Source organism: Tiliqua scincoides, chromosome 3 (assembly GCF_035046505.1).
Source record: "Tiliqua scincoides isolate rTilSci1 chromosome 3, rTilSci1.hap2, whole genome shotgun sequence".
Lineage (NCBI taxonomy): Eukaryota > Metazoa > Chordata > Lepidosauria > Squamata > Scincidae > Tiliqua > Tiliqua scincoides.
In genome coordinates, this window is record NC_089823.1 from 198,372,198 (window position 1) to 198,444,286 (window position 72,089).

Sequence of the window (72,089 nt, forward strand, 5' to 3'; positions counted from 1 at the left end):
ACATGGGCCCTGGGAGGCACAGCCCAGCCCAACTTGATTCAGGGCGGGAGTGTGTCGTTCCCCCCACATTCATTGGAGCTTCCTTCCCATGTGTAAGCATTCACAGGATCAGAGTACCCTTCCCAGTAAGTACGCACAGGATCACCCCATGCAGACAAATTGTATATGCTGCCAGAGAGGCTATGCACTGGCTTACAGCTCAATCCTATGCACGTCTACTCAGAAGCAAGTCCTACTATAGCCAACGGGGCTTACTCCCAGGAAAGCGTGGACAGGAGTGCACCCCTAGGCGCAAAGCTGCACTGGAGCTGCGCGTGTAAAGATAGCGGGGGGGGGAGGAGGAGTCGTAGGAGGAGTGGGCGGGGGACGCGGCGCTCCAACCTCCCGAGCAGCAAGCGTGCCTGCGGGTGCGCGCGAGTCGCCGAGCGCTCCTTCTGCGCATGCGTGGTGCGAAAGGCGGCGGTGAGCGCGCAGGCCTTGCCTGCCTGGGTCGACGCGAGGGGCGGCGAGGGGGCGCGTGCTCGCGCAGCAGCCGCTCCAGCGGAAGGGGGGCGCCGCCTGCGTCCATGACGGGCGCGCGCGGCCGGAGTATGAGCGGCTGCCGAGCGTGAGGGGCTCGGGAGGCCGGGCCCCCTCCTCGGCGGGGGAACCGGGAGCGAGCGATGGTGCGGGGCGGCGCGGGGGATGGAAGCCGCGACGCCGCCGAGGCGCGGCCGCCCCTCGGCTGCCTCCTCCTGCCCTCGCTCCTCCTCCTGCTGCTGCTGCCGCCCGCCAGCGCCGAGAGCCTTAGGGGGCCTCCCGAGGCGCCCCTTCCCGCCGCCGCCGGGCCCGGCCTAAGCGTCTACATGAGCCAGGAGGAGGTGCGGCGCCTCATCGGTGAGTGAGGGCGAGAGAGCGGCGCTTCCCTCGGGGTGGGGGCGCCATCCCGGAGCGGAGGGACCGCCTCGCCCGGCGAATGGCTCCTGCTGAGCCGAGGGCATCGCTCGCGGCCCCCCTCCTGCTCCTCGCACGGCCTGGCCGTGACTGCCTCCTGGCTCCCGCCCGGGGCGCCGCCGGCTGGCGCTGCAGTCCTTCCCACACCTTCCTGGGAGTAAGCCTCATTGAACACAGTGGGACTGGCTTCTGAGTAGCGTGCATAGGAGTGGGCTCTGAGGATGCACTCCTGCCCACACTTCCCTGGGAGTAAGCCCATTGGCTATAATGGAACTGGCTTCTGAGTAGATGTGCATAGGATTGGGCACTAAGCCATTGCGTAGCATACATTATTTGTTTGCGTGGGGTGACTCTAAGGCACCCATCCTATCCACACTGTCCTGGGAGTAAGCCCCATTGACTATAATGGGACTTACTTCCGAGTAGAAATGCATAGGATTGGGCTCTAAGGCTGCAATCCTATCCACAGTTGCCTGGGAGTAAGTCTCATTGAATACAATGGGACTGACTTCTGAGTAGACATGCATAGGATTGGGCTGTGGGTTGGCTTTTGGGGTGGAAACAGATTGCAGACACGTACTTGACTTTGGAGGAGGAGAATGGGGGTACTTGCCTGCCTGCCTGATTGTCCTTGCTTAACAAGTCGGGTTCATTGCGTTGGTGGGGCCCATCTGTCTTTGTAAGGAGAGGTAGGAGGTGGTTGGGGCTGGTTCTCAATGAAGCTAACCTGATTCCCTGCTGCTCCCCCCCCCAATTTATGGCGAAGGTGAGGAGCCCACCAGAGAGCCAAGGCTACCAGGCTACCCGCTTACTAGAGGGGAAGGAGGAGAAGGAAACCTTCGTTTTGTAAACAGTGACGGTCTCACTTGCTTAATCATCAACTCATGCAACGGGAAGCAGGTTTTTAAACAGGGATCCCACGTGTAGAAGCCAGCTCAGAATTATTTCTGAAGAATCCTTGATAAAGATAGTTTTCTCCCTTAGTTCGCCAAAGATTATGCAGCCGTAGCCTTTTTCATTGGACCTAATTAGTGCAGTATGCCTGCTTTATGAAGTGTGCCTGCAAAAATACAGCTGTGTTTGCATGTCTTCTTAAAGCATGCCAGCTTGGAAATAAGCAGTACCAAATGAGGATTGTTTTGATTGAGTGGAAAAACGTACATTTTCAAAATAGTGAACATTAAAACATTAAAGGTGTGGATTAGGATGAAGTGATCAGCTGTGTCCTTTGTTTTGTTGTCTTGTTTGTACCAATTTTGAAATATGTGGAGTCAAATGCACATTACAAAATACAGATGTTATGTATCAAAATTGATATACATATCAAAACACTACACAATATCTTTAGTGAATTTTAATAGAAGGATTTTGATTGTTGGTTCTGCTGTCTTATTACCAAAGATGCTAGTTTATAAAGTGTTTTGAACAGTTTTAATTACATCAGCTCATTCCAGAGGAAGAAGGTACCTCTGTATTTGCACAGATGCATTCAGATACAAGCACATCTTGTACTCATGGTTAAACAATCTTGCAGGTACTTCTAAAAAGTTACTTTCACACAAATGTTTTCTAGCCTGTTTCTTTATACATACTGCTTATGTTGGCCATTGATGGGCTAAGCAACAAAAAATGTCTCTGGTCAATATTATATATTTTTCCTTCTGAGTTTCTCACCTGGTGGAAATTCTTACTTGCCAAAGGCAACTTGGTGAGTGCCTATTGGAGTCTAAGTAGAAGTCTGGACTGGGAAGTGGATGAGAAGTAGCTGTGACACTGCTAAGGGTTTGTGATTTTCAGAACTATTATATACTAGTAGGAAAAGCTAATTTGGTCTATGTGAAGAGTTGGAAAAACGTTGTATTTTGTTTATTGGCCAACTGCTGTACAGCAGTATTGTCTGTGCAAGTCTAACTTTATATCTTGAAAATTTACTGTGAAATGTTTAGAACATTTCATTCTTAAACAGGATGCTTGTCTTCAAGCATGTTTTTTGACACTGCCTAAGTTAGGTAACTTATACTATTGATGGTCATTATCATCATACTGTTTAAGGTAGTATAATTGCTCAGTTGGGAAAATTGTGGGACAGCACACTTCTAGACTAGGAGGACTTGAAAATAGAGAATCTGTGGAGGCCAGTTTCAACAAGTAGGAATGTAATTTAAAAACTGGAATATAGAACTAGCTGCACAGTCCTATGCAGGCCTTCTGTTGATGGAACTTGTGTTCGGTTAATGGAAGGCCCAGATGGTTGGCCCTGCCGTGATGGTGCGCACAATGGGGCCACAAATTTGTCACCAAGGGCTGGTGACAGTGTGCATGTACCACTGGAGTGCCCAACCTGTACTGGTAAGTTGGCAGTGGCGATAGGTGGGTTAGGGGATGCATGTCGGGGAGCCAAGCCAGATAGTGGCAGTGGCACCAATATTCTTTGCACCCCTGCCCAGCCTTGGCACAACAGCTTGGACCTATTTGGATCTGAGTTGATTCATTGGGGATCATGGTGCAGCAGGGTACATAAGTTAAAATTCCTTCTACTTGCCCCTCTATTGCATCCTGGTCCCCAGTTGGGACATATTATGCAGTGAACCCCATGCCAACACCGCCAAATGCTATTTGTTGGCTGACATTTGTTGGGACATAAGTAGGTTTCCCAAAATACGTCTAACACCAGGAAGGAATAAGCTCTGGTTTGGATATAATTGTTGGAGCCAGGTGCATCAGATCTGCTTGACGTGATTGTGTGGTTCTGGTATTTATCACATTGGGAATGGAGTATATTGCCTGCATATAAGCTAACACAGGACTACAAATCCTGGTCACCATTTTGTGTAGAAATGTCATTGTGGTGCTTAGTATTTTTGATAGTATTTTCAAATATTACTATCTTTTCAAAAGATGGTAATAATTCCCAAAATTACTAATTTTTAGACCCAAAACTACAGAATCACAGTTCATTCTTTCCACTTATGCACATTTGTATTTTTTGCTATCACGACACCTTGAAAAGTGTCATAGGGCGCAACCCTAACCCCTTATGTAAGTGCTTTCCAGCACTGACATAAGGGCAATGCAGCTCTGAGGTAAGGGAACAAACATCCTCTTACTTTGAGGAGGCCTCCGTGAGTACCACCCACCTGCAGGATGCAGCACACATCCCATTGGCACTGCTATGCCAGTGCTGGAAAGCACTGACATAAGAGGTTAGGATTGCGCCTATAGATATGTGTGTGTTTTGAAAATTTTAACAATAGCAATTGCCTTATCAGCAGTGAATCGGAGTGCTGAATTCCTTGTTTAGTGACATTTTCCATTATGTGTATCTGTTCTGGTGAAGAACAGAAGGGATTGTGAAGAGTTCCAGAGGGATCTCTCCAAACTGAAAGAATGGGCAGCAAAATGACAGATGTGTTTCAATATAAGCAAGTGTGAAGCAGTGTGTGCTGGGGCAAAAAAAATCAAAACTTCACATATAAGCTAATGGGTTCTGAGCTATCTGACAGCTCCATGAAAGTGTTGACCCAGTGTGTGGCGGTGGTGAAGAAGGCCAATTCTATGTTCAGTATAATTAGGGGATTGAGAATAAAACGGCCAATATTATAAAATCCATCACAGGTTATAAGCTGCAATGGGTATGTACAACCTCCTGGTTTTAGAAATAGGCTACCTCAGAATGCCAGATATAAGAGAGTGGCAACAAGATGCAGGTATCTTGTCTTGAGTGCTCTCCGGGCATCTGGTGAGCCACTGTGAGATACAGGAAGATGGGCCTTTGGCCTGATCCAGCAGAGCTCTTCTTATGTTCTTACTTGTTCCTCATACACTTCTAACATATTCTAGGCCTATTGTTCCAGATCAGTGCTGTTTACTTCAGCTGAAAGTGCTTTGTTTGTGTAATGCCAAAACATGGAACATCTTAATTGAGCTAATATATGCTATTAGGAAGCTTATCTTCTATCACTAGAGGAGTTCTTAAAAGTTTTGTGCAGGTTTTGTTTTTTCCCCAAGGAAAAACTGCACAACAAAGTGTTATGTGTTCATGCTAAGCGCACTGGTGTACCTGGGGGGGGGGCAGACGGGGCAAATGCCCCAAGCGCCGACCCTCCAGGGGCGCCACCTCAAGCCTCCCCCTGCCGCCCGCCCGCTTTTTCCTTTAAAGGGAGAGAAGCCAGCAGCTCAGCCAGCTTCTGTTTCTTTAAGAAAGCCTCCTGCCAATGGAGGAAGGGGACCCAGGATCACTCCTGGAGAGGCAACAAGAAGCTGCCTCTCTGACAGTGACTCAGCACCGGACTGGGCCGCCCCCCTCCTCCTTTATAGGAGGAGAGGGCAGGGGCACCCTACAGCGTCAGCGCGACTCCTGTTGCGCTGACGCTCTGGCCCAATCACCTTCCCCTCTCGCTGCCTCTGGAGGCCTCCAGAGACAGCAGGAGGGCAGCATAGAGCGTCAGTGCTGACATTCTGGCCCAGGCGCCTCGCCTTCTCACTGCCTCCGTAGGCCTCTGGGGACAGCAAGAGGGCGGCCTAGAGCATCAGCACTGATGCTCTGGGCTTCCCCGGCCCCAACGGAGGCTTCCACGCTGCTTGTAAGCGGTGCAGAGATCTCTCTTGGAGCGGTCTGGGGCTGCTGGAAGGAGCTCCCCAGACAGGCGGGCTTGCAGCAGCCCCTGAGCGCTCCAACGGAGAACTCCGCGCTGCTTACAAGCGGCACAGAAGGCTCCGTCAGGACCTGGGCTGCCTCCTTCATTAACCCTTTTTTCCAAAGGGGGAACTGAGGAGATAGCCGCATGGAAGTAATTACGGTGACAATGACATCATGGAAATTACTTCTGGGTCACAGGTGGGTCGGAGATGGGGAGTTGCCTGGGTCACAGGTGTGGGGAGGTGGAAAAGTAGGGATTGCCGTGGGTGCTGGGACCCCCAAGACCGTCACTGGCTAAGGGCGCATGTTTTTAAATTATAATAGTTTTAAAAGTGTACTAGGTAGGTGGTATAGTGTTAGCAAATGCAGCCACAGTTGTTACACAGTCAATAAGGTATTAGTACATGCTTTTTCTGTGTGCCGATTTCAGGTTTTAGTTACAAAATGAGAAGTGCAGAAAGCAGCATTGTGCTTTTGTTTCATTATTGCTAAAAAATCATACCTCTGCCTATTATATATGAGCTACTGAATTTTTTATTTGTATGTTGCTGTTAGTTTGAATTAAATGTTTCTCTGGCAAATATGAAAATGCTGCAGGCTTGCAGAACTATGTGTGTTTCATCAGAAGTTCCTTTGTGTTCAATGGGTTTTACTCCCAGGTAAGTGTTAAGGACTGTACCCTTACTCTTGGAGATCTAACTGAAACACAGGAAGGGGAGGCTTGCCAAGGGGGTTGCGAGCCTCCAGGACCCTTTGGGAGACTGCACAATCCCCCCTGTACAATAAAATGTTCCTGGGTTCCCGTGGTGCCGTGAGTGCTACATGCCTTTGAGGCACCCATTTCTGGATCACTCCCCTTAAGGGGAAAATGCCCCTTTTAAGTTTCAATGATGGGTTGCGACCCACCAGTTTAAACACCACTGCTCTAGACTGTATCACATACTATAGCAATTCTCAAACTCTTGTGTAGAGTTTGAGCTGCTCTAAGTGTTTGCAGGGAAGAAGGGACGATGGCAATGCGATTGAAACAATCGCACCACTAGTGGGAACCCAGGGGCTTCATTTGTACTCTCCCCTGTCTGCTGCAGTGTCCAGGGGAAGGCGTGCGGGGAACCCCGTGGAGCCCTCTGGAGGGCTCCCCATGCCTTTAAAAAGTGAAGAAATGCAATCACGACCCACTTCCAGGTTATGATTGCAAAACCAGAAGTAGGTTGTAATCATGTTTCTTCCACATTTTAAGGCATGGGGAGCCCTGCAGATGGCTCCAAGGTGCTCTCCACCCCCCCTCTCGAAGTCACAGCCATCAGAGGTGAGTACAAACCAAGCCCCTGGGTCCCTGGCGGCATCATGATTGTTCTAGTCACGTCACCACCTTCCCCCGCCCCTTAATGGGGTGAAAGGCAGAGCTCAGTCTGGAACGTCACAACATCCCATTTTAAGAACCCCTGACATACCAGATCAATGAACATGCAAAGCCAGTTTGAGAATCACTGGCCTAGAGACTTCTCTGTCCACTGAATCCTTCTCTTCCTACCCTTGGATTTATGGATGACTAGGAGTGATGGTGGGGAGCAGGAAGAGGGTATATAGTCCACTCTAGGATGGTACAGTGTATGCAGAGTCACTAGAGACTTTTTTAGATTGTGAGCCCTTTTGGGACAGGGAGCCATTTAGTTATTTGATTTTTCTCTGTAAACCGCTTTGTGAACTTTTAGTTGAAAAGCGGTATATAAATACTGTTAATAATAATAATAATAATAATAGAGCTCAATGACACTATTGGACTCTAACCAAGAGATGCAGTATGTACTTTTGTATAAGTAAAAAAATTATACCTTAAAATTGACCCTGAAACCATGGGTTGACTTATACACAGGTCATTATGGTCAGTAAAACTAGGAGCAGCTACTTGGTGAGGTGGGGGAGACTGGGCTGAGAAGCAGGGGAGGGTTGGGTAAAAAAAGGAGCAATTTTACTGACTAATAATCACTTACGAGTTCTGAGGTAGCAACAGAAAGAAGCAATTTTACCTTCTCCAAACAGGAGAGGTGAAGGCACTTATGGGAATTGTAGTCTTTATGAGGGCTTCTGCTATGGAAGTACTGTACTGTATTCTTCAGAGGTTTCAACTCCCATAAGTACCTTCATCTCCCTTCCTGAGAGAAGAAGGTAAAATGGCTCCTATTATTTTTTTCCCTTCTTTGGCTTTCTGTTGCTGCCTCAGAACAATTACTGGTAAGTCATTTCCGAAGAATTTCATACAGCCCTAACTTGTACCCTTGACTTATTCATGGATTGTAGCAAATTCTATGATTTTTGGCTTAAAACTTGGCCTCAACTTATCTATGAGAATATATGGTACTTCTTGCCATAGACCTCAGCGTGTCATATTTTGACCTCGCTCTGTTTCATTGTAGTCATTAAAAAAGTAGAATTAGGAATAATTGAACATCTTGCCACTTCAGTCCTAAATGTATCATTCAGAAGCAAGTTTCATTCAAATTGAAATTAACTGCCATGGATGTGTGCAGAAACTGAGTCCAAACTATATAATTAAAGCTGCAATCCTAACCAACTTCCCAGCACTGACATAAGGGCAATGCAACTCCGAGGTAAGGGAACAAACATTGCCCTACCTTGAGGAGGCCTTCATGACTGCCCTCCAACTGCAGGATGCAGCAGATGTCCCACTGGCACAGCTATGCCAGTGCTGGAAAGTTGGTTAGGATTGCACCCTAAATGTTGTAACTTGATTCTTCTGACTGTATAGTTAGCAAAAAAATAGGGCCAAATACAGTTTAAAGGTTTTATTTTGCTAGAAGTCAACATATTTGGATGGTTATGGCTGTAATCCAAAGAAGCTGAATGCACAAGAAGAACTGGATGTGTGGCTAGAGTTTCTTTGCTGTTTACCACAGCAGCTTGTTTCTTCTGTTGTCAGTGCAGCTTGTCTTTTTAGCGGCCAGGATTTGGATGTTTGGAACTTTTTTCTTTTAATGCTCTTTTTTATTGTGACCTACATTTGGCAAGTCTTTGCCTTTTAGAAGAAATAAATATATATTTATTAAAATTGAGGTCTTCAGTATTTGTTTATGGTGTTTTTTTTTCCTATTATAATAAAATGCTTTTTGCACCGAGGCTTTTATGAAGAGGCACAAAAAACACATTTCCCCACAAATCATACACATATTCTCAGTAAACCTGCCACAGTAGGGGGTCCCCCAGTATCCCGAGGGGATCTATGCCAGGGTCCTCTGTGGGTACGGAAACTGCAGATATGGGCAAAACCTATCTTTGTACCCCCCACTCCCATTAATGCTGTTTAGTAATTCCCATTAATGTCGCGTACTAGGGCGATGTGCTTGTTTTACAGGACACTATAAGTATACAAGTTTATAGTGTGTGCAGGCAGCCTGAATGCTTGAAGAGACTAGATTGGATAATAACAGAAAGTGGGAAGTTAGTTGCTTGATTCCTGTTAAGGATTGAATCTAATCTCTTCGTGTGCTCATGCTGCCTGCAGCGTGCCTGCATGCACTATAAGCTTTCATGTTTGTAGCATTCTGTAAAAAAAAAAAAAAAAAAAAAAAACATTTCTCTAGTTCCTAGATGCTTGAAGAAGCATCTAAGATCTGCGGATAACTGAATCTGCAGATACTGGATATGGGGGGGATGCCTGTATTCTGTCTGGATTGTGCCACCTGTGCTGGTTCCCTCAGTTTTAATTTGGACTCTGTAGATCAGCACAGTTCTCATGCAGTTATTTTTGTTGGGTGTGTTGAATTGGCATGCTTATAACACAGAGAAATTGTTTGTTGAAATGCCTACAGGCAGAGTAAGACTTCCAGGAAAGGAGCAACTTAGAGCAGTATAATACATGACAAAGTGTTCCCACTTTTTATCTGAATCAATGTAAAAATAGTACCTGGAATTAACTACCTGTGAATTTGTTTAACCAGGGGTTAGAGCCAGGAGGTTTTTTTCTACACAATTTTAATAGCTGTGTGCTGTTACAGCAGACACTTTGGTCACAACTTGCAACTGGAAGCAAAAGCTGTAACTACACTGGTTTCTGGTCTCATGTGTTTTGTATGTTCATTAATGTCATTGAGTTTTTACATCTGTTGCATTTCTTGTCTATGCCAAAAGTTCTCAAACCTCCTGCTAGTGAGCCCCTCCAAGCTTTTTTTGTGGTCAAGTTTTTCTAATATTTAACTATTGTGTGAGGGTTCTGGATAAACACAGCTAGAAGTTAGTTTACATGGTAGCTTCATGAAACAAATTTCCTGAGTATTGGTACTTATGGGTAGTGGTGGTGTTTAAGAGATTATTTATTTTACCTACTCCAAGATAAAAGCAACGATGGCCAGCTCAAGAGGTAGTATTGTCTCAGTTTTCTTGGGAAAAGCCTTCAGGATGGTTTTTAATATTCAATATAGTTTAAGACCTGAAGAAACAATTTGTGAGCAAATTGATCTGCTGGTACAAGATTGCATCAAGTGAGGGGAGAAAGTTGCAGTCTATGTTGATTTTACCTTCTCGCATGGCTGACCTGATGTGGCTTGTGACTGAAGCAAATGGTAAGGGGTGATGGATTCAGGGGGCCCTTCGCCCCAAATCTGCTGCCACCTCCTCCTAACATGTCATTCATATGAGCTGCATTGATCACTTTTTTTTTTAAACATCCCTTTCCTTATAGTCTCTGTTGCATAGCTCTTGAAGACCCAGAACTGTAGGACTCCTGGTTTTATTTATAGGGACCGCATGAGGGACCCTCTTCATTCATGCAGTCTCTTTAAATAAATCCAAGTCATAAGAACATAAGAAGAGCCTCGCTGGATCAGGCCAAAGGCCCATCTAGTCCAACTTCCTGTATCTCACAGTGGCCCACCAAATGCCCCAGGGAACACACAAGTCAACAGAAACAACCTGCATCATGGTGCCGTCCCCTACATCAGAGGCAGCCTGCCTCTAAAACCAAGAGCTTGTACATACCTACTATGACTTGTAACCCATAATGAACTTTTCCTCCAGAAATTTGCCCAATCCCCTCTTAAAGGCATCTAAAAAATGCACAACAAAGCATGGTAAGAGGCTTTCCCTCATCTCTGCTACAACGTGATGGCAACAGCGGACTAGGGGCAACTGCGTGGGGTGTGTGTGTCAAGAAATTGAAGTCCCAGAACCTATATTGTGACCATCAGCAACCCTAAGCTGTCTCATGTATGCGTATATCTTGTATGATATATCACAAGTTTCACCATTGTATTGTAAAATCCAAGTAGCCTCTGTGTATAAGCATTTTCTTGTTACAAATTAGAAAAGATAATTGTTTAGCTAAAGATACTTGGAAATAGGTTTTGACCTTGTCTGTTGTTTAACTGTGTGAATCTAGCTGAATGGAACCATATCGATATTAGTAGAAAGATACGTTATGTTTGGGGCACATCAATAGGGTTCTGGAGGTCATTTCTGAACAATGGGTGATTTTGGAGATAGAGAGGCAAAGGACGGTTACTGCAGAGGTCAGCATTATGTAAAACAAGGGTCACATGCATGTTTGATTAACAGTAATATGGTCAAATAGTATGGTATTAGTACTTGATAATTTACCTATATAATCTGTATGGTATGTGCCTGTTAACTGTTCCATAAAATCTATGAGGCCAGTGATCTGATTGCTGAACTAAAGCTGTGAGTTGCTTTCCCGGAGAATGGTTGCTTACCACGCATAATTTAATCATTTGGCATAAAACATCTTTTCATTTATGTTATTGCTTGGTTGTAGTTTTGCCTGTCCATCAAATTGTATCAAGCCCTGTCAATTGTATCAAGCCCTTGCTTATTATGTGTTTCTTAGAAATGGATCTTTGTGCGCATGTCCAGGATGAGAGAACAGGTGAATTGCGCATGGTTAATTTTATGCAGAAAGAGGGATAGTCTTTGATAATTATGGATATTAGGAAAGGTTAAAAGTATGCAAGCAAGTCTACTTCGAATGTCCAGTCCTTCGTATCTGGCCTGTGTTAGATATGTTGAATCTGCGCTAAGGCTATATTGCTCTTTAAAATAGAGACAAGATTAAATCCCTAAAATGGAAGCTGCCTCTGTTTCAGTGTGTGGAAGGGACTAGGATTCTCCAAAAGGGCTGTCCTAATTATGCCCTTTGTACTATCAAATGCATTTGTGTACTGGGTTAAAAAAGAAGATGGAGAAGATCCTTGTTTTGCAAGTAGTATGTGTAGTTTTCTTGACTGCATTAAAGTTCAATTTATGTTGCTGTATTGTGAGAAGAAGTGAACTCTAGCAGAATATCGCTGAGAACACTTTAGAAGTGGAAGATCTCTGTTGGTGTGCATATCTGTTGTGGTCCAAGTCAAAGGAAAAAATATTCAGTAGTGAAAATTTTGTGTATGTTTAGTGAATGCACCTGGTTAAGTATAAAGCGTATGTTTCCCTGTCATCGCCATACTGTAACCCACTTATAAGAACTTCTGTACAAAAATTCATCTGAATTAGTGGCAGTCAATTCCTGGCATAATACTTCTGACTTAAAATGTTACCCATTTATTAACAAAATAAATAAGATGCAAACAGCATTCAATAAATTTCTGAATTTGCAATCTCTTATGAGAACACACTTAAAATATAAAGATGAAAATACTACAATTGTGTATGTGATTTAAAACCTGTTAAAGATTTAGTAAATGAGGTCCAGTTATTGTCTGTTTTGTTCCTCAAAGAGGAAAACTCTTAAGAGAGACCCTCTGAAATAAACAAAAATCACTTTCCCATGCTAATTGAGGAGAGCCTTTTTCCTACTTTCTAAAACTCTATGGAGTTGTAGCCAGACTGCTTTTATGCAAGAGCCCCTTTGAAAAACCCTGTTTTGTCAAGACTTCTAGAGTGACATGATCCAGTTTTGCAATGAAACACAAGAGTTCCCCAGCAGCTTTCATTACTAAGAATAAAATCCCTGCCTCTCCTTGATTATGCTTCAGAACATGTTGTGTTAAAATATTTTAAAGAATGACCTTGTGTCTCTGTAGTATTGCATAAGGTCTACCTTGTCCTATGCTTGATTTAATTTATTCTCTCTGGTTTGTGTCCAAATGTGGAGCACAAAGATATGTTAATGTGATTTAGGATTTGTCTGGGCAAAACAGAGTGTTTCCTCTTAAAATAAAATATAAAGCAAAAAAGCAAACCTCGTCATGTGGTTTGCTTTAAGCTAGGTAAGATTTAGTAATGAAAGACTAGACCCCTAAGCTTTACCCTCTCTATGTATATGAGTTTGCATATTGGAGACAATTAATCAAAATAATTTTAAGAGAATTTTTGTGGATTTTGAATAATATTTTAAAAGCCAATTGAGTAAAATACAACCAGTTTTGTATTTTATTGGTGGGTAATTCTTTGTTCACGTCTTGCTTCTGATCGTAACTTTTTTTAGAACTGGCTTTTTCTGTTGTAGTATTCCTTATCCTCCAAATAGTCATCAAAGGCCAGATATTTGAGGGTCCAGGTTCAGAATCTTTGTACACCATGCAAATTGTTTAAGTGACCACTACAAACCTCTGCTTCTCAAATAGGTAGAATTAAGAACATAAGAACATAAGAACAGCCCCACTGGATCAGGCCATAGGCCCATCTAGTCCAGCTTCCTGTATCTCACAGCGGCCCACCAAATGCCCCAGGGAGCACACCAGATAACAAGAGACCTCATCCTGGTGCTCTCCCCTACATCTGGCATTCTGACTTAACCCATTCCTAAAATCAGGAGGTTGCGCATACACATCATGGCTTGTACCCCATAATGGATTTTTCCTCCAGAAACTCGTCCAATCCCCTTTTAAAGGCGTCTAAGCTAGACGCCAGCACCACATCCTGTGGCAAGGAGTTCCACAGACCGACCACGCGCTGAGTAAAGAAATATTTTCTTTTGTCTGTCCTAACCCGCCCAACACTCAATTTTAGTGGATGTCCCCTTGTTCTGGTATTATGTGAGAGTGTAAAGAGCATCTCCCTATCCACTCTGTCCATCCCCTGCATAATTTTGTATGTCTCAATCATGTCCCCCCTCAAGCGTCTCTTTTCTAGGCTGAAGAGGCCCAAACGGCGTAGCCTTTCCTCATAAGGAAGGTGCCCCAGCCCCGTAATCATCTTAGTCGCTCTCTTTTGCACCTTTTCCATTTCCACTATGTCTTTTTTGAGATGCGGCGACCAGAACTGGACACAATACTCCAGGTGTGGCCTTACATTTTAATTGGGTCCTTACATTTTTGTCAACGTGTTCCTTGACCTTGCCTTTTCTGGAAAAGCATGTTTGGTAAGGTTTGCTTCTTGAAAATTAGTTTCAAGTAGTTCTGTAATCTTGTCCTCTGTTGTGAATTGAAGGGCTGAAAAAATAGTCACATATCAAATCAAGCTGGTTGGTTTGTGTGGGGATTTTTTTGGGGGGGGGGTAAAATATCATAAAATTTTTTGGTGTCCAGCACTTAGACCAATGACTTTGTTCCTTGACCTTACATGGTAGACTGAAAGCCAGTACATTGAAGCCAGTGTGTAGAAAGGAAAAGTCTAGAACAGGGGTGCTCACACTTTTTTGGCTCGAGAGCTACCTTTGAAACCCAGCAAGGCCCGGAGATCTACCAGGGGGGAAGGAAGCGTCTGACAGACACCCCCTTTAATGTATGGAGCCCCTGCTGGAGTCTAGTCAGTTTCATCAGTTTTGTTGCTGCATGCCTGAAGAGGAGCTAAAGTGTCAGTTTAGTGTCAGCTAAATATGTCAGTTTCGTTTAGTCACTAGACGAAACTAACATATTAACAGTTTGGAGACAGGGCTCTGCGATCTACTCATTTTGCCTTGCGATCTACCGGTAGATCGCGATCCACCTATTGAGCACCCCTGGTCTAGAAGCAGTAATGGATTTATGCTTTCTTCTGTGAAAATAACTTGATTATGAAAGAATTTCAGTGGTCCAAGGCAGAATCTCTGTGTTGAAATAGAGCTGTACCAATTAACACATTTCTTATATGTTATATGCATTATACTATAATTCAGCTAACAATTACAGACATTTCTTAAACTCATTTGTAGTTCAAACTGGGGTGCATGCACTTGTATTGCACACGGAGGCAGGTGAACTATAAATGAGAATGTGTAAGTGGACTTGAGCAGGGACTTTGCTTAAAATTTTCTTTCATTTGTGCTTTTTTTGTCATCACAAGTTGTAGGAGCTCTTGTGTCACTCTGAAGCAAACCTAAGAGTTCTCTGGGAGAGCAGCATAAGAATTTAGTGCTTTCTAAGCTGCAACTCTTGTGTGAGAATCTGCTTTAACCTCAGCTCAGGAGCAGTCTGAATAAAAAATAATGAAATATGCCTCTTGAAAGAACACTTGCAGCTTGATTCCAGCAGCAGGAGATAGGGTTAACTGCTCCGACATCTGACAGCTTCCCACAATTAGCCATCCTAGTATAGTTAAGATACTTTGTGTAAGCCCCAGGGCTCATCCACCCCTATTTTCACCTCTCTGACTTTGAATGAAGCTCCTTTTCATTAATCCTCTAGTTTTAAATTACAGATAAATATAAAAAATATGACGCTAACCACACTTAAAACATCATACCATGCAAAACCAAAAGCTTCTCAATTAAAATTATTGTTCTGAAGAGCTAATCTTATCTCATTCATGGTCAAGACATTACTGAAGTAACTACAAAAATAAGCAAAGCATATGCACTTTTTCTATGGATTGCAGGTAATCTAAGATAGTTTTAACTGCCTTAAGCAATTGCTGTCAGCAGAAACTATCAAATCATACAAAATGACGAATACATGCAAAAGTAAGGCTGTTAATCCTGAGCTTTATTTTAGGTCTCAACTCATGGTTCTAACAAGTGCACAAACACAACTTACTTTAGGCCCTCCATTTTGTTTGAAAGATCTGTTAGGATTTGGGAAGTGATGATATTCCATCCCCTGTGCTTGGGATTTTATGAGTTATTGTGACCTGGATAGGGCAGTGGAACTGAACATGCCGTCCATATGATTTAAGACAAGTAGCACATTAGTTTAAATTCCTTGGTGAGAAGAAAAATTAGTCTTGTAAAATTAAATGGTAATCCAGTCTCTGGCTCTGTTGAGAAAATGGTTTTTAATAGGAAACATAATAGTACAGTAAACCTTCAATTTAATGGACCTCAGTTCAGCAAAATCACAGTCTATGTCTGCTTTCTGATGTCCACAGTGACATAATAATGACATGAACCTACCTTAATGAACTCTTTCTGCTCCACCAGGGTTTATTAGGAATGTTTCCATTCCTAGAGTGTCCTGGAGGAGAGTGGAGCAACAGTGCTGAGGGAATTCTCTTAAGGTGGCATTTAATGGACTAATGTGGGAAGCAGTGTCCAGATTTAATGAATGGTCATCACTGCCAATCCATGGTCCATTAAATTGAGAGTTCATTGTATGCTAAAAATGTGACTAAAGAATCTGCACAGGAAAGGAGTTTAGTTGATCATGCATATTTTTGGCAATTTCTGTTATGTTCTAACAGAACATATTTAGTTCTGTTCTACGTCGTTTGTATTTTAAATGAGCTAGCTTCATTCAACCAGCACAGAGAAATTATCATGAGCCATAAGTTCAGCGTTGCCGCAAACTGTCAAAAACTCTCTTAAAACATTCAACCTAGTTGAAATTTTACATGTGAGTTTGAGCTTCAAGTTACAAATGTAATTTTGCTTAGTTGAAGAGAAAAGGATCATGAACTTGTGTAGATTCCTTCACTGTTGCTAGAATTGCTTTTTTTCTGCAACCTTTGGTGCTCACAATATTGACTGAAGTGCTGCTTGATTTATATACATATCTTGATGTTTGTGCTAAATCTTTGATCTCCCCCTAAACAAGCACCGCTGTAGTCTTTGTTGTATTCAGAGTTGCCTGTGGCTGTAGATTAGCTTTTCACTTTGTTTTTCCTGTGTTAAAATGTTCTAGGTATTGATGCAGAACTTTATTATGTGAGGAATGATCTTATCAATCACTATGCTTTGTCCTTCAATCTTCTTGTACCAAATGAGGCAAGCACCCTCCATTTCAGTTGGCACGCTAAGGCCAAGGTAAGCATCATCTTTTTTTATGTTATAACTAGTTGAATTATTCATTGTGTACTAATGGAAGGGATGGCTAGGGAGGAAGAACCATGACTAAAGTTCCATCAGAATAGCTAATCATAAAGTAGTTGTGTTCAATTTATCAACGGGGCTGTACAGCTACAGCTGGGCTAGCATGTTGTAACCTTAACTTCAGCTTTTAATAACGTTGACCACTTTCTTTATACAATGTATTAGCAGGAAATAGCCAAGCCATATGAGTGAGTAATAGTTTTCTGCATAGGTGCAAGTATCTGTGTGGTGCTCTGGTTCTAAACATTTGTGCCAGCATTGTGGTTTGTTTCTGATATAATCTGATGTACATAGCTTGTGGTGATACATTCAGATGCATCATGGCTGCTGTTCGTTGCCGTCTATGTATTAAGTGCAGTAAGGATCATTGTATAGGGGGTGTGTGTGTGTGTGTGTCAAATGGCTAATGGACTGAATTTATTTTGCTCATTTTATTGCTGGAATTTTAAATCAGGCTTCATTAGAGTACAAATATTGTGATAAAAATAACAAACTGACCTGTACAATTGTAGATTTGGGACTGTTTGCATTGTTGTACCACTGTATTTATGTTTGTGAATTAGTACAGCGGGCCTCGGATCCCACCATCCACTGATGCCTCCCCGTGCCTCAGAGAGCCTTCAGAATGCAACTAGAAGCCACTCATGGTTCCCCCGTCCACATGGGTTTTCAGAGTAAAGCCTCCATGGTTAATGAGGGTCACCTAACGTGGTTGTGTTGAGGACAGAATAGCAAAAAACCTCTTTATGCTGCCTTGTACACTGTCTATACTCTTTGGAGGAAGAGTATTTCTCTGCATCTTTGAAGGGAAGTCTGAGTTCACTCAGGAATGGAAAACAACAATATTGAAAGTATTCAGAAGGAAAAGAAGAATTGACATAAAACTGTGGCATTATCTTGTATAATTGACAGGAATTTTGAATTGGAAGAGTCCAGAACTTGAAAGCCACATGTCATTTGAAGTTTTGACAACACTGAAAAGAGATGATGAAAGGTGGCATAATATAGGGAGGTTGCTAAACTTATTTTCATGGCTCTGGCATTGTGACCAGATGTTTCAGCCATAGTAAATGGGCTTCAGATTCGTTCCCATAGTTTCCCTGTTTCCTGTAAACTCTACCTTGCTGTGGTGTCTGAAAGGGATGAACTATAGCAGGGCTTTTCAGACTGAGGTGTCGCGACCCCCCAGCCTGTGGGCCCTGGCCACTGTCCCTTTAAGGGGCAGGGAGGAGGCAGCGGCGTGATCCCCAGGATCATACCGCTCGGACTGCTGCAGGGGCTTGGGTCCACTAACCCAAGCCTCCTGCAGCCTCCCGGGAGTGCGGGGAGCCCTGCACGACCTTCTGCAGGGCTCCCCGCAACTTTGAAAGCGAAAGTGGAGTGATTGCACTCTGCCTCCGCTAAAGTGGAAGTGGAATGCAATGAAGCTGCGGGGAGCCCAGCAGAAGGTTGCGCAGGGCTCCCCGCACTCCCGGGAGGCTGCAGGAGGCTTGGGTTAGTGGACCCAAGCCCCTGCAGCTGTCCGAGTGGCATGATCCTGGGGATCGCGCTGCTGCCTTCCCCCCACCTCCGTTGCCTCCCTCCGCTCCCGCAAGAACTTAGAGCGGCTCAAACTCTCCCCGACAGTTTGAAAACTGCTGAACTATGGTATGCTCAGACCATAGCTTGCCTGTAAACCATGGCTTCTGGTTCAGATTCAGAGGCAAATTATGGTTTGTAATCACTTTATAGTTCAAGCTTCATAGAAAATTATAGTTACCTTACTGAACACCAGAGTGTGAGGAAGTGATTGGAATGTGAATAGAAAGGAGGAAGTGTGCAAGCCGAAGATATGACTGCAGTGTTGAAACATGGTTTGGCTGTGATGTCTTAATTGGACCAATATGTTAGTAATCACTGAGAGAACCTAGGAAGGTGATGGAAACCATATTGTGACCAGCACAACCCAGATAACCATGAAGGTAGAGAGAGCATGCCCAATGTATACAAATACAAATGCTTTTAATGTTCTGAGTTCTGAAACAAAGGAAATGTTCTGTAACCAATATCTGCTTATACCACATCAAGCAGGTTAAAATTATATCAGTGTGGGCATGAGTTAGATAAGTAACTGGGCACTTTAAAGGAATTGTTGTCATTTATCTTACCCTTCTGTATGATTCAGTCACTGATATATTGGCATCCAGCTTAAAGCTGTTAAATATTCAGACTATTTGGAAAAATAGACCTGTATGCATAGAAGTATTTGCATGCTTTTTTTTTTCCTGCCAGAAAGCAGTGGTGGTTTTTTTCCCCAGCCACTTTGTATTGAACATGCCTATATCCTAGAACAGGGGTGTCCAAAGTTTTTGGCAGGAGGGCCGCATCAGCTCTCTGTCGGGGGCTGGAGAAAAAAGAATTAATTTGCATTTCAAGTTTGAATAAATTTACATAAGTTTACATAAATGAATATATTAAAGATGAACTTATATGAATGAATGAAGGTCTTGCAATAGCTCAAGACCTATAAAAAGGCTTTGCACAAAGTAAGGCTGGCCTTCCCTTTGCTGCTGCTACTGCATCACAGACGTGAAACAGTGGAGGGAGCCCTCATCCCACAGCTCACGCAAGAGGTCAAACAGTCGCCCTCACACTGAGAGCAGTTGCATCAGGCCAGTGTGGGCTCCAACAAATCTCTGGAGGGCCAGAGGCTCACTGGAGTCTGGGGGCTCCCTGAGGGCCGCATTGAGAGGCCTCAAGGGCCGCAAGTGGCCCCAGGGCCAGGGTTTGGGCACCCCTGTCCTAGAATGATTTAGTATCTCTTCACACTGCTACTGCTCTTGCATCTAAACATTTTTATTTACTGTTCTCTTGGCTGGGAGGCATGTAAATAACATGGCAATTTGAATTTACCCTAAGATCATTCCAGTATTCTAGTTGATTACCTAGATATATTTTCTGATAATTTGTACCACTGCTAATAACTCTGAAGCAGTGTAAATATGTACCCTATTAGTGAACATATGTCTTAGTGATTGCTTCTGCTGCATATCCTTACAGATTGAATATAAACTGGGGTTTCAGGTTGATAATCTGCTGGCTATGGATGTGCCACAGGTAAATATTTCTGTACAAGGAGAAGTCCCTCGTACTTTATCAGGTGAGTGTACTCGAGAAAATGTAACACTTTTTCCTAACATTGGAACATTTTTTTTCTTAAGATATTCCTACTTTTAAAAATCATGTATATATGTGGCTTTTTTCTTTAGTGTTTCGGGTGGATCTCTCTTGTACTGGCAGGCTAGACTCTGAGGTTACGGTACTAATGCAGCTCAACATGACAGTAAATGCTTCCAAAAATATCACAGTCTTAAATTTCAAACGAAGGAAAATGTGCTACAAAAGTAAGACTTTTTATTGTTCATATTTAAAAGATACTGCAGTCTTCCAAACTGTTCACAAATTTACCTAAACTGAGATCTTCCTCTTCTGTCCACTACAACCTCCCTGTATAGCCCAGAGAAAGCAAGTGTGGAAGCCATGCACCAAGTAAGGTGCTGCCGTTTCCGTAGTTGTACTGAGCATGTTTCAGCTGTCTTTGAGTGTGTGGGCAAGCATGTTAGGAAAATGTGGTAGCATATGGCAAATACAACAGGATGGGGGGGGGGAGTTTGTGGAAGCAGAAGATAGGTATCTATGGATTAGCAGCTATGCTGAGAGGAGGCTATTCTCTATTCCCATGAAACATGCGGAATACAGTACAGATGCCTACAAGTGTTTAGCCTTTCATCTCTTCTATTTAGGATTATGTAAAACCTAAATTGTTATGTGCTCAATCTTGTCTGATCTTGGAAGCTAAGCAGGGTCAGGCCTGGTTAGTACTTGGATGGGAGACTGCCTGGGAATACTGGGTGCTGTAGGCTTATTGTGTCAACAAAGTCTATCTTTGGAAGTTGTAACATTAAGTTTATTTTTAAACATTTCTTGGCAACTGTGGAAGTTTGCAGTCCCTATGCTATTGGACTAGTCTAGGAGTTAATTGTATGACACATGATGGTATTTTTCCATGAATGCCAGCATTGGATAATCTGAATATTTCTTAGAGCCCAATTCTAAATAACTCCCCCAGCACCAATGCAGCCACACCAAAGGCAGTGCGCTTCCTTGGTGAGGCTTCTTCAGGGCAAAGTAACTTTTGTTCCCTTACCTTGTGGTAATATTCTGCTTCTCCTTTGAGTCTTCTTGGATCTATGCCTGCTGTTCTTAATCTCAGAGGAGATTGAGGCAACAATCCTATTCGCACTTTCCTGGGAGTAAGCGCCATTGACTATAATAGGACTTACTTCTGAGTAGACATGCACAGGCTTGAACTATAAGGATGGCAACAGTGGAACTCTGTTCTTCTGTCATAATGTAGCAGTTAGGATTGGGCTTTGAGTTGCTCTGTAAATTGAAAGTTTTTGACTCAATTTGGATGATTGAATGAAGCGTTTTTCTATGCAAAGGTTAATGTAGAACTGAAAAAATGACAGGTAATGTTGTTTCTATTTTTTTAGAGCTTGAACTAGAAGTAAAACCACCAATATCTGACAAAAACAGCAGCAAAGCTTTTTGTAAGTAAATGTGTCTTTTATATAAACATGTAGTAGTTTTTTTTAAAGGATTACTGAAAGTATCTTTTATGTGTTACATTGTGGTGTTTTTTGTAAAAATTTTTGAATCCCCATAAGAATTTGTTAACGATCAGAAGGCTTCTGTTGGCTTTTTGGCTGACACTGTTTTTGACAACTTGGTTTAATGTTGTCCTAATTAGCTTAATGGTTGCTTTGTAGTGGAGGGCATCTCCCTGTTCTCAGTATTCAGATAAGTCCCTTATTTTGCTTCTAATATGTATTTGGATGCGTCCCTATGTTTCTCCTGTTATGTGACTGAGGTCTGTGTGCCTATGTTTTTAAAAAGTAAATAGCAACTGGTCAGAGTTCCAGTCTGAATTGGGACCTGCAGTGGGGAGTGTTAATTCTTGGAATGGGGCTGTCTGGAATGGGGCAATTGCTGCAAGGGCTGTTTGAGCAGCTTGGCCCCAATAGGAAGAAGGCTCCCATTGGTCTCAAACTGGGGGAGGGAAATCCAGACTGGTACAACACTGGGACAGAGTTAAAGCCTCTCTATAATTCCAATCTGGATTGCCACTCATATGGCTTCTTTTACGCCTTACGAAAGCTTCCAGTGCATTGTCTAGTTTGGCCTTAAAATAGAAGGCTTCAGGATCTAGCTTTTGTGCCCAGGTGTGGTGGTATGTGTTTATCCTACTGGTAATTGTTTTCAAAATTTTAGATTTAGCCTTCTAAAAGAATTGACAGTGTTTTCCATATCTTATGTAAGTTAAAATACTGGAGTAAAATATAAAAATATACTTTGCACAACTGTTTATTAGTATAGTTGAAAATAGCAAATATTATGTCCATTTTGTTGTAGTAATGCTTTACACTTCATTTTTCAGTTGATCCTGTAAATGCAGCTCCCACCACTTCTACACGTGTGTTTTATATCAGTGTAGGAGTTTGCTGTGCAGTCATATTCCTGGTAGCAATAATACTAGCTGCTTTGCATCTTCACAGTATGAAGAGAATAGAGTTGGAAGACAGGTAAAGAACAAAACCTCAATTTACATTTTTCTTCCCCCTTCTGGATGAGGTTTATAGATTGAAATTGTTTTGTGATGTGTTTTCTTTATAAATATCGTTGTCTACATATGAAGGATATAGACCTCTGAAAATTCAGTACAGTATGCACATGTTGAATTTTAGTGGGTTCCTCCCTTTGAAGTTGTTTATACAGTGGACCCTTACTTTATAATGGTAATCCATTCTGGAGACACCATTATATTAGGAAAATATTGTAATGTGAATCAAATCATTCATTGTGCTTTGGTAATTTGTTCCCAGACCTTGAAAGTGGAAGTTTCTGCCACAGAACTAAGAGATTTCTCTCTCTAAAACAGTGGTTCCCAACCTTTAGAAGCTCACGGACCACTGAGGCAATAATTGGAATTGTCGTGGACTACATACTGCTGTGGGTGGTCTGGTCTCCACCCTCTCTGGTGGTCCATCTCCCAAGCACTCCCCATGGACTATCAAAAAGGACGAAAAATGCACCAGCCACAGCTGACACTTCAGTGACTGTGGGCAGTCCATTCTCTGCTGTCTTTGATGGTCCCTAGGAGATTGCTTACTTGGCAAGACACTGGAAGTCATCAAAGGTGATTTTTTTTCCCTGAGACCTTGCGGACCACTTCTCAGGGTCTCACGGACCATCTGTGGTCCATAGACCACAGGTTGGGAACCAGTGCTCTAAAAGTTGATGTTAAAAGTGTCAGTCTTTGGGGGTCTTCTGTTTTGGTCTTGGTTACATAATGTTGTAATTAAACACAAATTACAAGGCTTTTACCCTGGTGCACCCAGCTACAGTGTTAAAAGCACTGCTACTGTTAAAAGATGCTACCTACATGGTTGCGTTTGCATTAGTGTTCACATTGGTTAAATCATTCTCTCGTACACTCAGCCATGATGTTAAACGCACTGCTATTGGCTACCAAATTCTTGCATTTGCATCACTGATTGAGAGCCCAGTCTTGGGCTTGACATGCCAGCTTACTGCTGGTGCGGCACGTTTACGAGGCGAGTGCCTGTGCTAGCCCAGCGCTGGTCAAACGGACCACTGTGCTGCAGTAAGGTAAGTGGGGCAGGGAAGAGGCATGGTGGGGAGAGGGCAGGCAGGAGGTGTGCCGGGGGAGGGAGGGAGGCTGATCCGGTGGAGCTCCGCTCCAGAGGATCCAGAGCATTCATGTGGGGCTCAGCGCCCGACACAGACGCTCTTCCCTTGTTACCCATGAGGTCCTGTTGAGCACATCACCAGCTGAGCTCTTGAAAAATACTTGATAAAACATATTTTTTTTTTACATCTACACTTTTAAAAATTAATCACAAAGAAATTGAACCTCAAATGAACTAAGTTAAAGTACTTAATTTAAAGTAAATCCCAAAGACTTAGATTTTTGTATTTTATCATTTATACATCTTTCCCCTCTTTATATGTGCCTAATCTGTTCCTGAAAACAGCTCTTATAGTAAAAATCTGGATGAGTACAATTATTACATTAAATTCAATGGAGAAATTCTAACTCATTCCAAAGCCATTCTAGAGTCACTGCAAAATCACCCATAATGCTTACTAGCATAAGGAAACTTGGTTGTATGACTCAGTAAAATAGAGTAAACAACATTATACAACATCAGTAATGTGTTAAAGTTGGTGATGTAAATGTTTCCAAAGTTCTAGCATCACATAGTGAAGTTTATTACCTCAAGTTTGCACACTATGAGCAATTCTCATGTTTTCCCATGACTGTTTCCTTTTCTGTTCTTTAGGACCCATATTCACAGTAGTTCGTAGAAATGTAGCACACAAACACTGTGAAAGGGAATGTGTAATGCATGTGCCTTGAAATCATGGGGATGCACTATCTGTTAGGCAACTCATCTCACACAAAGGAGTGCAACTCTCCCTGAGCCGTGCTTTGTCCTCCAAGAGTCCTGAAGAGCGTTTTTCCCCTAAAGCCCACAGGAGCATACCTGAGAAAGAGGGCTCTTCTGGATCTCTGTCTTACCAGAAGGAGAAATCCAAAATCAGTCTAACCTCTTGAAACTCCTTAGGCATCCAAGTCAAATTCATCTGGTTCTTTGTCCCTTGAACTCAAAAGCAGAGGGATGGCCTACCCATTGGGTAAAATGGGGGGGAGGGTAGACCTTGCTTCCACAAGGGACTTAATCCCCCCATTCCCAGATCTGATATTGGAAATCTTGGTATAGATGGATGGTCTTGAATTAATATGTGCAGTGTAGATAAATGAAAATCTTTACAGTGAAAGTACTTACAAAGAAAGAAGAGTATGCTGTGGATTTTGTTTTCCTCTTTCCTTTTTAAACAAGATTTAAAATAACATAGGTAGAACTGTGCCCACTGTAGATTGTTTGCAAACTTTTACCCCAAAATGTTGTTGGATGCACTGGTTTAATTTTAAGGTGCTATGAAAAGTCTTTGATATCTTTGATAGCATTGATAAGTTGAATTTTGGAGAGAAGAGTGGTCCTGTTAGTTGGTGTTAAATGCAGTTGTATCACCATAGCTAAGTAATGTGTGTCTCATCCTCTGTAAAGGTGAGAGGGTTGAATTTGGAGAAGACATGAAAAGTGCTTTTAGAAGTGACCATGAATACAATATCTTTGTTTTTCAAAACAGCGTTAGTGACAGCAGTAGTTCTCAAGGCTTATCCCAACCTTCAACTCAAACAACACAGTATCTGAGGGCTGATACGCCTAACAATGCAACACCAATTACTAGTAAGTGTTAATCTAATTACAGGATTGAAGTATTCTGTGTGCCATACATTCTAAGGCTTTTGTGGTCTGTTTGGCTATCTTTAAAATAAAAATTGTCCGGGTTTTGAGACCATGGTCCATTAAAGTTGCATTCCTAACATTTCTGCCATACCTGTGATGGGCATTCTCAAAGGGTAAGAGGTCAAGACACTCCAAACTTCCTGTAGCTGTTCCTGAAGCAAAATACTTATACAATAAGAGCAAGGCTAAATTGCTCACTTGTGACCTGCTAACAAGACAGATTACCTTCTCATGACTTCAGTTAGCCCATTTATGCTCACTCATCTGAATTTAAAGCAAAATCTGACTGTTCTACCATTCTTTGTTCCCCCATATTCTTAAAGCACAAAATTCTTGTGCTTTTTAAAGCAGGGGCCTTCCCCAGATTTTTATTGCTTACTGAGACCAGATTAAAGTGATGATGCCCAGCCCTGGTTTTTGATTACTCATAAGATCCCATTTTTAGGGCTTTGTGCTGTGTCACTGATGTGGCACCCCCAACATATCTCAGTAGCTATAGCTGTACTGAGACCGACTGCTGGTTCACAGAGACACAAGAAGACTTAGTAACGTGGATTGTCCAAACATATCAAATACTAACTGCTAGCCATCCTTGCATCAGTCAGACAAGGATTCTTGAAGTAAAGAGTGGTTCTTTGTAACTGGGACTTTTTGAGATGGTTGGGACAAACTGAGTTACAAGTACTTCTTCCTCTTGCATAATATCTCATAACATGTGTTGCCTGCTAAAGAGCAAGCAGAAGCTCTTCATTAGCTTAATGCTGCAGGTGTTCCAGAAGAACAGGTTGCAAGCACATTTAACACTCCACGTAAAGGAAGAAAGCCTTTCTGAAAGGAACCCATTTCACTAGGAACCAGAGTAGTTCCAAAAATGCTTAATTCGCCAGTACAAATATTCATATGTAGAGTAATGTAATCTAAACTTAGCATATAGTCTTGTCTAAAGCATAAGGTAATGTCATCTAAAGCCCAGAAGAGGGCAGTGGTGTGCCTGCTATCTTAGCTAGCTGTTACAAAGAGCAACCTTAATTGTGGTGTTCAACAATTACTGAAAAGATAATGATTTTTCTAGTGCATCTTGCATTTGTTTTATAGCAGAATGGTAAATATTTGTGAGGTGCTACCCACTAGCATGGGTTTCTTGTGTACTGTATTTATTGTTTCATTTTAATTGCAAAATATTTTCATTTCCTGAAAAACAATTTGCTTGTACATGGTTACCAAGGATTTTTACATTTGGTATTTATATTGGTATTGTTTGGCTCTGCTGGCTCCTCAGGTTATCCTACTTTACGAATAGAGAAGAATGACCTTAAAAGTGTAACTCTGATGGAGGCAAAGGCTAAAGTAAAGGACATAGCAATCTCCAGAGAAAGGATAACACTAAAAGATGTACTTCAAGAAGGTATTAATAGTTGCTCATATACATTATTATGCACATAATATGCTGTCCATTCACTAAATAGATTTCTAGTGGTTGGTAATAAGGAAAGTTTGCTGATTTATATTGTCAAGGAAAAAACCCGATTTGAATAAAATTTTCAGTTTGCATTTTATGTATATTTCCTAAACAATGATACATTTTAGTTGTTTATCTGTCCGCTAAAACATGTAAATAAACTTTTTTAGGGGGACATATTTTCCAGTGCTCCTGCTTTCTGCTCCTCTTATATTGTTAATCCATCTCACACAAGAAAACAAAGTAAACAATGTAAAATTCTTGCTTGTTGAAGTGTTTGTATCTTTTTACTCGCATCTTTGTCTGAAAGACAACTAAAGGTGAAGAACCTTTCAAAAGTGTGGTCTGGTACAGGCATGCCCCCATATTTGTGGGGGTTCCATTCCAAAACCCCCACGGTTAGGTGAAACTGTGGATATGAAGGAAAGCCCTCCACCCTCCTGAGCCCAGTGGGGGGGGGGGGAGGCGGCACAGGAGTCCCATGAACTTGATCTGCAGATGTGAAACTATGGATACAGGATCTGTGGATATGGGGGGCCCCTTTAGTTAGCTCTTGGGCAGAGCAGTTCTGTCATAAGATAAAACAAATCCCCTTGTTTTCTTTTTATAAAGAAGCGACATATGCAATAAAATGTTGCAGTGTATCCTAAACACCAAAAAGAAGTGCTGTTCAGAGCCACTAGCCAGCCTGGAAGGAGAACCTTTTAACTCCTTTCAGGCCATAAGGAAGGGGGAAGGTGAAGTTTCAGAAAGGGAAAAGGGTCTGTCTCTTTTTTTGTTCCCGTTCCTTGAAGACTTCCCCTGCTGCTTGAGCAGTGCTAGAAGTTTGATACTGGTTATAATCTGTGAATCTGGGCATTTTGTTGCTATAGTTCAGGAAAACCCCTGGAGTCTGGGAAAAGTCATCTTTTTTCCTTTACAAAGCATTCCTGAATAGAGTAGATAGCTACTGTAGGCATAAAAATATCACTATAGAAGTCACCTGGGTAGCATAGTGGGTGATATACAAGATGGTAGCAGTGAGTGGCTTTCTGTGAGGACTGGTCAGGCCCTGGCTCCAGTAGTAACATACTATATTTTATTGTCCTGTATGTCTTGTTGTAACATAATGCTTGACTTAAAATTTTTTTCCTCATAGTTCTTTATTTACTCAACGCATTTGCCTTGCTACCTTCCCCTCTTCCTTGTGCACTTTGATTCATGGTTGGGTTATTGAATCTGGTTGGGTTCTTGAACATGTGCATTGTGTTTTTTGTACACTGGATAATAATCTGGCCCCTAGAGCTCTGGAACATGTGCAAATTTCTGTTGACCTAATATTCTTCATTGCTGTTATTCTCAGGCACTTTTGGACGAATCTTCCATGGAACACTAGTAGAGGAAAAAGATCCTAGTAAGGAAAAGCAAATGTTTGTCAAAACTGTAAAGGGTAGGTTTTATTGTGAGTTTTATTCATTTTTAATTTTTAGGCAGATTATGGCTTGTATCCTAAATTCTTGTTCTGTAAATGGGAGGCACTTCTATTTGGGAGGGGGATTTTCACTGCTCTCACCTTAATTTTGTAGCTCTCTCTTCCCCTAACCATCCTGTTTCAGAGGTCTTTCAATTCTGTTCCACCCTGGAGTAGGTTTTTGTCAGGTGCAGAAGGCTGTTGTGCCAAGGAGGCAGCAGGAAATTTCACTGTCACAAGCATCTTTCTGTGCCCACTCCTTAGGGTATACCCTTATGAGACAGTCTGTGGTACTCTCTTAGATGTGTAGATACATTATGATTGGACAAAGTTTGTTCCATAGTGCAGTCATTATAAATGACATCACTTTGGCTTCAGTTTACTGAATTAGGTATGTGTCACATAAGCCTTTTTATCCAAATAGAGAGTCCAGAGACTGAGAGGGACTGTGGCAGCGAGTTAATGTGCATGCAAAAGACTATAGAGTAAATGAGCTTTAGGGAGTCGCAGCATGGCGGAAGAGAGCACAATCTGTGTAAGTTCTAGTAGGAGGTTGACTCTGCATCACAGGTGATCTGAAAAGCAGGAAAAGGGGACAAAAAATTTAGACTCTAAATCAATGGTTCCTGAACTTTTCAGCACCGTGACACACTTCTCCTCCATGGTGAGTTGCAACTTCATGTGCACTGGGCCCGACATGAAGCTCCCTGTAGTGCCACAATGCCTTATTGCAGTGGTTCTCAAACTTTTAGCACCAGGACCCCCTTTTAAAAATGTAAATCTGTCTGGACCCACCAGAAGTGAAGTCATGACCACAAGTGACATCATCAAGCAGGAAAATGTTTAACAATCCTAGGCTGCAATCCTACCCACACTTACCCAGGAGTGGGTCCCATTTACTGTCATTGTTCAAAGCATATATATTTAGAAACCTGTTAAAAGTACAGATCTGTAACATTTCCCCAAATGCAATCACATATCATGGTAGCATCAAGTCTAATATATTAAAAATAAAATACACCTTGAAATGAATAGGGACCCACCTGAAATTGGCTTGTGACCCACCTAGTGGGTCCCAAACCACAGTTTGAGGAACACTGCCTTATTGGAAAGCCCCAGAGGCTGCTTCTGGATTGCACCAGGCCCGTGACTTACTCTGTTGGCCTCTGCAGGCCCCAAAATGCCCCATAGAAACTACTTCCAGTCAAACCGAAGGTTGCATCTGCAAACCAGAAGTTGCTTGAGGTTACTTCCAAGGAGCATTCTGGGGCCTGTGGAGGCCAATAGAGTGGGTCGTGGGCTCGGCGCAACGTGGAAGTGGCCTCCCAGTAAGGCATTGTGATGCTATAAGGAGCGTCGTGTTGAGCTCTCCGCACATTGAGTTGTGACCCACAACAGTTTGGGAGATGCTGGTCTAAATTGCGAGTGAAGGTGGGGATGGCAGTAGGAAATGCTAATCAGAATTGGATAGTGGAGTAGATAACTCTGAAAAGAAGGGAATTACACACCCCAATGTGTTAAGGGGCATGATGATACACTTTTTTAATACACCGAGTGTTGAAGCCACTGATTTGAAGTCTATGCAGTCTTTTTCCCACTGCTCCAAATCTGTAAAAGGAACAGGCACCTTCTTATGTTTACCGTAGAGCCCTAGGGGCCACAGCTCAGTGCTTGCGTGCACAAGGTCCCAAGCTGGCACCTTCAGTTAAGGGAGCTTATAGTAAAGGTTAGCAAATATCTCTGCCTGACACTTTATAGAGCTGCTACCTGTTCAGAGTGGAGAATATTTGAGTAGAAGGACAAACAGTGTAATATGGTATGATGCAGCTTCATCCCTGTGGGACTGTCTCCCAGCTATTGAGATAAGGTTGGACACTTCGACCAAGAAGAAGCATGTTGGGCCTGTGCTGCTGCTTTAGCCTGTTCCTCCGCTATGCTGCAATTTTTGTTTTGAGTGTTTCAACTTATACTAAATTATCATAATAAGGATGGGACATTTCTCTGTGTTAACTTTTTTGAATACTTGTATGTTAGTTTTTTCCACTATCTTTTCTTAGTGAAAGCACACTGGAATGTTTGTAGTGTAACTAATTGCAGGTTTAGTTATGCATTGTATTCTGCTGAGTATGGGTTAAACTTATATAATTTGTTTTGTTGGAGAAATGGGTTGATTTATAAGAAACAAGGAAATTATATTGATAAGAGAGCACAATACGAATGTTGGAACTGTTTTACAAGATAAGATTTGAATTTCCGTATATACTTGAATGCAAGTCAATCATCCTTTCAGCAGTTCATGCCTAAGAAGTTAAAGAAATAGATTTGTCAAATAAACCTGGACAGTTGACTAGCTTAGTACAAATAATCTATCGATGGAACACTGACTCTTGCATCTCCAATAGAAACACTCTTCTGTTGCACTTGTGTATATAAAGTGCAATTGTGCCATTTAATGGATGTGGTTTAGTGATGCATGATTTGTTCACTTTGTACGAAGTGATTACATAGGAGAGAGGATCAAACTGGAATTGTAAACTAATATTGGGGCCTTGAATTTTAATGATGTGGGCATTCTGTAAATTAGAGTGATAGCAGTGCATGCTTTGTGGAAGGCCATATCATCCGGAGTAATAGGTTGTATCTTAACATGATCTGCCAAGAAGTCCCAGGGGTGCTTATACAGCAGGGTTCCCAAAATGTACGTTGTGACACCTTAGGACAGTGTATCTCAAACTGTGTTTTGGGACCCACTAGGTGGGTTGTGAGCCAATTTCCAGTGGTTCTCCAGTCATTTTAATCTGTATTTTATTTTTAATATATTAGAATTTATACTAACGGTATATGTATGCATTTGTGAAATGTTACAGATCTGTACTTTTAGCAGGCTATTATGTATATGCTTCTAACAATGATACTCAATGGGGCTTACTCCTTGGTAAGTGTGGTAGGATTGCAACCTTTTGGATGTTTGGGGAATTTTTTTAAACAGATCAGCAACTGCTTGGGATGACCTGGAGAGTGGTTCTTTATTTTAAATAAATTTTTGACCTTACACTTATTGCAAACTTTTAATTTACTAACTTAATTAGATTGAATTTTGTTGTATTGGGGGTGTTAAAAATTTTCCTGCTTGGTAATGTCACTTCTGACCATGACATCACTTTCAGGTTAATGACACCACTCCTGGTGGGTCCCAACAGAATGTTGTTCTAAAAAGTGGGTCCCAGTGCTAAAACGTTTGAGAAACACTGCCTTAAGACATCACAGCACAGTCACGGGTGCCACGGGATGTCCCCAGTGGCCCCTTCTACCTGTTTCCCTGGGTACCCTTCTCTTGAATCCTTCGAGATCCAAGATGGTAGCACCTAAATCTCATGAGATTTGAACTCCACCATCTTGAATTTCACAAGATTTTGCAAGATCCAAGATGGCAGCACCCAGCTGAACCAGAAAGAAGAGGCTTTGGGGGTGCCGTGACCCAGGTAAGTTCACAGTTATACAGTGAACTCAACCCAGAAAATGTCCATGTAACCCTTAGAAAGATAATATATGTAAGGAAATACGGTGGGGGGGGGCATATCCATGGATTCACTTATCCGCGGATCAGTTCCGGCGTCCTTGCATATCCCCCTGCACCCACCCCATCTGGATGTGAGGGTAGAGGTTCCCCAGACCACAGGGACAGGCATTTGCCCAAATCCACAGTTTCACCTATCCATAGGTGTGGTGGGGAGGTAACAGAACAGATAAGGAGGCAAGCCTGTATTGTTGCAATTGGTGTTCTAGCTAGGTCACAACATATTCTAACTGGTGATGTTTATACGTAAGGTTGCTTTTAATCAAGCCACTCACATTTACTCTAACACTACCCTGGATAGTGTGCCCCCCGAATAAATAGATGAAATGATACACTTCTGAATAGTTGAGGATGTCTATAGCAGTGCCTTCATTTGTTCATCAGATGCCTTTAATAGTGGTGCTGATTTTTTTTCATGGATTTTGAGATTTGTTTGCTTTTGTAGTTATAGCTATATTCATACAAATGTTTGACTTTTTAGATCAAGCCTCTGAAGTTCAAGTGACTATGATGTTAACCGAAAGCTGTAAGCTCAGGGGCCTTCATCACAGGTTAGAACTTCTTTTTGCTTGAGAATGAAATTATTTTGGGGAGTGGAATTTCATCTAGGCAACAGACTTTAATGTAAGCAGAAAACTTTAATAGTCCTGCTATTGGAAAACTTTATTAGTTCTGCTATAGGAAAAAAAGACACTTTTTCTGCTTTAGACTTCAGGTGTGTCTTTTTCTTAGAGGTTGCTAAGGCATAAACATGAAGAATAAGAAATATACTTCCATATGTTTCGCATAAGACTTCTCAAGTAATATATGAAATTACCTGTAATGTAACTGAAAAGAGATTCAGTTTGTTTGGGAACAATGCAGCAAGGTATCTGCTAAACAAGGAATACGCTTTCTTCAGATTAAGATGAACGTAAGATTTCATGGGTCCATGTACCTCTGAACGTGGTACATGTTCAGAGGTACATCAAATGTTGCCATTGGGCAAAAAGGAGTTAAATTCCAATTTTTATCAGGCTTCAGTGCCATCATCAGTTGGATGAAGAAATACTCTAGGCTGAATTTGTAGACCAACTCTTAAAACTGATGAGCACTGGTAACAAATCTCTTAAATTTTCTTCTTTGCCTCTCTGCTTGTTCCCTCCTTAAGTTTGTCTGTTCCTTTTTTTTCTGTATTTTGAACTTCACAATGTCAGCTTAATGTGTCATGTGCCATTATTTTTTACCAGTCGACAACTCCTGAGAGTGCCCCATATTAGCAAAACACCTCTGAGATGCAAATCTTGCATGAGTTGGCCATAAATTCTGAACTTTCAGCATATGTAGAATGACTAATCACACAAAGGAGAAAGTTCAGTATAGGAAATGGATTTTTGCAGAGGTTCAAATTCGAGTTACAGAACTTCTGTGGAAAATTAGGTGCTGAATTAGATAGACCTTTAGTGCTACTCTTTATATGTCATGAAGGCTCATAATGGAGCAATCTTGCTTAAGCTAAGCTGGTCTGATGCTGGTCAGTGCTTGGATTGGAAACCACCTGAAAAATTCCTACATGGGCTGTCTTCTGTTCCATGAAGGGAAAAACAAAAAATCTGAATGAAATTATACTTAACAAAATTTATTTTGGAAAGCACCTGTTCTTCCTAACTATGAAATCGCCTTGCTCCAGTGTTCTGTTCTTCTCTGAGTTTTGGTGCTTGAGGAACTCTTAACTTTGAAACTTTTCGTAGTGTTCTTATGCAAATGTTTTCTAGTGATCTTAGATTAAGGTCCTCTTTAAGTTTCCCATATATTAAAGGATTATGTCAGAGGTGGGTTGTAGGGCACAAGTGTGAAAGGATTAACATCTTATCCACCTCCTTCCTTGCTAATGCATAGGCACTGAAGCTAGTGGTACCCCTGTGGTCTCTGCACCAGTGGTTCTCAAACTGTGGATCGGGTCTTGATTTTTGGTGGGTTGCCAAAGGGTGATTGTGTTGCCAACAGCACAGTCCTGGAACAAGCTAGAATCCCTAGCATGTATGCACTGCTGAAACAGAGACGCCTGCGTTGGATCGGTCATGTTGTGAGAATGGATGATGGCCAGATCCCAAAGGATCTCCTCTATGGAGAACTCATGCAGGGAAAGCGCCCTACAGGTAGACCACAGCTGCAATACAAGGACATCTGCAAGAAGGATCTGAAGGCCTTATGAGTGTACCTCAACAGGTGGGAAACCCTGGCCTCTGAGTGGCATGGCCTTTCCCAGTTTGAAGAGACACTTGGCCAACAGACTGAGGCAAAGAGGCAAAGAAGGAAGGCCCATAGCCAGGAAGGCAGACCAGGGACAGACTGCACTTGCTCCCAGCATGGAAGGGATTGTCACTCCTGAATCGGCCTTTTCAGCCACACTAGACGCTGTTCCAGAACCACCATTCAGAGCGCGATACCATAATCTTTCGAGACTGAAGGTTGCCAACTACAAAGGGTGATGAAAATACCGGTAATTACTTGCCTCAAGCCCTGAGGCTATTAAAAAATGAGATACTGTAGCCGCTAATTACCCTGCAAAAGAGCTTAGCTCCTACAGTTTGCAAGCATGTATAAATGTAGGGAGATAAATGTTTGAGGGTCTTTTTCTGGTTATTATTACTTATAAATATATAAATAAAATATTTCTTTCTAGTTCTCCTTCTTAAAAAGTCTGGTAAACTTAGGTGGGTTTTGACAGAGTGGCATTTTTACAAAGTGGGTCCTGGTGCTAAAAAGTTTGGGAACCACTGCTCTACATGCTCTCTCAACACACAGAGCAGCTTAACAGGCCTTCTTAGGCTCTACTCTCCCCTCTCCCTCACAAAATTTCAAGTAGGGAGCCCTTTTGCTCATTGCAGGTATTGAGTTTCTTGAATCTTTGGTCTCCCAAAGACTCCAACTAACAACTTGCTTTGAGTTTTGTCAGACTTGTTTGCCTCTGTGAAGCTGTGATCCTCTGAGGCCATCCAGTACTACTTTTCTCATCAGTGTAAGCCAGCTGTCTGTTTCATTTTGTAACTGAATTCCCCCAACACTGCCCAGATAAGGATGAAGCCACACTAGTTGCTGCCACTTCCTATACCAAAAGAGCCCCCTCTAGGCTCCCCTTCCGTGCACTGCAACTCCAGTAAGCGGTACTATCATGTCTGAGCCCAGTGCCCCCAGAAAGAGGACAAACTGCTCTACTGTAGTAATGCTGCAGTGGCATAGCTAAAGGGGTCCAAGGCAGTCAATTGCCCTGGATAGCATGCCTTGTGGGGGTGTCAGAGGTGCCTTTCTGAGGGCCAAAGAGGCCACATGCAGCCTCCCTGAACCTCAAAAGACCTAATGGAAGCCTTAGAAAGGAGGGAAGTGCACTTCCTATAGTAGTCAGGAGCAACATGCATCTAAACTTTGAGAGTGTGAACTTCTCTGTATCGTGAAGATAGTTTTAAAAATAATGGCTTGTTCATGTGGTTGCAGTTGTCCTAAATGGGTCACAAACTGTATAAGCAGGAACAAGACAAGCTCAGTTAAGTCCAAACTGTCTTGAAAGATACTTTTTAAAGCAATCATTATTGAGGGTTTGCTCTCTTGTAGTAATATGTGAATCCTGACTACTCTGAAGTTCAGAAGTTTTTCATCAATGAGAAAAATAGTGTTAAGATATCTTGCTGTTTTTTGGTAGGTCACTATTTTGTAACAGAAGTGCAGTCTTGATTTTTTTTCTGAGTTGCGAATATTGATAACAGGAGTTAGAGACAGGTGACGTGCCATTCTTCTAACTTGTATGTGATGTCCCTCAATTAGTGGATAAAATGCATTGTTCAGTATTTTACTGAGAGTGATTACTTTTATTATCCTTGTGTATATTTTAGCATTGAAACCTGTAATACTTTGAAGTTGTCTTTCCATAGTTCCTTTACTCAGTTATTAGTTTTAAGGAATTGTGAACCAGTTTTCGTCCTCTCCCGTCTTGTAAACTATTTTGATAAGCGACTTTTTAGAAAAAAAATGAATTCATAGCTATAGACCTCTATTCAACACATTTGATTTAAAGAGCAAAGTTTGGTATATCATTAACCTCTAAAGTAGTGGTTTCCAAACTCCTGCAGGGGAGTTGGAAACCAGGTACAATCTTTGTAAGTCTTTGTGGGGGCAGCAATAGCGCCACAGTGATCATGGCTGCACCATGATCAAGGGGCTTTTCAACTTAGCTAGAGGGTAATGCTGGTGATCTGGTGAGTACAGGTGGCTTGCAGGCCTCCCCACTGCTCTCTTCAGCAGTTGTGACCTGGGTTGTGATCACAAAACTGGAAATGGGCTGTGATAGCCAAAGAGAGCTGCTTGGAGCAGTGTGGGAGCCCCCCATGCCCTCCAGATGGCCCGTGCTATCCCCCAAGAAAGTTTAAAAGCCCATTGATTGTGCTGTTGCTGCAATTGCTGTGGCGCTATAACTGCAGTCGTTTCTTAGCCACTCCCCTTAAGGGGGAATGGCCTCCTTCTGGTTCCCATGGTGGGCACGACCCACCAGTTTGGGAACCACTGCTTTAAAGGATTTGAATGAAGGAAATGGAATAATTATTGAAGTCATTGCACAAATCAATGATATGTCATACAGTGCATCTTTTTTTTTAAGACATGGGAAGTATTGGTTGAAGAGCTAGTGACCAAACAGAAATAAATCAGAATTACATTTCTTTCAGAAATCTGCTCCCTATTACACATGTTTGTATAGAAGAAGGAGAAAAACCTATGGTGCTCTTACCATACATGAATTGGGGGAACCTTAAGTTGTTTTTGCGGCAGTGCAAACTGGTAGAAGCCAACAATCCTCAGGTATGAGATGAGTAAAATTGCAATCTTATAACATTGACCCCACTGGATGGGCCTATGGCGTGATCCAGTGGGGCTGTTCTTATGTTCTTATTAGATTTGGTAGGTCATGCATGTGAGTAAACACCCATAGGATTGCTCTATGAATCTAGCGTATCAATTTCAGTGTTGCCATTTTAGGCTTTTACATTCAATCTGTTAAGACTGGGAGTTTGCAAGGAATTTATTTCAAATTTATTATGCCATAGAAACTTTAAATCAGATATAGCTAGTCAGTCTTAAAAACAAAACACACAATGCACATGTTCAAGATCATTGATGCTTTTAGTATCGTATTCTCTGCTCAAAGTCAAGAATGAACCTAGAAGTTCCTTATTCAGCCCTTTCTCTAGTTTTGAGGGTTCACCAAACATTTTACATAAACTTTCAAGCATATAAAGAACCCTCAAACCTACTGCAGCATGTTTTCAAGGCACTTGGGGATAAAGTTGTTTGCATTTTCAGTAACTTAGGTAGTATATTGTCTGCAGTACGACTCACGAATGTACCGTATTTTTCGCTCCATAAGACGCACCTGACCATAAGACGCACCTAGTTTTTAGAGGAGGAAAACAAGGAAAAAAATATTCTGAACCAAATAGTGTAATAAAATATTTAATAAACTATAACAGAATAACATTTGAACCATATAAAGTGAACAGCAGTCAACAGTGGCATTAAGAACCATTATCACTGTCATTAACAAATGGAGAGACTTAAAGGTTTGAGTACTCTAGTTTTCTGGAAACCCCAAGAACTCATCGCTAGAGTCAGAATTTATGAAACTCACAAAAGCAGATGCACACAAATAGGGGATCACATTAACTTTCTGCTACAATGATGTTCTGCCAAATTCCAAATCACTGGGCCTCGTGCCCGCTTAAGGCTGATCAGTCCCCCTTGTGCAACTCACCAATGCAGCAAGCAAAAGTGAGTCCAGTTCCAGTCCACAAATGCCAAGTAAATCAGTCCTATCAATCAGAGTTACCAAATCAGAGTCCAGAGCCAATAAGCCAAATTACAGTCCAAGGTCAGGTTCCAGGTAGGTCAGTCAAATCCATCAGGGTATCCAAGTCCAGTCACAATCCACAGTCAGATTCCAAATTCAATAAACCCAGTCAGTCTCCTCTCCTACCTCCAACCTGCACTCCTTCAAAACCCACAAACCCTTTCTGCCTCTGGTACTCCTTATATCCCTGAGGGCCCTATTGCCTTCCAGTGGCTGCAGCTGTGCAGCACACTCTGCTGGATGCCCAGGCCTTACCCTTTAAGGGGCCACTGCTGACACCACATCTACCTCCTCACCAGATCTTCCTGGATTCCAATACAAGGGGGGGGGGGAAGCAGATCTCTATACAGACCAGTGCAAAAACAGGGGAAAGGTGTGGGGAAGGGAATATCTCTGTATAGACATCACAGCAAGACCAGTGCAAAACCCCTTGCACACAGAACCAACAGATGGAAGTTGGGGGGGGGGGCAGATCTCCATACATACCAGTGCAAAAGCAGGGGAAAGGTGTGGGGAAGGGAAGATCTCTGTACAGACATCACAGCAAGACCAGTGCAAAACCCCTTGCACATAGAACCAACAGATGGAAGTTGGGAGGGGGGCAGATCTCCATACATACCAGTGCAAAAGCAGGGGAAAGGTGTGGGGGAGGGAAGATCTCTGTATAGACATCACAGCAAGACCAGTGCAAAACCCCTTGCACACAGAACCATCAGGTGCTCACTCCCTGGGCTCCCTGGACTCACTCCCTAGGCTCCCTCCCTGGGCTCACAAGCCTGCCAGGGGCTCACTCCTAGGGATGCTTGGATGGGAGAGAAGCCTGCGATTGACTCATTTCGCCTGGAGATTGACTGGTAGCTCTCAATTGACATAATGAGCACCCCTGCTCTAGGGGCTTGCTCAGCAAGACTGCCACCCCACCCACGCTTTCCTGGGAGTGAGCCCCAGTGACTCTGAGACTTACTTCTGAGTAGACAGGAGGGCTTGCTCAGCAAGACTGCCATCCCACCCACACTTTCCTGGGAAGGCAAGCAGAGCAGGCAGGGGGCGGAGTTTTGTTTTGTTTTTTGCAGTATTCGCTCCATAAGACGCACACACTTTTCCCCCCACTTTTTTTGGGGGGGGGGGAAAGTGCGTCTTATGGAGCAAAAAATACGGTAATTGTTTCATGAGGTCTAAGGACAAGTCACTTAGAAACATCCCTGCTTGTTTCAGCTCTGCTCTTCTTGACTTATTCATTAGGGAAGCATTGACCCAGCTTGGTCTAGAAGACTGTAAATGTCTCTTTGTTAAAAGGGAGTATGTATACGCAATATTCTGTCCAAGGGGTAATGTATAATTATGCTTCCTATAAGAGGGCACCACTTTAAAAGGTATCCTTTCATATATTTAACAGGATAAGACAAGTTGTCCATCTTTACCTCAGCGTGGCTTCTTCTCCAGTGGCTGTTCTTGGTGTTCCTTTTATATCGTTTTCACATTGTGAGCCTTTTGGGGGCAGGGAACCATTTATTAATTTAACTGTGTAAATCACTTCGTGTATTACTCTTGTTGAAAAGCAGTATATAAAAAGTTTTAATAATTTTAATTTTTTTCTATAGGCAATTTCACAACAAGATCTTGTGCATATGGCTATTCAGATTGCCTGTGGAATGAGCTACTTGGCTAGAAGGGAGGTCATTCACAAAGACCTGGCTGCTAGAAACTGTGTGTAAGTACTTCAGTGCACAGAGCTGAAGGTGCTGTGGCCCCTCAAGTGGTGATGGTGTTAAAAGTCTGTTTTAACTGTCCTGATTTAATCAGTGCTCAAATCAGCATTTTCAATCTCAAGCTGATAGCTGTGCCATGATATGTGACTAGCTAATTTTTTGTTATTTTTTCTTAATACTTATATACTGCTTTTCAAAAGATTGTTCTGAAGGTGCTGCATGATAAAGAAGTATTTGCAGAGAGTACCAGAAATAGCAGTATTGGGTGCTGCAGTACTTGGGCTGCCTGGAAGATTCACTGAGACAGATGTTGGCCACCAGTAACCTGTATTTTTGAAAAGTATGCTCACCGTGGACAGGGACAGATCCAAGGGGGGGCCATAGGCGCGTGACCCCCTCCCAACTATCTGGCAGCAGGAAAGGTCTCTTACTGGGCTGGGGAGCAAAATTGGGAAGGGCGAACGCCCACTGGGCAGGGCACTGGGAAGACTGGCTGTAATGGGAGCCCAGGTCTACCCGGCAGGTAGATTTGGGCTCCAGATCCAGGCGGGGTAGACTTGGGTTCCTGCCTGGACTTGGAGCCCAAATCTACCTGCCGGGTAGACCTGGCCTCTCAATATTACTTATGGCCTCTATGATCAAAGTTTGGTGGGCAGGTAGACCTGGGCTTTTGCCTGGATTTGGAGCCCAGATCTACAGCTGGGTAGACTTGGGCTCTCATTGCAGCCAATGGCTCAAAGTTCAGGCTGGAGCCCAGGTCTACCCAGCTGTAGATCTGGGTTCCAAGTCGATGCAGGAGCCCAGATCTTCCCACCTGGTTGATCTGGGCTCAGGAGTTAGTAGTGATCATGCCCCCCCCCCCCCCCAAAAAAACACTGGATCTGCCCCGATAGTGGACCAGTTCTGATATGGTGTGCTGGTCATTGTGCACATCTCTTCCCGCCTCCTTCCACTTCCACACTCTCAGGTGAGGGAGGATGGACTATCCAAATCTGGATGTTGACCTTGCTGCCTGCCTTCTCAATTCCTTCACCTTGCAGGACCAAGAGTGTTCCTTACCATGTGCAGGCTACCCTGCTGCCTCCCATGTAGCTCATCCATCTTTGTGACAAATTTTTTGCTAATTCTATTTCTAGTTCCATTAATTTGGGATTGATAAGATTCACTTACACACTCTTCTCCAATAGTATATTTTCAACACCCATAGTAGCAACAAAATGGTGGTGTCATGGCATCAGTACAAAGCGTGTCAATTTGCTTTTAAACCTGCTGAATTATATACATTTTTATTTAGTAAATTTATACTTGTTGGCAGTAGCACTGCAGTTATGGAACTGCCTTCCTTATGATTTAGGAACTGCTCTGTCCTTAGAGATGTTGTAGTGGGATTTTTGATGATGATGATGGAAGCCTTTTTTAAAGATGGTTGGGGTGGCTTAGGGATAAGTGGGTGGTTGTGAGTACTACTTTACTGAGTGCCTTACTGGCTGCTTGGATGTCCTATTTTGACTTTTATGTTGCTATTTATGCGACTGCTTATTTCTGGTTTTATACTTGCTGAGAATGCTTTTATGATACACTGTGTATTTTTTATTTTTTGGTTTTGTTACTGTAGTTTTTATTGATTTATTTTATGTTTGGTTTTGTAAGCCACCTTGCACACTTTTGTTGGAAAGGTGAGGTATAAATTTTAAATAAATAAAACAAGGAATTCTTGAAAAGGAGTTCCTTTGTTAAAAACTTACCTATGATTGCAAATGAAAATGGTTTTGCACTAGGACTACTAGACTAAAATTTGTCTAGAAATGCTGGTTACTTCCTGAGTGCTGTATGTACAGTACTTAAAGTGCAAAAATACTTGACTGTAAACAGTCTATCTGGCCTAAGTTGTTGTTCTGTATGCTTTTTAATATGTAGGATTGATGATTCACTTCAGGTAAAGATTACAGACAATGCCTTGTCAAGAGACCTTTTTCCCATGGATTACCATTGCCTTGGAGACAATGAAAACAGACCAGTGCGGTGGATGGCTCTTGAAAGTTTGGCTAACAATGAGTTTTCTGGTGCAAGTGATGTGGTAAGTCAAGATATATTGGCAAAATGAATACAGAGCTTACAGAACTTTTCAAATTCAGTGCTGCTACTTAACATCTGAATGGCACTTGGTTGAGTGTGCTAAGTGTTTCACGTGTATTATTTTGCTGGAATCCTTATGAAACCCCTATAAGGCAAGCAGTATTATCTTCACATTGCAGCTGGAGAGCTGAGGCTAAAAGGGGAGTGGCTATCTAAGGTTACCTATTGAATTCATGGCAGAGGTGAGACTTGAACCAGGGAAGTCTCGATTCTCTTACTCATAACACTACTCCAGTTCTGGTTGTTGTTGAAAAATATTGACAGTCTGTATTGAGAGTTTTAGTTGTAACAAATTAACATTTTTCTGTTGTGTCCCACACTCTCTAGATCTTCAGTTTGAAGTTAAACCTGAGAAATAGATTAGCTTAGGAGAGACCCCTCATTGAGCTGAATAGGGGATTGGAGCATGTTACCCACATTCATACCCTAGTTTGAGGTACTGAACCAAACTGATTTTAATATCAAAACAAGTACAGCAGATGTACAATAGGAGTATTTTAACTTGCTACTCCAGTAGCACAGATCTTAAGAGATGTTCTCATGGAATTAATGTACAATTAAAATTGACATATGGTAAAATTTAATATTGCATCTTTTCCTGGCCAGTCCCAATGGTATTTGCTCGAAGTTTCCTGTTCATGGCCCAGTGGCACCAAGGAATGTGGTTGGCAGAACTGGAATCTGAATGCATTATTGCCGCTAAACACTGGATCACAGTGAGGCTTCTTTTCCCTTCCCAAGTGTGTTAATTGATTTTGAAACCTTCTTTTCTGAAGGGCTAGAGGTGTGTCTGAAACATTTTTAAAGCCAATTACCACAGTCTTTTGCAGTATTTTGGGGAGAGGCTCATTGGTATGGTTAGGATCCTGACTTGGCCCCTCTCATAACCGCATGCACAAAATAGATTTCCAAAGCCAGACCAGAAAGTTTAGGAGAGGCAGTCCAGTGTTCAAAAGCTTAGGCATGATTTATCAGTACCCAGACACACTAGCTCTTGTGTCTTTTTTTTTGGTGGTTGAGTCAACAAAGTGATGCTCTTCTATTCCTGGTGCATGTCTGTTCATTCTTCAATTTTTCATACTAGAATTTTTTGTGTCATTGGTATTGGAATGCATAGAAACTCATAGAAGCTTCTAGTAACTTTCACAAAAGTTGTTGACTTTTCTTTAGGATCTATAGAGAAGGGGATATCCTAGAGATTCACCTCAGGTTAAGAAGGACTGAAGGCATGGCATCTAGTAGGGAATATTCATTGTGAGTAGGGCTGAGCACAGCCTGAATGACCTCTTACACCTTTTCAGACTGTGCTGCCATGAGAGCTAGGAATGTTAAAAAAAGGGGGGGTTGATATTTAAACCACATTTTGTTCTCAGAATGTGTAGCTTGGGGCAAAACATATGGGGATATCGTGAAAAGTAATATATTTATCTGAATCTTGCAGCAGTTGCAATATAGATTTTATCTATATTTTTCATTCCCATGCAGTCAGCTAAAATGTGTTTGAAAAATATAATTCATGGGAGATGGTATAAAGTGCAGTATAAAACTATTGAACCATGTGAGTAATCATCCCTTGGCATTGCCTCCAAAAACCTGGTGGAGTGGGGTTTTAGAATATTTCCCATTTCAGAAAGGCAGAGGTCATGGACTTTGTAAACCTTTCTCTCTGTTCAACAAGTCTGTTTCTGCAGATATACTTGGATCAGCTTATCCAAGCTGATCTAGAATTATTGTAAGACTAGATCTGTGGTTCCCAAACTGTGGACCCACCAGTGGGTTGGGAGTTGATTTTTCATGGTTGTGAAACTGACAAGCTGATGGCTGACAAGAAAAATATATTGAGCCCACTGAGAACTGAAACTAAGTTAGCACATGCACATTCATGAGTAGACCATGCCTCAGTCCATTTCAAAGGGCAGGCTGAGGGATTGCAACACCACCAAATGCAGCACAACAGAATGGTCATGATTTGATAAATGCAGACCCCAACAAACTCTCAAGGAAGTTGTCCCCCCTCCAAACAGACAGGGAAATTGTATTAAGCCCTATGGAAAGTGAAACTGAGCCACACATGCGTGCTTACTTGCAAGTAGGCAACTTTGCCTCAGCTCTTATCGAAGGCCAGGCAAAGGGGAATACAGTGCCACCTGAGTGGTCGCCATCCAGTGAACATGGAGCTCAAGAAACACTCCAGAATGTGGTCCCTCTCCCATATTAAAAAGGATAAAAACAGAGGCTTGAGCAAATGGTAAAGTGAAACTTTTTGTTCAGTTTCATACAACTAGGCAGGTCCTGGTAGAGTGTTGTTTTATGAAGTGTGTCCCAGTGGTAAAACATTTGTGAACCACTGCTCTAGATTCTATATCAGTGATGCTGAGCCCTATGACGTGTGTCAAAGGTGACATGCCACAGCTTTTGGGGAGGCATGCTAACGCTCACCAACACCTGACAACAGGTTTGTTTGTTTTACTCATATTTCATTTTTGTAATTATTTTATGTTTCTTTATATAATACGTAGCACGACACATTATGGAATTGTGTTTTTTAAAATAACTGAATATGTAAAGAATTGTTTCACTTTTGTTTGGGAGGGTGACACACCGGCAAAGTCAACATTTTCCAAAGTTTCGACAAGCTGAACACAAAAGGTTTGTCATCACTGTTGTAGATCAAAAGGCTCTTCCCAATCCTAGTTAATCAACATGGATCTATTTTTTTCTCTTAACAGCTTTATCTCTAGTTGAGCTATATCTAGATTTGTTGTGCTGTCTATAGACACATCATAGGGAACTAGCAGGAATCCACAGTGGACACCACATACTCACCTATAGTTTATATATTTTATGTTCAGGTGTACATAGGCTGAGACTAATTATTCGCGTGGGTTCCGTTCTAAATACTCATGTGGATGGCAAAAAACGTACTATAGCAAATCAATTTAAAAAACAAAGTTTCTTTGCTCCAGTGATTTAGAAACAGCTTTGATGACCTTTATGATGTAAGATAAGAGTCATCAAGAAGACAATCCATCAATCAGTTGTCCTCTAAGAGCTTAGAAAGGATCTTCACTCAGCCCCTCCCTTCACCAATGCAAAGTGATCATCTTTCTTTCACTGCTCAGGGGGAAGGGAGGGGTCGCCTGGAGAGAGAAGGATGATGGATTGTCAGCCAGCTGCCCCCCCTCTTTTTCATTAAGAAGGCTATTGTTAAAGGACTGTTCAGTTTTTTTGAACTGATTTTAAAGGGGTGCATTTTTTCCATTCTCCAGGGATCAGCACATTCCTTCTCATTTGCAGGGGCCATTCCTCTTGAGTCAAATCTGTGTATAAAAAATCCGTGTATAAATAGGCTGGACCTGTATATACATTTTCTGGCATCTGAGGAAACTCAACTCAATGTGCAAGCATGCCCCTGTGAATATTTCAGTCCTTGATCTTTAATTGAGGCAGATAAATTTTTTGAGGCTAGAATGGCTGAGCAACCTCTGTTCCAGCCCTTCTTAGGCATTTTAATTGTGGAAACCTTTAAAGATACTGGAAAACCAAGCATGCCTTTATTAATTCCTTTCTCCAAAACTTTCTTTTCAATAATACTTTAAATAAATGGTACAATGTCTCAGCACATAGTTTGAGTACTTAAGTTCACTTGACCCAACAGGAAGTAATCGTCACTGTTTGGTGGACTGGGGTATGTGGACAATAGTTCCCAATTGCATTCATTTTATTTTCAGAATTGTTCACAAGGATCTGTTTGTCCCAGGTAACTTGGTTCTTGTTGGAAGATATATCTTAAACAGAAAGCTTGCTCCCACTAAAGCTAAAACTTCTTGTTCTATTGAGTGTTTGAATGAGTAGTAGAACCACATTCTTACTCTGAAACTAAAGTGTGTTAAAGCCTGTTGCTAATAGGACTGACTAGTTTGATATGATTTCCAGAACACAGGTCTCAGTTTTAAACTGTACCTCATGTCTTCAATGGACCATATTTTAAACACATGTATGTACAGTTCAGATTGAGACATGCTTGAGTTGTACTTGGGGATGACACTTGATACAGAGCAGTTACTTGAAGTGAAACAACAGCATGTGGCTGTTCAGTAGTAGGTAACAGTAGAACAGTTGTTGTTCTAACTGGCTAGCTTAGATCAGTGGTCTCCAAACTGGAGACTGCTTCATATCAGGAAAGACTTCCCCAGTGCTGATGGAGCATTCCGTTCTGCTGGGGTGCCTCTTTATGTGCCCCTGGTCTCTCCCAAACTGTGCTCCAGCAAGCCACGTCTGCCTGGGGCTGGGGCTGAACCCAGAAGCAGCTGGCTGGTCCACAGTTTAGAGGAGATCAGTGGCTTGGTAAGGAGGCTCCCTGGTAAAACGGAACGCTCTGTTCACCCTTGGGATGGATTCAGCCTGTGGGCTGGGGTATGCCCTGGTTTAGATCAGGGGTGCCCAAACCCCGGCCCGGGGGCCACTTGCAGCCCTTGGAAGCTCCCAATCAGGTCCTTGGGGAGCCCCCAGTCTCCAATGAGCCTCTGGCCCTCCGGAGACTTGCTGGAGCCCGTGCTGGACTGACACAACTGCTCTCAGCAGGAGGACAACTGTTCGACATCTCATCTGAGCTGTGGGATGAGGGCTCCCTCCCCTACTTGCTCTTTCACGTCTGTGATGCAGCAGTAGCAGCTAAGGAAAGGCCGGCCTTGCTTTGTGCAAGGCCTTTTATGGGCCTTGAGCTATTCCAAGACCTTCATTCATTCATATAAGTTCCATCTCTAATATATTCATTTATGTAAATTTATTTAAATTTTAAATTAATTCTTTCTTTCCCGGTCCCTGACACAGTGTCAGAGAGATGACGTGGCCCTCCTGCTAAAATGTTTGGACACACCTGGTTTAGATTGTAGCAACTGTTTAAAAAAAAAAAAGTCAGCTACACGTTTGTGTTTTTTCAAGTTTTATTTGAAATTCTCTGTGAAAAAACTGCCCCTTTAAGTATTTGTTATAACTCACATTTCTGAGAGAAAACTGAAATATTTCTAAGCTAACCAGTATATTGTGTGCAATATTTTTTTCCAGTGGTCTTTTGGAGTAACCTTATGGGAATTGATGACTTTGGGACAAACTCCATATGTAGATATTGACCCCTTTGAGATGGCTGCCTATTTAAAAGATGGATACAGAATAGCTCAGCCTATCAACTGCCCAGATGAACTGTAAGTGGTGACAGTGTTATATGGTGATTATCTGGATAGTGTAGTTAAAAACAATAAAGACTAGTTTAGTCCAAATTCGCATTAGTTGGTGAGAACTTCCAGGAGTCCATGTGCGAAAGAATAATGCATTCTGCATTGCTTGGTTCAACTTCTTTAAAGATTCTCTTAACAAGGCAGTCAAATGTGAACTGGATGTAATGATACTGACGAAGAATTGAATTTTGTGAGCCTGATACAAATAGGATTTGTATCTCAGCTATTTTATTGATCTGCAACATTTTAAAAAGGTAAATGCTCAGAATTCCCAAAGGTACACAGTGCCATAAATGTGTTCCGCTTCTCCAGCGCAATGCTTGTTTCATCTCCTGTTCACCAAGACTCACAATGAGACACATCGTTTGGTCAGCAGAAATATGAGCTGAGACCTGATAGCTTTTTTTCCCCTTCACAACTGCTCAAGGGACCTGCAGTAGTTTCAGGCAGGGGGAAGTTGCTTTTGAGTGAGGTGAAGTATGTGGTTGGCCTTAAATTGGGTAAGACACACCTCTGTGTCCAGTGGTAAGAGGTGGATACAAATACTAGAGAAAATGCATCAATATGTTAATAGAAGCACTCAATTATGCTTGCTTAGTTGTACCTCACTAGTGAAAGGTGAGATACAAAGCTTACACTACCTGTGACTGCTGAACGTGCATAAATGTTATGTATTATGGTTTTTATTTCTCTGTATCCTACATAATGAGGAATACTATATGAATGCTAAAGGGAATTTTAAAAAAATGAAAGCTGAGGAAGGATGATGTAGACACACTCAGTGCAGTTGAACTAGTGGTTGTTCTTCTGCCAGTGATATGTAGTTTCGAGTAAAATAACTGGCCGTTGCTTCTGAGCATGGACTTCTCAGCAGAATAGACAAGAGATCTAGATCTGAAAGGAATCAGTAAACATTTGTGAATGCTGACTGTTAAAACTGTTAGAAAGAAAGCAAAGACTTTCATTATGTTGGAATGACTGTGATGAGCTTGCTTTCCATTTGCTGCTCTTTGTTTTATCTTACAGGTTTGCTGTGATGGCTTGTTGCTGGGCACTGGATCCTGAGGAGAGACCTAAATTCCAGCAGTTGGTGCAGTGCCTCACTGAATTTCATGCAGCATTGGGAGCTTATGTCTGACACCTGGTGTGCACATTTTCTTTTCTCCTTGGAAGAGGACAGTGTGTTCACCTACTAAGAAATTGTCACTTTCATCTATTTATACACACCAGAACCTCTGCAAAATGCATACACGGAAGTGAGTCTCACTGATTTCAGTAGAGTTACCACATAATTGTGGGTAGGAGCAGGAAGCCCGAGTATGAAGCAGCAACAAAAACAGAAGAACTTCCAAAATCACTGTGCCTTAAAAAATAGTCTGGCATTTTTGTAAGACTAGATTTTATTCTACATATCATTTTGTGGAAATAAGACATTTTAATTTCCCAACAGAATTTCTGCAGTGTAGGGATAATGGAGCTGGATGCGAATTGGCTAATTTTTGGCACGGGTAAAGAAGTTGGAAACTTATTGTCAGAGGTGTTAGAATTGGCAAGTATGGAGGTGCTTATGTAACAACCTAGTGGCAGAAATTGTCCTCCTTTCTCTCCCCCTCCCAAAAGTACTTGTGTGTGTTGCAGCATCAGAATATTTAAAATATCTTGACTGGTTTGGGTGTTCAGGTTTGTAGTGTATCTGGAATAACTTTTTTAAAAAAAGTTTCAGTTGCTTTTCATTTAAGACAGCACAATATGGTTGGAACCCTAAGTGACCTTTTATGTTTTTAATTCAATTCCTCAAAAGCAGTTTGGGTGGGGAGGGAGAAATTTGTCTACAGGTTGCATTTTAAAAAAAACAAACCAGAAGCAATTATGTAAAACTGTTTCCAGTTTACCTTATATACCATGGTAATAAGAGTAAAATGGAGCAAGGTATTAAAAGTTAGTTGAAGAAAGGGTGCTCAAGTCTAGAGGCCTTCAGAGAAGTGCCAGAGCAGTCATCAAATTTGGAACCTTTCACCTCAGACTGTAGAATGCATTTTTCTTGTTTAAAACGGTACTGGTTTCTGTGTTTAGAATTTTTTTATGACCTGCAAAGGAATAAAATATATAAATATATATTTGTAAAGATACATTTGAAGAGTAAAAAATGTATATTATGAGTTAATGTGCAAAACGTTATCCCTGATACTGACTATGGTATTGGATTTAACCTGTGAATCCTTTGTTATGGATTGGTTAGCAAGTGTTATCAGCACTTGAGCTCTGGAAATGACTGAGAAGTTACTCAGTTAACTTTTGCACCTTGAAGGCTTCACCAGCAATGACTGATCCGTTTTGTCTTGTATGCCTTCAGCATTAAGAGAATGTTATTGCTGACTGGAGGAAGCTCCATGCCTGCATTCATGTTTGAATAACTACTCTTTGTTTGAAAGACTTGTCATACTCTATGTGACTGACAGGTATTTGCAACTGCAGTGTTTTATAGCCCCCAAAAATTGAAATGCCATCTGAACAGTTCATTCTAAACAGTTCAATGCCATCTGAACAGCGGCACCATTTTATATCAGCTGAAAGGAGAAGGCAGTCAAACACCCAGCTTTGTCCACTGTTCCTCCCTCATCCAATGCACGTTTGCTTTTTCTCCATGTCTGTCCCTCAGGCTATGTGCACAGTATTCTCGTACATAAGCTTTATATTAAACTTCCTCTGTTAGTGTATTGGAGAGCTACAAATGTGTGGATGGGCAGTCCTGAATGAAGAAGCATTGGTGAGAAGAAAGAAATGAAGAAAGAAAGCGGAAAATAAACTTGCTCAGTTTGGTACATCCTCTCTTGACCCACAAAAAGGGGAACAGAAATAGGCACAGGGAGGGGGATCATGAGGTGTACCACTGGCTCAGTTGCATGTATCAATTTTGATGGCAGGTTATTGGGTTTAAGATGAGTACTATATGCTGTTACATTCCAGTGTGGAGAATAACAGCATAATTCTGGTTTTGTTTCCAGCTCTGCCTCTTGCATATGAATGAGATGTGGTGTTCAAATCCACAAGAAGTTTGTCACATCAGGCGTGGAAAAACTTTAGTACAGGTGTATGAGGAACAAAAGTAGATGCTGAACTTAAAGAGAAGGATTCTGGTTTCTTGCTATATTCTGTCACTGGGACATTGGATAATGAAAGCATTCCACTTGTGCAAGAACACTCGCTGAGGTATAGAGTAGCATAAATTAAATGTACACAGAAGGGATATGAAGTATACAGATCTATAATAGTTCTGTGCATGAACCAGTAACAAATACCCAAGTGAGAGATCTGTATTAAGGGAGTTTGTGTTAGAGAACCTTGGTAGATACATCTGATACTCTTTGTAAATTGTAGTTTTCCAGAGTGATGAGTGTTCAACTAGAGCTATAGTCAACATATTTTCTATTGATTTTAATAGGAACAAAGCTGGGCCAAAACTGAGCACTTCTGAAAAATTCCACACCATATGGTTAGTTGTAGCTCCAGGGTATCAGTGCTGTTTTGGAATAAATTGTGTACACATGGAAATTGCACAATCCATGGTTGGCAACTTACACAATGGCAACCAGTCCAATTTTAATGAGAAATCCAATCTGTAGTAGGGAAACTTCTCTCACTGCTGATATATGCCTGTGATGCTAATACCTGGGGCAAATTGGCTCATACATTCTACTAAACATGATAAAGGTGCTTATTCTAGTTTTAGGTACTGAAAGATGAATGAGATGCGTGAAGTCTGTCCCCGAGATAGAACAAGAAAATTGATGTCAAGAATGAGCAGAAGAGGAAGTATAACTGCTATGGTCAATTGAGATTATCCTTGAGTTAGTATCAGGTAGGTAATTGACCCAAGAGGTTGAGAAAGACCACGCAGCTGGTTTTATCAGTTTTACTATAGTACATGGGAGGTGGCTGTAGTATGTTTTTGTTGCTCAAGTACATAGGTAGACTGCCAGAATGCAAACCTGTTAATCTTATCATGTGACATACTAAAGTGATTTCATTTAATCAACTTGTCTAAACTAGGATTTTAATTCCAGGTAAAAGTATTGTATTGCTTCATGTGGATGAACACTCCTAAGAGATGCTGCTGGTAGTCTGCAGCCAGCTTTTGCTTAGTGAATGTGAGCTGGTATTTTACCCTCTGGCCAATACTGATGAATTCTCTTATCAAATGTTGAACATTTTTGGAAAATCCTACAGAAGAGATGACAGTTTATGGGATGGGAAAACAGCAAGAATGTTTATTATTTCTTACTAATTGAGCTCCCTTTGAAGGTTTTAAGCAGTATTTCCTTTTCTGAAAAGTATGCTCATTAAAATACTTTTAACTACCAGAGAGGCATAATTGGAAATAGCTAGATACAAATGCCACACAAATTCCAAATAAAGCACAGCCCTTGTATAAGAGCATGGTAGGTAATAATTACTAGCAAAGATTGTCCTACGATTATTGGTCACTTGAGAATGTCACAGCAAGACTGAGCTCTCTATCTAAAAGTTTTGAATTATTCACCTCTTACAGCCCAATCTTATGAATTAGTGTTCAGCAGCATACCCCAACTTACAGTGTCTAAAACGGTTACACCATGTAGTGTTCAAGAGGACCACTGCTGGAAATGGCAAGCAATGCTGGCTGCACAGTGGTGAACTGCCTGGAGCACCCTGTGCTGGTAAGTCAGTGGCAGGGGCAGCCTGTGAGCAGGGAGTGGGAAGACTGGATGTGTAACTGGTTGGGGAGGTGAGAGAAACTGGGGGCAGGGAGGTTTTGGGAGCGGGTGGATCCGGGAACAATGGTACATGCTGATTTTATCTCCCCCATTTTTAAACCTCCCCACCCCCCTTCTCTCCTTGGACACACACTGCCACAATAAGTGGTGTAAGTCCAAGGAGACCCATAGGCAGCCCAGGGCTTACATGGAGGTAAGTAAAAAGTTTTACTTCCCTCCTGTTTACCCTCTCTCCCACCATTGGATGCAGTATGTGCCTCTTTGGCATGGCTGCGTTGGCGCTGGTGGTGGGGGCTGGGATTGGGACCTTAGAAGCTTTGTTTCTTCCTAGATACTAAAACTGTCTCCCTAATGTGTAACTTAGGGCAAGACAAGAAAGCTTATGCTGTAGTGCAGAAAAAGAGGTTAGATTTTTCATTAAATTCAGCATTATGTTTACAAGTGCAGTAACACCAGACTGAAAGCTGTGGCTGAGAATGTCAGTGGTTCCTCACTCTAAAGGCTTCTGAAATTTTACCATGTGTTGGAAAGAAGAGGGATTCTTCTTTAGCTTTAAGCACACGTGTACTGCTTCAGTCCACCTGACAACTGCTTTCATTTTCATTGACATCTTTTTTTAACTTCTCATACAGTAATGCTTCTACCTTGGTTTACATTATTTTGCACTGACTGATACATTATATTACACTGATAAACAGGCAAAAGTTCTACTCACCACAAATTGAAGTTCTTCAGGACATAAGCAGTTCTCACTCTTGTGAGCTTTGAAGACCATGATATTCTAGGACAGCCATTTTCAACCACTGTGCCATGGCAAGCTGGTGTGACATTGAATGGTCTGCAGGTGTGTCATTGGAGTTTGGGGGAGGGTCATTTATTAGTAGGGCAATTGGGGAATATGAGCCCCCCACCAACAGCATGGTGTGCCTTGTCAATTTTCAAAAAACAGGTAATGTGCCTTGATAATTTTAGTACTTTGTCACTGTGCCATGAGGCGAAAAAGGTTGAAAATGACTGTTCTAGGTGGTGTATTTGTTACATAACAATAAGACAAAATACCTTTTATGCATAAATCTTCATACAGAATAAAAGTAACTTACTTCCCTAAGAACTCTGCTGTCAAATGTTTGGTGCACTGAATCCAGCAAATGCTTCATAGGGAAGCAAGTTGCATGTGCTGTTGCTTGTTTCATTGTTTGAGTTTCCAGAAGTGGGAATCATTGGTATTAATGGTCCTCTGGCCAGAAAAGGCAGTCTCTGAATCAGCATGGTGTGCGTAAGTCATTTCAGTGCTGTGATTTAAATTGAGGAATTTCAGCTCTTAACTATCATACTACAGTCACTCCTTTATGGAAGGATAGATCATAACACTGAATTGGTGTAAAAGGTGCATGGTATGTGGTGAAATGTTGAAATGATGGGCATGAACGTATTAAAGGCCTGACTTGTTTGTTGGTGGGATGCCTACTAGATAGTGGAGATATTAATGGAGTAAGAGCATGAAGATGGACTGTGGTGGAATGGGTTGGCAAATGCCAGCTTCAACTTCCTCTATGTTCTCAGGTAGCATCTCTCCATTTTTCTTGCCATTGTTCCCTACTTCTAGGTCCTTTTGAGCTCTTCTGCTAGACCCATCTCTTGAGTTCTCAAAAAATACCTTTCCTACCAACTTTGGTAAAGCAGTTGAGAAGAAGCTAAGAACCCACAATTGAAGACATTAGGGAACGTTATGCATGTGCTGTACATGGAGAAGTCTTAAGTTTTGAAGCAAAAAGTCATAGAATTTGCTTTGATCTGTGGTTAAGTAGAGGGTGTATGAAATTCTTTTAATTCTTTATAAATGACATACCAGTAATGGTTCTGAGGCAGCAACAGGAAGCCAAAAAGAGAAAAAAAGAAGCCATTTTTACCTTCTCCAAACAGGGAGGTGCTTATTGGAGTTTTAGCCTTTGTTGGGAATAGAGTACAGTACTTCCATAGCAGCAGTTTTCATAAAGACTACAATTTCCATAAGCACCTTGCTTTCTGTTTCTGCCTCAGAACACTCACTTATAAGTAAAATGGCACTGATTTTTTTTAAAAAAAAAAACCCCGCCACCACTTCCTGCTTCTGGACCCAGTCCTCCCCCCCCCCCCACCTTGGAAGCTTTTTTGGTTGTATTGACCCATGTATAAGTCAACTGAAGTTTTCTTTAAGGCATAAATTTTTTGACTTAATTGCAAGTATATGCAGTAGATGTTAATTAACATCTTCTAAGCAGATTCTGTTGGCTTTAAATTTAGTTTTCTGTAAATGTTTACAGTCTGCCCTGTGACAGTACAATGGGTCTTGGTTCCCAGTCTAGGTCACTGCTGCCATACAGTTTGTGAGGCATTATTTTAATAATATCTATCAAGCTGTGAAAAACTCAAGTTTGAAACTGAGCCTCCCACTACTTGAATTGGCACTTAGTGGGTGAGCACAATGGTATGGTAAAAGTGGAAGTTAATGAATGCTCTCATGCTTTTCAGATTACTTTGAGAATGGCACAGTAAAAGTACTTCATGGAATGAGCAACTGATTGAAAGAAGTGTGATGATTGAGGTGAAATATAGGTATTGGCTGCTGTTCTGGTCCTCTGGCACCATGCCCTGTTGTGTTTGGTGATTTGGTTTGTTTCCAGTTTGATGTTCTGTATGTGTCTTCAGTAATGTGAACAAGGTTTCTACTTGTTTTCTAGCTGAATTTTTTGCATCTGCCAATTTTTTAAAAGCGATAATGCCAACTCTTGCCACTAAGCAACAAATGAAGGAATGTCTCTTTTAAAAAAAGGTAGGCTTAATGTAGGCTTTCAGATTACTAAGAGCAGTGTGTTTGGTTTTGGTTTTTTAAACTGCTCACATCAGTGCAAATAGGACACATAATATAAATACTTGTGATGAATAATAATAATAACAGGTATTTATATACTGCCTTTCTTGGTCTTTATTCAAGACTTTATTCAAGGCGGTTTACATAGGCAGGCTTTATTAAATCCCTATTAAATAGGGATTTTTACAATTTCAAAGAAGGTTCTTTCTTTCAAGAACAACTACATTCAAGGTGTTTCATTCCGATCTGGCTTCACATTCTGGCCTCCATCCTCCCATGCTCAGAGCAGATGGAATTGCTCGGCTTCAGCTTGTCAGCTGCTCCAAGGTCGCACTGTGCCGGTGGCCTCGAACTGGCGACCTTGTGGATGTTATCTTCAGGCAGACGGAGGCTCTACCCTCTAGACCAGACCTCCTGCCCTCTTATTATTAATGGCTCCTCTTATGCAGCCAGGTGGTCATTAGTGCTGGTCCTATAGATGTAAGCCCGATTTCTGCAAGTTCAAGCTGCTTGAATCCTCCCTGTGCACGCTGAAGCGGTATTTGAGAGAAACAAAGGTGCTCTATTTATGTGGAACACTATTAACCTAAATCAGGAATGGCATCTTCTGGGGGAAAATCAATTATCTAGTTCACTGACTGCGATAATACAACCAGTTCATGAATAAGCAGGCTCTATAACAGGTGTGGCCAAACTTGCTTAACATAAGAGCCACATATGAGCGTCAGATGTCAGAGAGCTGCAAGGGAGATATTTGAAAGCCATAATATTTAAGAAGCATTAAAATTCTTAAATATATTTACTCACTATGAATATTAAATTTACGGTTTAATCCAGTGGACTTTCACATTGTACTTGGTAAATAATTATAAATCTTGAAAATGTCTTTTATTTACCTTTTATATTAATTGTGTTGTAAGTAAAGGAGTTCAGCCAACATATTTCTGAGATCTGCACATTATATGTCAAATAGCCGCATGTGGCTTGCGAGCCGTGGTCTGGTCACCCCTGCTCTATAGTTAAGTTGATATGACTTGGGGTCCTATCCAATGTTCCAGTTACTGCTGCATCAGTACTGGAAAGTTGGATAGGATAGGACCCTGAGCAGTCAAGTTTCATCTTTTTAAAAGATGGATGATGAAAAGTTGACATAGATGGGATGCGGAGAGAAATGTGTGTTCTTCCTGAAAGATCCCTTCAGGGGGCAGACTGGTAGTAGCCTTTTGGTTCTCCAATATGCACATGAAAAATAGTAACATTTGTATGGAACCCTGGGACTCATCACTTGCTTCTTTTTCCTTACCAATAAAAATGAGCAACAGCAAAAAAGTTCACAGCTTTACACCTTGGTAAAGTCACAGGTGGCAGGATAAAGCTGGTGCTCTGCACTGGAAGATACCAGTTTCTTATTTCTGGTGTAGTTGAGCAAAAACACTCTCTTAAATCGGGCTGTCCAATCCTACATAGCTCCCCACGTGACAATACAGCAACACCAATATGGTGTCTACTGTATCCCACAGGGAAGTTTTGGGCTCTGGAGGTCTCCTCGGGGTAAGGGAACACTTGTTTCTTTGCCCCATGTAACCTGTTGGGTCTACTGAGACCTGTGCTTGCAATAGTGCTGGTGCAAGTCCATGTAGACCCATAAAGGTGGACCCATAAAGGCAGTTCAAGCCTGGGTAGGGGATGAGGATTCAGCAGGCACACCGCATCTAAACCCACCCCCTTTGTGGGCCTAACTTGCTGTCCTTCTTGCTCCATCACCTCCCCGCTTCACCCACTTCCCAACCCATTCTGCCTCTCCCCACCCCTTGTGTGGTTTTATCTGCAGCTGTGGGCATCCTGGTACATCACCACAAGAACCTGGCCTCACTGTTTCCAGTGGCGACCAGGCCACACTCATGTGTTTTGTTTGGTGGCATACCTGAGAGGTAGGATTGGACTGCTAGACGAATAATCTTTCTGTAAATGAAGCTAGATTGCTGTTGCGTGATGGTGTTCTGTGGCAACAAATTCAAAAATTGGAGGCTGTTTCGCGAGATGGTTGGTGCATGACAGTTTCTTAACCTAGCTATTTGTGCAGGTGTCCTGCCTGTGTGTAATTGGAGGCTAATGAGCACTTTTGATAAGTATGGTTGTATTGAAAGTATGAGGGGAAACCTGACCAAGAAGTTTTGCCTAATTTGGGTCAGGATCATATTCTTGCTTTTGGAGCAGCATTTTTGAGCCATTGATGAGTGATCCTTGGAGGAGTGAACTGCTGTTGTGTGCTAAGGGACATAACCACACAATGCTTCTCTTGTAGGAGATTCCATTCTACCAAGCATTTGTGTGCTGAATGTAGCATGGAGATGTCAGTACAACAAGATGTGTTCATAGGAATAAAATGTGCATTCTTAATAGTTACCCAGTAAAGCACTGTGGCCTAATTCTCACTGAAAAGCCTGAATCTGAGCTGCACAACTGCATATTGTGTTGGCAAGGGCTCCTGGCTGGAGTAACTTGGCTAATACAAAATGTTGTTATAAGATTCACACAGAAAGTGAAGAACTGACCCAAACCCACCTGGCTATGGTGAAGTATTATCCAATTACACGAGTACCCTGAGTACCCATGCCCAGGTTTACCATTTCAGTGGGTACTTGGGCTTGTGTTTCTAGGGTTCCTTGAGTTGCAGAATTTTGCCTTTGCAAATACAGCCTAATGCTCGTGATCTGCTGCACTAGCACAGGCATCAGACCCCCAGTTCCAGTAGTGCCCTAACTAGTAGTCTTATACTTGGGGAGAAAAACCCCATCCCAACAGCAGTGGCTACCCTCCAGCATAGTGGTGGAAAAAAAGAAACAGGCCTTAGATACCTTCTGGGTATTTGCTGAACAGTTATGGAAACCATCAGTCCCATTTTTCTTGCAGATGATAAGGTGCCAATGGTAATTGGTGCAGCCACTTTGAATCCATAGTATTGGGCCTCTGTTCTTATTTTTCCAGTGAAACTGACTTTTTTTGTAAATGAGAAGCATTCTTTGAAATGATAAAGTAGACTTCCGTAGTCAGTAAATCCTTTTACTCTCAGACAGCATTAACACAAGAAATCATTACAGACTGCCATAGTGAAAGAAAGGGCTATTATTTTAGCCTATTCAACCAGAGGAAGCATTTGCAACAGCTGATGGATTGCTTCAGAATAAAGAATATTCAAAAGCTTTCTATTTTCCATTCAGAGGCTATATAACTCCTAGCTATGTTGGTAAAGAATGCATTAAAAATGACATGTTTACATCAGTAAATATGGTTAGCATCTGATTAAACAATAGGAAATGGATCAGGAAGAAAATGGAGAATGGAGAAAATGGATCAGGAAGAAAATGGAGAAAATGTCAGAAAATGGAGAAAATGGATCAGGAAGAAAATGGAGAAAATGTGAGAATGGAAGTAACCAGTAGGGTTCTCCTACTCACAGTGAAATGGAAGTAACCAGTAGGGTTCTCCTGAAGATCTGTTAGGGGTTCAATGCTATTTGACTTGTTCAAAAATTATCTGGAATTAGGGAGTGATGGATATGATCAAGTTTGCAAATGATACTAACTTCAGGGTGGTGAAAATTCAGGTGGAGAGCAAAGAGCTCCAAACACATTTATTGTACTTATTTGAAAAATGTATATTCCAACTTTCCCATTCTGAAGCAAATGCCCAAGGCAGCTTACAAAGCTCTATCATGTGCAGTGTATCACAACAATAAGTAAAAAAAACTTAAAACAAAGCATTAAAACATTGATTTTTATATTCAACACTAAAATATAAAAACATGGCAAAACAAAGCAATGCCCCACAAACATCATAGAGCCATTGAGGGGAAAGAAATTGGTCTAGAGAAGCAGTCAAGCCACAGCACGATTATAGAGGGCCAACATCCACCCATCAAGCAAGTGCCAGACAAAACGTGTTTTGAGCCCTTGCTGAAAAGCCATGAGGGAGGAATTCCCCTGGAAATGGATTCCATCATTGTGACTTGTGTAACCTACTTCTTAAGGCAAGGGGAGTATTTGTTGCCATGGCTCTCTTGCCCTGCCTGCTCAGCTTGCACAAATGCTTAACTTGCTGGTTGCTGTCTGTTTGCCTGGCACTTGTTCCCAGATGGCACACTTGCTGCTTGTGGAAAGCACTCACTCACAAGCAGGTCTTAATTTAATACTCTTATCTAGCGCTTCCTACTCTGACTGACTGAATAGGTGGGCTGCCAGGTGATTAACAGAACCATAGATGGTTGTTATAGCCAACCCCCATTAGCAACCAGGCCACCACATTCAGAACCAGGTGAAACTTCTGAAAAATCTCCAGACAGCCCCAGATAGAGCACATTACAATAAAAGTAAATTTCTTGGTGGGAATTCCTTTTCTGTGAGGCTCCTGGAGGACATTAGAGAACTGTTCAGATAGCTGATTTCTTTGTGACAGCAGGCAGGGTCCAATCCAGAAGTTTTTCTGAAGGAGGAGCTGCCTTATCTGCTGTCCAGATTGAAAGAGCTAAGGCACCCCTTTACCCTACAGACTCCTGAAGGACATGAATTCCTGGTAATTTTTTTTCTCCCTAATATTGCTGAAGGACATTCCAGAACATTTTGGAAAAGGAACTGAAAGTGACTTGAAGGACCCTTCTGAAACCATGGAGTCTGCCTCAGAAGTTTCAAGACCTTTGGTGGAAGTTTTGCCCTTGAACCCAAGAGGGTAGATAATGCATAGATGCATACTTGTATACCTCAAGCATAGGATGAGCACCATTGCCATTAACAGCATCTTTTGGGAATGTTTTCCCTTTCTCCAATTTTTCCCCTTAGAAAAACCAATTCACCTCAGTTTTATAATTTAATATGATAATGTTAGTAGTTACAAAAGGAATCTCCCCAAATGTACAACTTCTACATATTATTGTTAATCGTTCGGCTCCACTTGATGTTGAATAGGACATTTAGAAAGTACTGCTTTTATAGGGCAAAACTTCCTTCAAAAGCAACTCTTGAAGTACTTTCTGACTCTCTTCCATCATATCTGCTCCTCAACTGCTGCAAGTAGCTCCCTCTGAGCAGATGGCAGAGGTTCTCTTAAGATAGTTGTCAGTGCCAAGAAGTTGGCCATAAGACACATGCCAAATTTCATTGGGCCCACAGTGGACAGACAACTGGGATCAACAATCCTCCCAAGAGGACAAAACACTGAGACAGCCATGAAATTGGTGTCACCTACTTTGGTAGTGATTCTACCAGCATCTGCAGCTCCCCCCACACCCAGGTTTGAGGGACGTAGGCATAGGTGACCAGGCCAGGGAAGAAGACAGATGAAAGAGACACAGCTGAGTGTCATCCACATATTGGTATCAGCTAATTCCAAATCCTCAAAAGATCTCTCAGCGGTTTCATGTATAAGATAGAACCCTGTTGCATCCCACAAGTCAGACACACACTGTGTCCCATGTTTGGACACACAGGTTATCAGGGAAAAGCCTTGTTAGTTTGAATCCACTGCCACCAGCCCATGAGATCAGGCTAACCAGAGGGGCTCCTTGGGTAGAACCCCCTCCTAGAACAATACTGAATCTCGGGAGTCTCTGTCAAAATCACTCTCACAGTAGCACCTCCAGAGCAAGGAGATGTGACAGTCCCACTGATGTTTCCCAAAATAAGGCAGGCTTGGAATACCATGCAAAACAGTTTATTAAGATGCCAATAAGCAAAAAATAAAATAAAATCACAAAATCAAACATTTATAACACAGGCCAACACACATTTTGCTTCCTTAAACGTTACACCAATTCCTGGGTATATTTGGGGTGCTGATTCAAAAAATGGCATCCATTTTGCCCTATCACGTCTAGTTTTGGAGATATAGTATAGCCTCTGTTATATAGTGGGTTGGCTTCAAGGAAGAACTCAAGACGTTCTGCATAAGTCTCCCATAGCTCCCGGGATGCTGGATCAAATTCCTTGATGTGACCTTGGGTGGTCATCGTGGCAGCTCAGCAGGCTTAGGGAAGCAGGTCCTTCTTTCTTCATCTGGGGAGACAGTTCCCCGGTGATGAATCAGCTCTAAGCGAATCAGCTCTTGGTCCTAGAGTTGTTAAGCATGGAGGAATCAAATCCCATCCTTGTAGCCAGTGTTATGTAGTGGGTCCATGCGAATAAAGGAAGGCATAGAGATAACAGCTCAATATGTTTATTCCATCTTCAGAACAGGACCTGGCAATGAATCTGACGCAAGGCAAACACCCCTGGCTTATATACCCTGTAGCTCCGCCCAGACTCCCCATGATTGTTGCAGTTGAAACATTAACTAGAGGGCCAATCTGATGGTAGGATTTCAATCCATCACCTGATTGGCCAGCCATAAGTCTGGGCCAATCGGTTATGCAGGATTTTGATCCTACATAACTTGCATACATAACAGCCTCATTAGTGAATGGTTGAAGTAGTTTCCTCATGAGAAAGCCTATACCATAGCTTCCTCATGAGGTAGCTGCTTGAACCATTCACTAATGAGGCTATACTATATCTCCAAAACTAGGCATGATAGGGCAAAACGGATGCCATTTTTGGAATCAGCACTCCAAATTCATATCAAATCACCATAAAGTTTGGGGAAAACATTTCTGACCCTCAATTTTGTAGGCCTGTGTAATCACACCAATCACCAGCAGATGGCACTGAGGTGCTGTGGAATATTCTGCATGCCTTGTAACTCAGAGGCAGCTTCCTAGTAGTTTCAAACAGATTGGGAACAGAAATGACCAATTAGATGATTCTAAGATAAAACAAAATGTGATGATTTTACTTCCCCAGTCCCTATGTGATCATACACGGATAATGGAAACGCCAACTTGGCCTCACAGTCTCAGTGAGTGGTTTGCTGGGCTCTCCCCTGGCAGGTTAGGGCAGTGATTTTCAACCTTTTTTGTCTCATGGCACACCAACATTGTCAAGGCACACCATCAGTTTTTGGACAATTGACAAGGCACACCTTTCTGTTGGTGGGGCTCATAGCCCCAACGATCCTATTAATAAATGACTCTCCACCAAACTCCTGCAGCACACCTGGGGACCATTCGCGGCACACCAGTGTGCCATGGCGCAGTGGTTGAAAATAGCTGGGTTAGAGGAACAGAGAAAGAACTTCCAGTTGGTTGGGGTTTATCATTCCTGATGTCATGTCGTCCTGTTTTTTTGGGATTATGTCATCCTGCTATCTGATTGGAGGAGCGCTAGCCCCTTTGGTACTTGATCATCCAGTTTGGTCCATCTTAGCTGCCATGAATCCAATTTGCATTTTCTCTCAACTAAGCTGTCAGCAATGGAATTTCAGCTCTGAACCACAGACTGAGTTACAAACTGGCCCCCACATAAGAAAACAGATAAAATATACTCAGAAATATACATAAAATATAGATATTTTATGACAGACGCTGAAGGTAGGCTCCACTATGTGTGACTGCACCACAACTGCAAAGGACAGATTGTTTACTGTAACTATAGTTCTTCAAGTCGTCTGCTGTCTGCAAAGTTCACCTGACTGTAGCCTTTGCAGATCTGGTTTTTATTACATCAAATACAGGGGGCCCCCATATCCTCCGAGCCTGTATCCACAATTTCATGTATCCACAGGAGTGGACCCCCCCAAATCCTCCCCCCTTACAGGAGCATCTTACAGAGGTGAGGGGAGCTGTTCTTGCAGTTGGAAACTTTTCTGAGCCCCACAGAGGCCACCTCTGGGAGGCTGTTAGAACCAAAAAGCCAAAGTAACTTCTTTTTTGACTGAAAAACCAGAAGTGACATTTTTGTCTTTCAACAGGTAATTCTGAGGGCCCCCTCCCCATAAGCTGCAGATGCACGTTTTTAATGTGATTGATAAGAATGTCAAGGGAGGAGCCATAACTCGGTAGAGCACATGCATTGCACTCAGGAAATATCAGGTTTGGTCTCTGATAACTTCAGGTAGGGCTGGGAAAAACTGCCTGAGCCCCTGGAGAGCCTCTGCCAGTCATTTTTACACAATGCTGAGCTAGATGGACCAATTATCTGATTTGGTGTAAGGCTATTGTTTTTATTCCAACAAGGTCACGTTTGTGCCAGATGGGTCTGTAGCAGTGCCAGAGAAGACTAGCTGTAGGAGCAATGGCAAATGCATGTAAGCTGCATTATCCCCAGCAGGCAAAGAAAGAACAGGACTCAGAAGCAGCCAAGAAAACAAAGAATGTGGGAAGGCCCTCTCTGTTGCCAAATAGATGGGATGAGTCAAGAGAAGAAACCCACAAGAAATGACAAAGCTGCTATGCAGTACTGAAGCAGCCCAAGTTTAAGGTGTACTCTTGCAGGAAGTGGTTTGGGGCAAATTTAAGAGTATAGCTGTTTTACAATAGAACAGAGCTATGTTTGCCATTCACAAAGATATCTGAATCTTACTAAGACAGATAAACATCCGTGGTGCTTTCAGGGAACAAATTGCTTTCCTATAAGCTCTTCTGAATGTTGGATTACTGAAGCCTTATATGCAGATATTAGTAAAACACACACATGAACACTGGGGGGGAGGGTGGTGGCCAGTCCCACCTTAGCACCAACATGCCTTGCCCACAGAGAGCATTTGTAGTGACAAATGCTATCCACATTTGAGGAAAGATCATTCTTGTGATTAGATCATCCCTATAATTCAGACTGAGGGATCTGCATACTTGCATGTGAATGTGGGAGAACCCGTGGACATTATATATCTGGACTTTCAGAAAGCGTTCCACACAGTCCCTCACCAAAGGCTACTGAAAAAACTCCACAGTCAGGGAATTAGAGGACAGGTCCTCTCATGGATTGAGAACTGGTTGAAGAACAGGAAACAAAGTGGGTGTCAATGGGTAATTTTCACAATGGAGAGAGTTGAAAAGCGGTGTGCCCCAAGGATCTGTCCTGCGACTGGTGCTTTTCAACCTCTTCATAAATGACCTGGAGAAAGGGGTAAGCAGTGAGGTTGCAAACTTTGCAGACAACACCAAACTTTTCTGAGTGGTGAAGACCAGAAGTGATTTTGAGGAGCTCCAGAAGGATCTCTCCGGACTGGCAGAATGGGCAGCAAAATGGCAGATGCGTTTCAATGTAAGTAAGTGTAAGGTCATTCACACTGGGGCAAAAAAATCAAAACTTCACATATAGGCTGATGGGTTCTGAGCTGTCTGTGACAGATCAGGAGAGAGATCTTGGGGTGGTGGTGGATAGGTTGAAAGTGTCGACTCAATGTGCGGCGGCAGTAAAGAAGGCAAATTCTGATCATTAGAAAAGGTATTAAGAACAAAACAGCTAATATAATGCCGTTGTACAAATCGATAGTAAGGCCACACCTGGAGTATTGTGTCCAGTTCTGGTCGCCGCATCTCAAAAAAGACATAGTGGAAATGGAAAAGGTGCAAAAGAGAGTAACTAAGATGATTATGATTACGGGGCCGGAGCACCTTCCTTATGAGGAAAGGCTACGGCGTTTGGGCCTCTTCAGCCTAGAAAAGAGGCGCCTGAGGTGGGACATGATTGAGACATACAAAATTATGCAGGGGATGAACAGAGTGGATCGAGAGATGCTCTTTACACTCTCACATAACACCAGAACCAGGGGACATCAACTAAAATTGAGTGTTGGGCGGGTTAGGACAGACAAAAGAAAATATTTCTTTACTCAGCGTGTGGTTGATCTGTGGAACTCCTTGCCACAGGATGTGGTGATGGCGTCTGGCCTGGACGCCTTTAAAAGAGGATTGGACAGGTTTCTGGAGGAAAAATCCATTACGGGTTACAAGCCATGATGTGTATGTGCAACCTCCTGATTTTAGAAATGGGCTATGTCAGAATGCCAGATGCAACGGAGCGCACCAGGAAGAGGTCTCTTGTTATCTGGTGTGCTCCCTGGGGCATTTGGTGGGCCGTTGTGAGATACAGGAAGCTGGACTAGATGGGCCTATGGCCTGATCCAGTGGGGCTGTTCTTATGTTCTTATGCATGGGTGGGGGAGCCAGAGCATGCAGGCAAGCCCTGCTCCTCTAGTGATGCAATCTTAAGAACCGCACCCTGGTTTCCCCATGCAGTGTATTTATGTGCAACAGCAGGGGAAGAGTAGGGGGAGGGGGCTGCAGTGACCATTGATATGTGAGGGAGTCTTGCTGGCATGCACCTTCTGCCTCCCAAACGTGTGTTCATGGAGCTGCTGCACCAGGGCCAAGCTAGATGGGCCAGTGATCTGACTCAGAATAAGGCAGCTTCCTATGTCAATGAGGACTTGACCTGGTTGTGCTATCAGCGCCAGCGCTGACGTTAGTGGGTCGCTTCTGAGAATGCCTGGGTTTAGTCACTTTTGTTTTCTTTACGTAGATTCTGTTCTTGGGTCGACTGCAATTTGCAGACATCAACGGAACAGGTTTCATGATTGTTTTTCAGCAAGGAAAAGTCATTACTCCTGAAAACCCCCCTGCAATTTAATTGTTTGTTGAGTGTTCCTTTGCTTGCCCATCAAGATAACAGTTGGGGTTGCTTGACTTCTTGGAAAGCACTGCACTACATGGCATGTTTGCTGAATGCAGCATCCCTAAGGAGAGGAAAAGAAAGTCCTTCCCCAGATAGCCAGTTCTTTTCAGGGACACATGGGAAAGCAGGAAGCAAAACAGTTATTTTGGCCTTGCGCAGTATTGTGGGCACCCACTTATCTGTCTGATTTAGAATGTCTGGTCCAGTTTGGGAAAGGTCATTTCTCAAGGTCATGTTGTGGTACCCTCTCAAGTATGTCACTACTTCCAAAAAGCCACTACGAGAATTGATTTGTATTACCTTTGCTCAACCAGCAACACTTTAAGGAAACTGACCGCAAATGACAAAGTTTGTGACTACCATTCAAGGGAGCTTAGTCCACTTTGGCTGATTTTAGAATACGCAATTCACTGTGAAGTATTATATAAGATGTGAAGATGTGGTCATCACACTTTTACCTCTCCCCCACTACTCCAGATATAAAGTTTCACCTCTGGCCCATTTCGTCCAGTATCCTGCTTCCCTCTGTTGCCGCCAAATGCTAATAGGAAGTCCACAAACAGGAGATAAAAGCATGACCCTCTCCTGCCATTGCTTCTCTGCAACTGGTATTCAGAACCTGAAGAAAGCTAATATGGTCACCATGACAAGAAGACACCAAAAGACTCATCTTCCAAGGGTTTGTCAAATCCCCTGATTAACCACTGAAACTAGTGGCCATCACCACATCTTCTGGTAGCAAATTTCATACATTATGTGCTATATGAAATACGTCTTGTCTGTCCTAAGACTTCAATCCTACACACACTTATGTGAGAGTCCGTTCCACTGAACTCAATGGTACTTCTGAATGTGCATGCATAGGATTGCACTATAACTCCCACCAGTCAGCTTCATTGGATGACCCTTGGTTGTAGTGCTGCTCCAGGGAGAAAAATGGATTTCCATCTGTTCTCTTCATATAATGAACAGTTTTATAAGCTTCAGTCATGTCCCTCAGTCATTTTTTTTCTAAACCAAAAAGCCCCTATCATGGTAGCTTTTCCTTATTTAAAAAAAAAAAAAAAAAGGCTACAGCCCCCTGATCATTTTGGTTGCTCTTTTATGCAATTTTTTTCCAGCACTATAATATCCAGGTTTGATGAGCAGAGCTGTACCCAGTGTTCAAAATGTGGCAGCACCATAGGATATTAGCAGTTTTGTTTTCCATCCCTTTCCCCATGAACTCTAGCATGCAATTTGCTTTCTTCACAGCTGCTGCATTCTGAGTGTCTGTTTTCTTTGAACTGGCCATCAAAACAGAAAAATCTTTTTCCTGGTTGTCACACAACCCATCAATGCATATGTCAGTGTGATTTTGTGCCCTAGTATACACCACATTTGCCATTTGGTTGCCCATTCACCCAGTTTGGAGATAGTCTTTTGGGGCTTTTCACACAGTCCATTTCGGTTTTCACCAACCTTGGCTAGTAGGATGTCATCTGCATATCTGGCCATTTCACTGCTTATCCTTAACACTAGATCGGGGTGCCCAAACCCAGGCTGTGTGGCCACTTGCGGCCCTCAAGGTCTCTCAATGCGGCCCTTAGGGAGCCCCCAGTCTCCAATGAGCCTCTGACCCTCCAGAGATTTTTTGGAGCCCACACTGGCCCGAAGCAACTGCTCTCAGCATGAGGATGACTGTTTGACCTCTCATAGCTCTCGCGTGAGCTGTGGGATGAGGGCTCCCTCCACTACTTGCTGTTTCACGTCTGTGATGCAGTAGCAGCAGCAAAGGAAAGGCCAGCCTTGCTTTGTGCAAGGCCTTTTATAGGCCTTGAGCTATTGCAAGACCTTCATTCATTCATATAAGATCACCTTTAATATATTCATTTATGTAAACTTATGTAAATTCATTCAAATTTTAAATGTAAATTAATTATTTCCCCCCCCCCCCCCGGCCGCCAACACAGTGTCAGAGATGATGTGGGAGGAGGTCCTCCCTCCCTCCTTGCTGATTGAAAGGGGGCTGGTCTTCCCAGGTGAGATTACAAAAGTTTAGCAAGAGAAGAGGCTGCTGATGGGCCTAATCTACTCTGTAGGCTCCTGAATGGAGTGCTTGGATTTGCCTAATGGGGCTCATCACCTCCTAAAGGACAATGACTATGCTAATTTGCTAAATTGCTAAGTTTATGACTATGTTAAGCTAAATTGCCCTGGCTGGCTTTTTGAGATGTGTCGACCAGAACTGGACACAATACTCCAGGTGTGGCCTTACCATCGATTTGTACAATGGCATTATAATATTAGCCACTTTGTTCTCAATACTTTTTCTAATGATCCCAAGTATAGAATTGGCCTTCTTTACTGCCGCCACACATTGGGTCAACACTTTCATCGACCTGTCCACCACCACCCCAAGATCTCTCTCCTGATCTGTCACAGACAGCTCAGAACCCATCAGCCTATATCTAAAGTTTTGATTTTTTGCCCCAATGTGCATGACCTTACACTTACTTGCATTGAAACGCATCTGCCATTTTGCTGCCCATTCTGCCAGTCTGGAGAGATCCTTCTGGAGCTCCTCACAATCATTTCTGGTCTTCACCACTCGGAAAAGTTTGGTGTTGTCTGCAAAGTTTGCCACCTCACTGCTCACCCCTGTCTCCAGGTCATTTATGAAGAGGTTGAAAAGCACCGGTCCCAGGACAGATCCTTGGGGCACACCGCTTTTCACCTCTCTCCATTGTGAAAATTACCCATTGACACCCACTCTCTGTTTCCTGTTCTTCAACCAGTTCTCAATCCATGAGAGGACCTGTCCTCTAATTCCCTGACTGTGGAGTTTTTTTCAGTAACCTTTGCTGAGGGACCGTGTCGAACGCCTTCTGAAAGTCCAGATATATAATGTCTATGGGTTCTCCCACATCCACATGCCTGTTGACCTTTTCAAAGAATTCTGTAAGGTTCGTGAGGCAAGACTTACCCTTACAGAAGCCATGCTGATTCTCCCTCAGCAAGGCCTGTTCGTCTTTGTGTTTTGAGATCCTATCTTTGATGAGGCATTCCACCATCTTACCCGGTATAGATGTTAGGCTGACAGGCCTATAGTTTCCCGGGTCCCCCCTCTTTCCCTTTTTAAAGATAGGCATGACATTTGCTATCCTCCAATCTTCTGGCACCGTGGCCGTTTTGAGGGACAAGTTGCATATTTTAGTCAAGAGATCAGCAACTTCATTCTTCAATTCCTTAATAACTCTTGGGTGGATGCCATCCGGGTCCGGTGGCTTATTGATCTTTAATTTATCAATGAGGTCTGAAACATCTTCTCTTTTAACCTCTATCTGACTTAATTCCTCAGTCAGGAGCGGCTGTTAGGGCAGAGGTATCTGCCCGAGGTCTTCTGCCGTGAAGACAGATGCAAAGAACTCATTTAATTTCTCTGCCATTTCTAAGTCTCCTTTTATCTCCCCTTTCCCTCCCTCACCATCCAGAGGGCCAACCACTTCTCTGGCGGGTTTCCTGCTTCTAACATATTTGAAGAAGCTTTTATTATTCCCCTTAATGTTGCTGGCCACGCGTTCCTCATAGTTTTGCTTGGCCTCCCGTATCACCTTCTTACATTTCTTTTGCCACGGTTTATGTTCCTTTTTATTCTCCTCATTAGGGCAGGACTTCCATTTATGGAAGGAAACTTCCTTGCCCTTTATGGCCTCTCTAACTTGGCTCGTTAGCCATGCGGGCACCCTCCTGGATTTAGTGGAACCCTTCTTTCTTTGTGGTATACACCTCTGCTGGGCCTCTATTAGTGTTGTTTTCAGCAGCCTCCATGCACTCTGGAGAGATTGGACTCTTTTTACCTTCGCTTTCAACCTCCTTCTAACCAGCCTCCTCATTTGAGGGAACTCTGCCCGTCGGAAGTCAAGGGTTTTTGTGAGAGATTTGCCCGGTATTCTTCCCCCAACATGCAAGTCGAAACGGATCGCAGTATGATCACTGTTCCCCAACAGCTCCGTAACATTGACATCTCTAACCAGGTCCTGTGTACCACACAATATTAAATCCAGAGTCACCTGTCCTCTGGTGGGCTCCATAACTAGCTGCTGTAAGCCACAGTCATTTAGCATGTCAAAGAATCTGTTCTCCTTTTTGTGACCAGACCACAAATTGACCCAGTCAATATGAGGATAATTGAAGTCCCCCATGATTACAACCCTGTCCCTCCTTGTCACCTCCCTGATCTGTTTTCTCATTTTAAGGTCCGATTTCTGGTCTGGAGGATGATAGTACGTCCCCAGTATTACATCGCTGCACAGGCCTGGTAATTTAACCCACAGAGGTTCTACGGTGGAGTCGGACCCACCTTCAATCTCTACTTTGCTGGATTCCATCCCTTCCTTAACATAAACGGCCACCCTACCTCCAACACACCCCTGCCTGTCCCTCCTGTAGAGTTTATAGCCCGGGATTGCGGTAATACCAGAACCAGGGGACATCCACTAAAATTGAGTGCTGGGTGGGTTAGGACAGACAAAAGAAAATATTTCTTTACTCAGCGTGTGGTCGGTCTGTGGAACTCCTTGCCACAGGATGTGCTGCTGGCGTCTAGCCTAGATGCCTTTAAAAGGGGATTGGACAAGTTTCTGGAGGAAAATTCCATTATGGGGTACAAGCCATGATGTGTATGCGCAACCTCCTGATTTTAGAAATGGGTTATGTCAGAATGCCAGATGCAAGGGAGGGCACCAGGATGTGGTCTCTTATTATCTGGTGTGCTCCCTGGGGCATTTGGTGGGCTTCTGTGAGATACAGGAAGCTGGACTAGATGGGCCTATGGCCTGATCCAGTGGGGCTGTTCTTATGTTCTTATCCCACTGATTCTCTGCATTCCACCAGGTTTCCGTTATGCCCAATATGTCAATGTTTTCCCTTGTCACCAGACATTCCAGTTCTCCCATCTTTGCTCGGAGACTTCGGGCATTTGCATAAAAGCATTTGTACATGGAATGCCCCAGGATGGGCTGCTTATTTGCTCCTTTGTCCCCGCATCCTCTCACTGTGCCAAACTGTCTATCACATCCCATCACGCTACCTTAGGCTCTTACGTTCTCTTAGGCTGGACTGTTTTTTAACCTCAAGCTGCTTTTTATTTGAGTTTAAACTGCACTGGGTTAAGAGTTTTTTGGGCTTGGCAGAATTTACACACTAAAGGTTTAAATCCTGTTTTGCCCTGTTTATAAAATAGACAACAAGTGTACTTTCTCCCCCTATTACCCTCTCCTTTGTTTAGTTTGGGTTCCAGCTTCCTATCTAAATTATACCTCCTGCTTTTATTAAGTGTGCACCTTTATTTAAATTATTTATTTATTGCTCTCACCTAGATCCTGTGTCCCAATTTACTGAACCTTTAGATTATGTTCTAACATGGATTAAGTTTAACTTGGGTTAAGTATAGGGTTAATTTAAACAAGGTAGAAAAACTTGCTTTCTACTTTATCCTCCTATGTTTTATTTACTTTTCCAAGTGCCTGTACCTTAGGCCCTTACTCACGAGTAGGACTCTGCTCCTGCTCAGAGAAGACCTATGTACTCACTCATGTATATATTTTTATTGCCCTCACCTAGCTCCTGTGCCCCAACTTGCTGGACTTTAAACTCTCTCCCTCTGGTTAGATTAGGTGCTAACTTGGGTAAAGCTTAGGTAAAGCTAAGCTAAAGGTAAGTTAAATTTCAATGTTGATTTAAGGTTAGAAGACAAAGAGTTAGAAAGACAAAGAGTTAGAAAGAGTACACTTACCTTCTCCTTCTCGTCATCATTCTCCTCCTCTCCTCTTCACAACTTAGAGTCCTCCCTCTCCTTCTCCAAAAACTCAGAGGTCCACTTGCCTTCTCCCTCTCTTCGCACTAAGCTCACAGTGCCTTACCTGGTTCTTTGTTCCTGAGGCACTAGGTGTCCTAGAGGCCACACGCGCTTCTGCAGAGTGCACTACTTCTACCTCATGGGAAGTAGTGGTTCCACTTTACTTCGTGTTGGTCAGACCTGGCTTGAAGTATTGGCAACCTTCAGTCTCGAAAGACTATGGTATCGTGCTCTGAAAGGTGGTTCTGGCACAGCGTCTAGTGTGGCTGAAAAGGCCAATCTGGGAGTGACAATTCCTTCCACACCGGGAGCAAGTGCAGTCTGTCCCTGGTCTGTCTCCCTGGCTATGGGCCTTCCTTCTTTGCCTCTTTGCCTCAGACTGTTGACAAAGTGTCTCTTCAAACTGGGAAAGGCCATGCTGCACAGCCTGCCTCCAAGCAGAACGCTCAGAGGCCAGGGTTTCCCACTTGTTGAGGTCCATTCCTAAGGCCTTCAGATCCCTCTTGCAGATGTCCTTGTATCGCAGCTGTGGTCTACCTGTAGGGCGCTTTCCTTGCACGAGTTCACCATAGAGGAGATCCTTTGGGATCCGCCCATCATCCATTCTCACGACATGACCGAGCCAATGCAGGCATCTCTGTTTCAGCAGTGCATACATGCTAGGGATTCCAGCACGTTACAGGACTGTGTCGTTAGGAACTTTGTCCTGCCAGGTGATGCCGAGAATGCATCGGAGGCAGCGCATGTGGAAAGCGTTCAGTTTCCTCTCCTGTTGTGAGTGGAGAGTCCATGACTCGCTGAAGTACAGAAGTGTACTCAGGATGCAACCTCTGTAGACCTGGAACTTGGTATGTTCTGTCAGCTTCTTGTTGGACCAGACTTTCTTTGTGAGTCTGGAAAACGTGGTAGCTGCTTTACCGATGCGTTTGTTTAGCTCGGTATCGAGAGAAAGAGTGTCGGAGATCGTTGAGCCAAGGTACACAAAGTCATGGACAACCTCCAGTTCATGCACAGAGATTGCAATGCAGGGAGGTGAGTCCACATCCTGAACCATGACCTGTGTTTTCTTCAGGCTGATCGTCAGTCCAAAATCTTGGCAGGCCTTGCTAAAACGATCCATGAGCTGCTGGCAGCCAAACTGGAGTGGGTTCAGAGAAGAGCAAAAAGGGTGATCAGAGATCTGGAGAACCAGGCCTGCAAGGAAAAGTTGAGAGAATTTGGTATATTTAGCCTGGAGAAGAGAAAACTGAGAGGTGATATGGCAGCACTCTTCAAGTACCTGAAGGGCTGTCATATGGAAGAAGGAGCAAATTTGTTCTCAACTGCCTCTGAGAGTACAACTAGGTCATATGGGTGCAATCTGCAAGAGAGGAGATTTCAGATATCAGGAAGAAATTCTTGATGGTAAGGGTGCATTGGCAGTGGAACAGATTGACAAGGAAAGGAGGTGATGGATT

General features: G+C 42.6%; 1 protein-coding gene across 6 annotated transcripts; it reads left to right on the forward strand.

Annotated features, from left to right (window-relative positions):
- The first annotated feature begins 457 nt into the window (after positions 1–457).
- Positions 458–48,759, forward strand: RYK (receptor like tyrosine kinase). Of its 6 annotated transcripts, none has more exons than XM_066619561.1 (15): positions 458–876; positions 16,576–16,697; positions 19,803–19,902; positions 20,012–20,146; positions 21,299–21,355; positions 22,243–22,387; positions 25,041–25,141; positions 26,472–26,606; positions 28,003–28,101; positions 32,169–32,238; positions 36,385–36,517; positions 39,164–39,273; positions 41,189–41,348; positions 46,475–46,611; positions 47,671–48,759. In XM_066619561.1, exons 1-15 carry the CDS (start codon positions 663–665, stop codon positions 47,780–47,782), a joined length of 1,830 nt encoding a protein of 609 aa, XP_066475658.1. In that variant the 5' UTR covers positions 458–662; the 3' UTR covers positions 47,783–48,759. The 6 variants fall into 6 exon arrangements, with proteins under 6 accessions (XP_066475658.1, XP_066475660.1, XP_066475659.1 ...); XM_066619563.1 differs by having other exon boundaries at positions 28,003–28,089; XM_066619562.1 differs by having other exon boundaries at positions 26,481–26,606.
- The last annotated feature ends 23,330 nt before the right edge of the window (positions 48,760–72,089 follow it).

Coding starts and splice junctions, on each gene's coding strand:
- RYK (XM_066619561.1), top strand. CDS start 663: ATGGTGCGGGGCGGCGCGGGGGATGGAAGCCGCGACGCCGCCGAGGCG. Junction 16,698..19,802: donor GTTGGCACGCTAAGGCCAAG/GTAAGCATCATC, acceptor ATATCCTTACAG/ATTGAATATAAACTGGGGTT. Junction 26,607..28,002: donor AAAAGATGTACTTCAAGAAG/GTATTAATAGTT, acceptor TGTTATTCTCAG/GCACTTTTGGACGAATCTTC.